The sequence below is a fragment of the Arctopsyche grandis genome, chromosome 11 (genome assembly GCF_051622035.1).
Source record: "Arctopsyche grandis isolate Sample6627 chromosome 11, ASM5162203v2, whole genome shotgun sequence".
In the NCBI taxonomy this organism is placed as follows: domain Eukaryota; kingdom Metazoa; phylum Arthropoda; class Insecta; order Trichoptera; family Hydropsychidae; genus Arctopsyche; species Arctopsyche grandis.
This window is the reverse complement of record NC_135365.1, coordinates 4,634,863-4,706,951: the sequence shown is the minus strand read 5'-3', so window position 1 is coordinate 4,706,951 and position 72,089 is coordinate 4,634,863. Positions and strand designations below refer to the sequence as shown.

The 72,089-nt window shown below is 32.5% G+C and overlaps 3 protein-coding genes across 3 annotated transcripts in view; all 3 read left to right on the top strand.

The window, feature by feature from the left end:
• The window catches only part of LOC143919309 (uncharacterized), a 15,737-nt gene extending 936 nt beyond the window's left edge, over window positions 1–14,801 (top strand). Inside the window, exons 2-5 of the mRNA XM_077441561.1 lie at window positions 9,009–9,082; window positions 9,174–14,005; window positions 14,098–14,170; window positions 14,424–14,801. Of these exons, the coding sequence (XP_077297687.1) occupies window positions 9,283–14,005; window positions 14,098–14,147 (4,773 nt within the window). The 5' untranslated portion in view covers window positions 9,009–9,082; window positions 9,174–9,282 and the 3' untranslated portion in view covers window positions 14,148–14,170; window positions 14,424–14,801. The remainder of the gene's footprint in view (window positions 1–9,008; window positions 9,083–9,173; window positions 14,006–14,097; window positions 14,171–14,423) is intronic.
• Window positions 14,802–18,458: 3,657 nt separating this feature from the next.
• LOC143919255 (uncharacterized) lies at window positions 18,459–31,110 on the top strand. Its single transcript, XM_077441468.1, has 4 exons — window positions 18,459–18,606; window positions 21,951–22,024; window positions 22,116–28,975; window positions 29,068–31,110. The coding sequence occupies exons 3-4, from the start codon at window positions 22,225–22,227 to the stop codon at window positions 29,115–29,117; spliced, it is 6,801 nt and encodes a 2,266-aa protein (XP_077297594.1). The 5' UTR covers window positions 18,459–18,606; window positions 21,951–22,024; window positions 22,116–22,224; the 3' UTR covers window positions 29,118–31,110.
• Window positions 31,111–34,013: 2,903 nt separating this feature from the next.
• Window positions 34,014–45,797, top strand: LOC143919253 (uncharacterized). Its single transcript, XM_077441464.1, has 6 exons — window positions 34,014–34,165; window positions 37,862–37,936; window positions 38,025–40,593; window positions 40,873–44,968; window positions 45,055–45,299; window positions 45,399–45,797. The coding sequence occupies exons 3-5, from the start codon at window positions 38,134–38,136 to the stop codon at window positions 45,132–45,134; spliced, it is 6,636 nt and encodes a 2,211-aa protein (XP_077297590.1). The 5' UTR covers window positions 34,014–34,165; window positions 37,862–37,936; window positions 38,025–38,133; the 3' UTR covers window positions 45,135–45,299; window positions 45,399–45,797.
• Window positions 45,798–72,089: the final 26,292 nt, after the last annotated feature.

The following is a 72,089-nucleotide window of genomic DNA, read 5'->3' as shown; positions in this document are numbered from 1 at the left end:
GAGAAATAAAAAAAAAATTAATTAAAAAAAAAACTAAATAAAAAACAAATCCTATAGCGAATTTCTTCAAAAATATTTCTAATGTTTCTACATATAATATAATACTAGTGTTGGACCCGTTGATTTCAACGGGTGGTTTCGAAAAGGAATTGAAACTCGAATAAAAATAAAGTTAAAGATATTGAATCGACTGGTTTCGGAAAGAAATTGATGCACGAATTACGAATGACAAATTACGAAGTGATTACGAATTACGAATTACGTTTTGTGCATCACCGACGCCTCCGGCACCCCGGGGCCTTCGCCCCCGGCGCTTCCGTCGCTTCCGGCGCCCGCAGCGCACCCAGCGCCCCCGATGCCTTCGGCATCAGCGCCGCTGACGCCTCCGGCGCCCCCAGCGCCCCCGATGCCTTCGGCCTCAGCGCCGCTGACGCCTCCGGCGCCCCCAGCGCCCCCAATGCCTTCGGCACCCCGGGGGCTTCGCTCCCAGCGCCGCCGACGCCTCCGGCGCCCCCAGCGCCCCCAATGCCTTCGGCACCCCGGGGGCTTCGCCCCCAGCGCCCCCGATGCCTTCGGCACCCCGGGGCCTGAAAAAACTGGGAAACTGAAAAAATGAAAAAAATGAAAAAACTGAAAAAATGGAAAAACTGAAAAAATGAAAAAACTGAAAAAATTAAAAAAATTAAAATCTGAAAAAATTAAAAAAATTAAAAAACTGAAAAAATTTAAAAATATGAAAAAAATGAAAAAACTGAAAAAATGAAAAAACTGAAAAAATGAAAAAAATGAAAAAAATGAAAAAACTGAAAAACTGAAAAAAATAAAAAAACTGAAAAAATTAAAAAAATGGTAAAAAACTGAAAAAATTAAAAAAATGAAAAATATGAAAAATATGAAAAAAAAAAAAAATTGTTCCCCATACTGGTTGACGGTTGATCGTCCGTCACATACAAATATACAAATATACAAATATACAAATATATATATTTAGCGACAGTCCGTTTTTATATATAGTATATATATATTAAATCATGTTCTTACTCCGCAGTTATAGTTGAAGTAGAATGCATGTACTTAGTACATAAATTAAAAGATACGTCCGTCAATATATTTTAATTATTAAAATTAAATTGAATTCAAGTTTAATACATATTTAATATTTTGGCAATCGAAATTTAATCTACACCAATATCATAGTCATACTCGGTCAGCTGTATTTTCCTATATTTAACACTTTGCTTGCGGGCAATCGAAATTAGCCCTTACTGTGTGACGAGCAAATCAGAGAAATTTTCAAAAAGACTTCAAATTATGGACGATTTCAATAAAATTATGAAAACTTTTATAAATGTTTGTAAATTAAACAAAATTTTAAGCCTCTCGACTGACTAAAATAAAATTAAAACGGAAGTTCTAATGTTTGCTTAGAGCAGTCCTGGGCAAACTTTTGGATGAAGGGCCACATTATAAATTCAAAATGAACAGCGGGCCGCTAGTAAAATATAATTTTTAGATATACATTATTTACTATCATGAAAGGAATTACAACATCTACTTTTTTTTAATTTTATAAAAAAGAAACAAAAATTTAATGAGACGAATAATTAAATTCTTAAAACTGCTTGTAAGTGTTCATGTGTGATGATTGACCATAAAGAATTTTTATTGGTATTCTTGATTGAAAATGTTTGTTCACATATGTACATATGTACCAAAAATAACCAACATTTTTTGAGCAAAATCTCTAAGTTTATCGAATTTTTCCGTTGTAAAATTTGCAGATTTCTTCACGATGGTGCAAATTCCCTGAATCAGCATCACACTGCAAATCTATGATTTCAAGTTGTAGCTCCCTCGGTACATTATCATTTATCAATATCTATTGAAAATGGATCTTGTATTAATGTGATGACTTTAAAAAAATCACTAAATTTAATAAACCGGAAGTGGGATTTTTCACTCTTAGAAAGGTCAAAAATGTTGTGGCCACTATTCTGTCCACACCCCTGAACGTATCAAGCTGAAAATTTATATTTGTATTCTTTATGTACTAACTTAGAGTTGATAAGGTTTTGGTCACAATTCATAAACCAGAAGTAGTATTTTTTTTTAAACGATATTTTTTTTATTTTATTTTGAAATTATAAATTATTTTTATAATTTAAATCAGAAACTTTGTCCAGCGTATCTTAGAGGTCAGTATCGGCTCATCTACTGCCCCGTTACGAATATTCTATAAACATTTTTTTCTCATTCTGCTATTAATTAAATATAATGAATTTTTCAAATAATTTTGTATTTTGATCGATTTTGAAAAGGAAAAAGGAATTTTTTTTCAAAAAAGGGGCCTAATGTATACTTATAATTGGGTGAATTCAAAATAAAATAATCAACTTCACATGAATTTTCTGAAAGAGGCTTTCGTAAGTTTATTTAAGTAAGACGCCTTTTTCAGTGTATGTATCTCATACAAATTTTTGTAGTATAATTATTTCAACAAAAGTAATATCATATTTAGTTAATGATAGACGAAAAAATAATGCTAGAAATATATTCAAATTGAACTGATAGTGAATTGGAGTTTGATTATTTTCACATATTTTTATGGTTTTTATAATATACATATAATCTAATATATAATTTGGAAAGAGACTTTGTATATATATATGTATGTATGTATGTATCCTTCGTTCGTCGTCCGTAGATCGGTGACGTCATCGAACACGTGATTCGTTTTTTTTTTCTATCCATAGGGGCCGATTTGATTTTTTTCGATTCAATGGATTCACCCCCGCGGGGGCGCAAGGGGTGTAGTTTCAAGGGGTGATATGTAATAAGAAAAAATACAAATCACCTGTACTATTGTTTATGTACTACTGTAAATCCGAGACTAATTTTTTTATGTGTGTGAGTGAATTATGTAATGAGTAATGTTGAGGAGTGATGAACAAACAGTGGTACACATGAGTGTACACTGTTTGTGAGTTGGCAGTAGTGTGACGCCAACTGACACTGAGTAGTCGAGCCGTTGGCCGGACGGCCACCGGTAGGTGCGTACGCGCACGTTTATTGTATACTTAATGTACAATAAACGTACATTGATGGACCAACAACGTCTTTGATTATCTCTCCCGCAATCCTCCCTATATCTTTGAACTCTACATTACTATATTATGTTCACAATAGATCTTATATTTATTTTACTAGCTACTGATCTAATGATCATTTTCTATTCTACAATTTAAATCAGTAATTATAGATCAATTTATATATCTGATTATATACATATATAATATATATTCTTCTCCTTCTGGTGCCTCATCCGTTACCGGACGTTGGTAATCATGTTTCTAATGATTCTAATGATGACTTTGTTGGCCGCCTCCCAGAACAGTGCAGTTGTACCTTGGTTAACCCACTGCATCAGGTTTTTCAGCCAGGACGTCCTTCTTCTTCCAAGGTCTCTCCTTTTGCAGATATTTCCCTGGATAATTAATTTAGATGCATGAGTTGATACGTCTCGAGGTGTCGCATTATGTGACTAAAGTAGTCAAACTTGGTCTTCCTTTGTTTTCTTCATCTGAGAAAAACACACTCATTTGTAACCTTATTAGTTCAGCTTATACGTAGCATTCTGCTGTAGACCGACATTTCAAATGCTTCTATTTTTTATTTCAAACGTCCTTTACGTTTCTCTTACGATTACAAATCAGAGGACTTTTTACCTCATCCGATCGTTTTCATTCATGAATATTAAATATGTAAATGGATCCTCCGCCATTACGACAGAGATAAAATATCATTTAAGACACGTTTTAAGTTTGAAAATTTGAAATCAGGGTGACGTCTATGTAGTCTTTAGTTTTATACATAGATGGTGGTAGTAAAATAAAATTATTGGTATTTTTATTCAAAATAATTATAAGCCTCTACTTACTTCGCTTTCGATTTTATCGTGTGAGGAAATTTGGATTCTCATCCTATCGTTTTCAAACTTTGCCATTTTGGTCGGTTTGGTCATCAATATATGTGGAAATGACGTCCGCCATTACCATGGTGAAAAATAATCGTAATAGACACGTTTGAAAATACTCCATCATATATTTTCTCGGTGAACTCTATCGTTTACATAGTTCGTCCACATTGATCGTTTTACTGGCCCTTTCTTACTTTATATCCCTTTTCGCCACCATCTCACTATGTCAGATTTTAATTGTTTAAATGCCTATAACTTTTCATTTTTTCACTCTATATTTTTTTTTACATGGTATTATTTCATAATATTTTCAGCGATGATTAGAGACACGTATTTTAGTCATCTATTTTTGTCAATTTTAGCATTTTTATTTTGCATTTTGGCGTTTTAGGGCATTACAAATGTTCAATGTTAGCGTCTATTTAGCATCTATTTTTATGAAGAGCTTAATTTTAAATAATAAACAATTTCGGTGAATTTTAATAAAATTTATATACATACAATTTAAAAACAACACAACAATTAAAAAATAATAAATAAAAATTCAAAAATGTTTTGTAATTACAATTACAAAGAAAAAAACATGAATATTAAAATATAATACCAATTAAAATTTATTAAAGCTCAACATGGATCATATTTCTACAGATTCTTTTTAGAGATTCGAACGACAATCGGTAACAATTATATTGTATTAACTAAAATACCTTTCTGCATCCACATTATTGACGGGACACCAAATAGATTTTAGAGCTGCACAACCAAACTCTTCATATTATATTTTTGTTGCCATCAATAATAGCAATATATCCGGCGTGGATTCACTTTTTATATTCTCTATTAATTGTCTAAAAAAGTGCTGATATCCTTCCAAATATTGAGCCTCTATTAATACATTAAACAATGGCAAAATTTATATTTGTATTCTTTATGTACTAACTTAGATTTGTAATAACAAAACTGTTTCTATAACATTGATTTACTGATTTATCAAATCTGATTTTGTACCTGCCACCGATAGATTGAATAGTTTACTCAATGTTTGGAGCAATAAATATGTCTCATTTAGGCTTGAATGCGATTCTAGTTCTAAGACGCTTTTTTGAGCAGCCTTTTGGATACACAGCCCCAACTGTCTTCCTTTGTTTACAGTAGTAGACAAAAGCAGTTGCTTGGTTTCGACAGGAAAAACACTGTCTATGGTAAACTACAAGCTCTGTTTTATCCCCTCAATTTCTTCACATAATAAATGGGCGAAGGAATAGGAAGACCCTTCTAAATTGCCTATTAATTTTATAAATTTTATGCAAATTCCACTTTTGTTTGTTATTTTAGCATCTATTTGCATATTTTACGAATTTAGCATCTATGTATTAGCATCTATTCCGAATTTTAACATCTATTGAGCATTTATGTGCAAAATGCCCAAATACGTGTCTTATTTTCTCTTATGATTGGAGATTTTAATAGCCGTATTTCTACATAATTTGTGATACTATTTTATAGTTTTAGAAATGAGGTAATGTTATTGAAAATCGAAAAAGTGATGATCCATGCTTCCACTCCGTATAAGAGAACTGAGAACACATAGCATCTCACTATCCTCATGTTCAGGGATAAATCACGATTACTTACGACTTTTTTTAACCGAATAAAAGTCCCCTATTTAGTTGTAAACCATATTTATTACATGATTCGGTCACTTTTTTAATGAGTATCTGCAATCCATCTCGACTGTCCGCTATAAGTACAGTTTCATCTGCATAAAGCAGGTTATTTGACAAGACTTCGTTTGCTTTTCCCCTCTTCGCCTTCATCCAATTCTTCTTCAAATATTTTTTCAGAATTAGGATTAAAGATCATTAGGGATAGTATGCATCCTTGTCTCACTCCCTTTTGTATGTCGATGTATTCTGTCATTTTCTCGTCCACTTTGACAGCGGCTTATTGTTGCGAGTATAGATTCGCGATGATTCATTTGTTTATGTTGAAATATAAACAAATGATACAACTGTATCATTTGTTTATGTTGAACTCTGTCAAAGGTCTTTTTGAAGTCTAAAAAACATAAGTAAACATCATCCGTTTCCTTATGGTGTGAAAGTTAATATGATGCAATGTTGAAGGTTGAAATATTTGGGTGACCTAAAATCACGCCTTACCTTGCTTGATTTAACGTTCCTCCACAAAGCAATTAATAACAAAATTGATAGTACTGACATCCTAAATCATATATCGCTTTCCATACCCTTTAGATACCCTAGATTCCCCTAAACTAAAACCTTCCATATCCCTGTCTGTAATACTAATCTCGGATTAAATGCACCTATTGCAAGATTATGTAGAACCTATAATGAAGTAAATTCTGAAAGATGTTATATAGATATTTTTAGTGATTCCATTATGATGTTTACGAAGAAATTATTATTGTAATCGTATTATTATTATTATTGTACAGTTAAACTTCCCGTTCGTGTTGACTGCACAGGGGGTTGGTGTGGGGTTCTTCGTAGCTGGTGTAGATGGATTTGTAGGTGGACTGTATTTTGATAGGTTGCTTGTTTCCGCTTTCTTAACGGGTGAAAGTTCATCCAGAATCGGCGGCTCGTGGCGTAGAATATGTAGAGAAATAAAAGATATTGCGGGTTTTGTACTCGTCGTTTATTGTCACAAAATAACACACACACACGGTTTCAAAGATGGTGGCGGGCGAGCACCAAGAAATCCAAGGATGGCTGGGGCGAAGATACAACACGTGAAGGGGTGGCGACACCGGAGGGGGTGTGAGGGGGGGAAAGAGTACGAGGAGCGGGTGAGGGGGGATGAGACACGACGGACGTCGCGGCAGTAGAGCCCGACGCCTGAGAGGTGGCACGAGCGTGCGGCCTTGACCGTGACTGATTGATTTATTGGTGCGCACGCTACTTATAATAATTGTCTGACCCCCTCCTCCCATAGTTTCGCACGCTCCAAGGTGTCTCAAACTGTGGGAGGTCATCGAACGCAACAAAAATTCTTCCAATTATTATTATTGTTGTCTTAATTGTTCTACTTTATTCTAGATTAATTGTTTAACATTTAAAAATAATTTGTAATATATGTACCTAAATAATGTTGTGCACACCTATAAGTGATGTACATACATATATACCAGAATCATAAATATGTAAAGAATATATTGTGTAATGTATGTACACTGTTGGTGAGCCTTTTTAAATAAATAAATAAATTCTTGTGGATTAATAACAAAAATTCTATTGATAACTGGCTTACCTCGATAAAATAAACGAACTCCCAAGTTATAGAAAAATCACGCGATTTAAAAAACACATATATGTATATCCGAATCTCGAGCCAATCAACATTTTGTATTACCAGATTCGTGTTTACTGGGCATAGATCTATGAGAAAAGTCATATCTTGTCTCTGAACCAAAAAAAAAGTCGTCATTTGTCGAACAGTGTAATTTTGACAAGAATCGTTTGAATTGAATTTACTAAAAACAAAATATAAATTTGTGATTAAAAAATTTTTGGCAACCAATGGTTCAAAAATATATACATATCTGCTCTTCATAATTTTCATGAAAAATAATTTGTATTGTTAAAACCACTATCCTGACATCTTGGTTTTTTAAAATTTCATAATTTACAAAAAAAATCATCATACCGTAATTATTAATGATTAAAAAGTATTTTTTGAATAAAAAAAGTTTGAAAATCACTGAATCAAAATTGTTTATGTAGTTACACTATAAAGACAATTTAAAAATTATTTTTGGAAAATTACTTAAATTATGTGCTTACACCGAAAATGAAATATAATGTATTTTAAATAGTCTTTCTCTAGCAGTCCAAAAGACGTGATTCTTAAATTATTATAATCTGACTACAATTCCTTCCCCGTAAACAACTGCCAATATTCGGTTCATATTATTACAAAAGAATATTAATTTATCTACGTAAGATGTATTTGAATTTCATCTCATAACTTGAACTTAAATTATCAGTTTAAATTATACATTTAAAATGATGAGCTTCCCAACATAGAATACTATATTTATACGTAATATACTATTTTCGCAAATATACAGATTTCTTTCATGAACGTTGGTCTCACGAAATTCAATCAGCTCTTCTTTCGACAAATAGTTGGAAATAAAAACAATTAAAAAGAAATAAATAAAAAAACAAATTCTGTAACAAATTTTCTACAACAAATTGCTTCCAAACAAATGTAATTTTATAATTTCCAAATATAAAAGATTAGGGCGTAGATATTATCATTAAATCATGTTCTTACGCCCCAAGTTAAAGTATGTAGAAGTTGAATGTAAGATAAACTTAAATATTTTAAAAATTGGAATTAAATTGAATTCAAACTTAATCCATATTTAATATTTTGTGCTTTCCTACATTTTAAATAAATTAAGAATAAATTATGTAGAACATTTCAATATTTTTTTATTCTGATCTTTATATTCAATGAAGATTAATATTTCATAACTTTTCAGCTAATTCAATTATATATCACCAATTCCTCGTATGGTTTCATAAATAAATCAAACCTATATTATTTTTATAATAAGTTTTTTTTTTATTTCAACCTTATAAGCAAAAATTCTTTGTTTTAACTTCCACTAAATCACACTTTACTGAATAAAAAAAATATAAAATGAACCATTATCACGCCTAACCTCTTGATTTCAACTATTCTTGTTCAGAGTTAAGCCTAATATTTTCAAAAGGTATGCACGTCAAACAATCTCAGATACTTTTGTTAGTTAGCAATTTTTCAATTAGTATCTGTGACAATCAATTCGTTGTACTGCTAGCAGCCCTCGATCATTAATATAATTCAAAGGATCGTACAATGAATAACATAATTTTTAAAGTAAATATTCGACTTGAACGTATAATAGTATAATAACTTACATATAATATTTTTTAATTAAATTCTTGATAATAATATAATAAAGTACATATAATCATCGAGATCCATTATTACTTTTAACCAATTGAACTCTTTTCAGCGAACCAAACGAATAGAAATTCTCTAATATCCAGTCTCCAAAAGATGTATCTTCTTGTCAGTCATCAATATTTGGTACGTATTTTAAATTAATTAATTGGAATGGATAAAACATGTATTTAAATGCATTATAGTCTGTAAACTAGGATTTTTCTTTCCATTACAGTGATAACAAAAAATTAGACATCGTTTGAAAACACCCGTTACTCTCCAAATTTTCAGCTGTTAGTCTGTTTTTATTAAATCCTTATCTCTACTTGATTTTCCGTTCAAAAATGGCATCCGTTAGCAGAATTGCTCCGGGAAAAGGTGAAGAAAATCCACTTCTGCTGCCTATGGAAATGTCAATAGACGAAAGATTAGAATGTTTTGTTCGATACTTTGTAATCGAATTGGAATCGACGTTGCAGTTACATTATGATATTTTAGAGGGTTATTCCAAAAAATCGGGAAACATTCCAAAATTTATAGTATCGGCAATAGGACTACCAGCGGAACTGTTTATCGGCAAGGGAGCGGATAAATTAGTTAAGCTATTTAAAGAACCCTTGACAAAGCCATTTGAGGTCATCGAAAAAAATAAATCTCTAGAGTATTACCAAATAGTGTACGGTTTCCATCGATCAAAAGACAACGGAAGAAAAGTATTTGTGGACATCGCCATTGACGTCTTTGCGAGTTTCGAAGTTCAATTTGCCGGCATCACTTCTACGAGAGGAGATCGAAAGGCAATTAAAAGAGTAGGGAAAGATGCAGCACAACGATTCTTAAATCGATTTAAAAGCGAAGAAAAAATTAGTAAAGATAGCACACTCCTATGGAAATTGGAAAAAGGATGGAATAAATTAAAAAAAATAACCAAACCTCAATTACCTGATGCAAAAGTCAACTACGAAATGAACGCCATAAAAGTAGTAGAGGGGAAATCAAAATCCAAATCAGTAATAATTCCAAATAAAATTTTGAAACCAGGTTTTGATATTTCATACAAATGCAAAAAATCTCACACGGAATGTAAAGGTGAAATTAGCGTTTGGAATACATCCGATCTTTTCACAAAGGTTGGGCTCGCAAAGAAAAATTCTAATACGGATGAACACGATGTGTATATCACAACTGAATCGAACTGTGAACAATACGGCTATAGATATCTTTTTCCAGATGAAAATGTAAATGAAAACGATTTATCTGAAAAGTGTAAAACAATATGTTTGCATCCACAGATGTTAAAAAGTGGAGATTTCTTTGAATCACAGCGTGAAATATTATCGAATTTAATTAATAACGATGATCAAGTTACAATTCAGCGGAGAATTTTGAAATTGGCTGAAGAAACTAAGACAGATATTGCGCAATTCGAAGATACAATTAAAAAAGGACATCATGATGTATTAATGGCAATGGAAACATTCAAAACCCAGTTGTCGGAAATTATTACCAGATATTCTAAGGATATTCAGAAACAATTGAAAAAAGCAGAGGAACATCGTAATACATTAGCAACAGAAAACAAAGAACTTCAACAAGAGTTTCATCAAGAGACTCATAGGAAGATGGAAGAACTTCAACAATCTAATAAGGAAGAGATCTTATCACGCGTCACAGATGAGATTAAAAAAATCCACGTAGAAAATCAAAAAAGTGAACGTGTTTTATTCCGCGTGAAGAATCCCACGATGTCATTTGAGGGAAGAAGAATAGAACTTGAAGAATTACACAATGCCCTAATGAACAAACAAACCACTGTGATTTCACAGACAGCTTCAATCGTTGGACTGGGTGGGATTGGGAAGACGGAGTTGGCAAAGAAATACATGGATGAATACAAGAAATACTATTATAATATCATCTTCATTAATGCGGAAAAGAGTGAAACAATACTAGAATCGTTTAAGTCGCTGGCGAATAAAATTGCAGTTAAGTTGATTTCAGATGACGAAAAAGAACGAGACATAGCTAATATAGTGGAAGATATTTATGAAACTTTAATTAAAAGAGGAAATACTCTTGTAGTTTTTGATAATGCTGAAGATTACAAAGACATAAAAAAATTCATTTTCGAAAATGGTTCCTATTACAAAGATCACGTAGTATGCACTTTAATCACATCTCGGAGTTCGAAATGGAATATGGGAGAAAAAGGAAAAATTAAATTGATTGAGTTGAAAATATTTACAGAGGATGAAGCAATGAGCTATTTAAGAAAATCTCTGGAAAACGAAGATGACAATGATCTAAAATCATTGATGAGTTTATTGCAATTGTTTCCTTTAGGGCTCAAGCAAGCTGTTGGCTATATTAAACAGCAAAATGATAAAGAAAATTATAGGCCAAATAGCAAAACCTTCAATGCTCAAGATTACATACATTTGTATAGTGAAAAATGGAATGAATTATTAGCCAAAGGACACGATGAAAATGACGATATGTACAGCAAAATAATAGCGACTACGTGGAGAGTCACGATGCAAAAAATTGGAGAGGATGGTGAACGTGGAATATTGGCTCTATCCCTATTGAAAATCATGGCATATCTGGCCCCCGACGATATCAACATTGAGGAGATATTTTTAAAAATAGAAAATGATAGTGACAAATTATATGAAGCTGTTGATCTGCTTCATAATTACAATATGATAAACAACGAAAAAGGGAGAGTAAATGTGCATCGTCTTGTTCAGAAGGCTATTCAAATATACTTAATTGAGTTGAAGGATGAAGAAAATACCCTGACTAAAGCGTTGAAACTTTTAGAAAGCAGTACGTATAAAAAGCATATTATGAGTGTGTGGGAACATTCGTCTAATTACCCCGAAATTGTTAAAAATAAGTATGATAATTTAAATTACTATAATCCAATTGATTTATTTATTAAACATCGTAATGATACTATTGCGATCGCTAAAATACTAAAACACGTTAAATGTGATTTAAATAAATCCATGCACCTTGCTTGTGAACACGGCAATAATGAGGCCTTTAGTTTTTTTATCGGAAAAGGGGCTAATATCAATTATAAACATTGTTCAAATCAAACATCGGTACATTTGGCTGCAAAGGGTGGTAGTGTGGACATTCTGCAATTGCTAATCGATAAGGGTCTCGATGTCAATATGACTGACAATTACGGTGACACACCACTCTTCTATGCTGCTATAAATAAAAGAATTGGAGCATTAAAGCATTTGTTGAAATCGGGAGCACATCCAACTGCAATCGACTCGAAAGGAATAACAGTACTCCATTGTCTCGCGGATTATGGTGCTGTGGAGGAATTTAAATTGCTTCTGAGCGCGGGAGTCGATCCCAATATTCGAGATAAAAATGGTCAAACGCCATTACATTGGGCTGCATGTATTGGTAGTGTTGACATTCTGCAATTGCTAATCGATAAAGGTCTCGATGTCAATATGACTGACAATGACGGTAACACACCACTCCTCTGTGCTGCTGAGAACAATAAAACTAGAGCATTAAAGCATTTGTTGGAATCGGGAGCACATCCAACTGCAATCAACTCGGAAGGAATAACAGTACTCCATCATCTCGCGGAAAATGGTGCTGTGGAGGAATTTAAATTGCTTCTGAGCGCGGGAGTCGATCCCAATATTCGAGATAAAAATGGTCAAACGCCATTACATTGGGCTGCATGTATTGGTAGTGTTGACATTCTGCAATTGCTAATCGATAAAGGTCTCGATGTCAATATGACTGACAATGACGGTAACACACCACTCCTCTGTGCTGCTGAGAACAATAAAACTAGAGCATTAAAGCATTTGTTGGAATCGGGAGCACATCCAACTGCAATCAACTCGGAAGGAATAACAGTACTCCATCATCTCGCGGAAAATGGTGCTGTGGAGGAATTTAAATTGCTTCTGAGCGCGGGAGCCGATCCCAATATTCGAGATAAAAATGATAAATCGCCATTACATTCGGCTGCAGCGGGTGGTAGTGTTGACATTCTGCAATTGCTAATCGATAAAGGTTGTAATGTCAATATGACTGACAATTACGGTAGCACACCACTTCAATGTGCAGCCAGCTTAAATAAATTTTATGCAATAAAATTCCTACTTGAAAACGGCGCTGACCCGAAAATCGACTGTAAACAAGGAAATACTTTAATACACTGTGCTGCTTATGGATGTGACTTCAAGACATTTCACTTCATCAAAGAATTGGGCTTCGATCTTACAGCTGTTAACAAAAATGGAAGTTCTTTATTGCATTTTGCTGTATGCGGAGGAAATGAAAATATCATAATGTTTTTGGTTGAACAAGGAATCCATCCAAATATTACTAATAAATTTGGACGCACTCCACTACACAATATTCGCTATTTAAAGTTTTACAAGACATATTTAGTTCAGCGACTAATTAAACTGGGCGCTAATCCAAATGCAATGAGCAAATCGAATTGCACGCCTCTGCACCTTGCATCAACCGATAATAATCTTGAAGCAGCCACTGTTTTGATAGAAGAGGGTGCTGAAATCAACATTCGTAACGATTTAGGCCGATCTGCTTTACACTATGCTTCATCAAAATGTCATCGAGAATTCATCGAGCTTCTATTAAAAAATGGTGCTGAAGTAAACGTGTTTGATTCTAAAGGAAAAACACCACTACATCACCTTTCACGTAACGGTAAATTTAAAGATGTGAAACTATTGCTGGAAAATGGCGCAGATCCTTGTAACTTGGATAAAGCAGGCCACTCACTGCTGCATCTTGGCGCCGTGCATTTCAGATACCAAGCTGTAGATTATGTTATCAGAAACGTAGAGGGCATTGACGTGAATGGCCGAGATGTCGAAGGCAAAACCCCTCTGCATTTAGCAGCCGAGTGTGGAAGAGTCTCCATCGTTGGTCTCCTCGTCCGAAAAGGGGGCGACATTAGCGCCACGGACAAAAGCGGAAACACGCCTTTAGACTTGGCAACTAAATCTAACCGTGCCAAGACCATGGACTTCTTCAATTCAAACCTGAAAGGTGATTTCAATATATCATTTCGAAACACATATATATTTTGCGTCGAATTGGTTGATATATTTTTAACGGTTTGTTTTATTTTCTTATTACAGGTCTACTAGTCCGGAATGAAGGCAGCACTAATGACATAGACAAAAATTGAAACACGTTGGATTTGATTTTTTAGTTAATATCTTTATGCTTTTTTTTATTCGCATATTTTAAATATATTAAGTAATCATTTTTATTTGTAATTATTTATACGAAATATCATTATCTGTCATAAAGTATTGATTAAGATCGATCAACAACTTATTTAAGTCATTTCAAAGTTAGAAATTCTTCAATTCATTATTGTGAGGTAATTTTGATATACATATTACTTTCTTTCAAATAGATTAATTGGATTTTAACGGATTGTTTTATTTTTTCATTACAGCCGCTCGATAATCTCAATGTTGAAATTTATTCACCAACTATTTCTACATACTTCATACGAATCATTACAAGGAAGAAAAACGCTGTCTTGCAAGAAACTGTTGATTGCATGAAACTTTAATGTAATTTAAGTTATATTTATATTAATATACATACATAAGTATATTTGAGGTGTATATAAATATGTATTTACATGTACATATTTTATTTTTACTTTATTTTGATATGATAAGTTTGTAAAGTAAATTGGCTCTACTTTTCGAAATATGCTTGTTTATTTAATATTATGCGTGTAAACTTGCTTATAATTTTAACATCATGTTTGAATTAACTATTTATTTATTAAAAATTTAAATTTTATTAAAAATATTATCATGTGAATATTATAATTTTGATATTTTGAAACTGAGTATTTTTAACCTTCCAGCGGGCGCGCGGAGTTATTTCCTTTGAGCGGGCGCTTGTCGTAAATTTTACGTCATCAAGTTTTCTCCATGTAAATGGTGTTTTATTTATGTAAATGGTGATTCATTTATGTAAATGTTAAGGAAATGTTGTAAGGTTATGAAAAATGATAAATGACAATAGCCTTGAATGCTTTAAAGGCATAGTAAATTGATTTCTCAATTGAGTTCCAATAGACAAACATACATATAATATGAATATTTTTAATGAAGACTAGTTTTCAACTCATTAATTTCTACGAAATTATAATATTCTAATATATCAAATGACAAAAAATTGAATTTAACTTATGTATATTATTTTTAAAAGCTATGAATGTTTTGAATATCGTATTCAACATTTTAATTTAAATATATCATCTAATTTAAAATTATATGAAATCTGATGATAAAGTCTAGTGTACATACAATATCACTTTTAACCACATGCTTGTACTATGTACTATTTATTATACATAAGTACATATATCATTTGAAAATATTTCTAACACGTTTTACAAACTGTCACGCAGGCTTCAAAATAAATAGTTTATTTTATCAGATAACGACATCCAACGAGATAAAAAGTCTTGTTAATACAAATGTTTGCACTTTACTTAATATCAGTACTTTAATCGATTGAAAATAAATATTATAAGCAAAAATACGGCTCTTTTATTTCGATTTTACTTTAAAAATGAAAAAAATGGTTCTTAATTAAATTTTAAATATTTCTTTTATTACAAATATACGTAAATATGTACATACATACATATATTAAAAAAATTATATTGATTTCACTAAAAGAAATTATTTAATTACGAATCAATTTGGTTCTAAATCTTTTATGACAGAAAATTAAATAAAAACCAGATGAACGAATAAAGAAATTGGGACTACATATGTTGAAAATTTATTTGCACTTTGTATTGGAAGTTTTGTAATCATGAGAAAATTCGAACTCGAGATATTGACTGATTCGAACTCAAAATCGATCACTGATGACGTTTTTGTTTGTGTATTAGATTTTTTTGTGTAAGTTAGTATCGATTACAGAAATGCCTATCCATACAACGTAATTTTTTTCAAATTACAAAGTTGACCAGAATTAGTACCTTTCCTTATAGGTGTCCACTTTTTTTTAAGTTTTTGGATTCAATTAAATATTTTTTCCTACACCAGAAGTAGTATTTTTACTCCACAGATTAGAATTGTTTACCCTGTAGAATCTAGAGACATAATATGTTTCTGAAATATCATATCTAAAAGTTTAAGCTTACTACCAATTAAAATGTAAAATTCAGTTAAGATTCGTCAACCGGAAGTGGCAGTTTACCCTATTTCGACTCTTTACATACCTACATACATAGTACATACATACATATGTATGTACATATGTGAACTCTTCGCGTTTATTAAAATCCAGTATAATTCTTGAAATATTTTCATTAAAAGATTGATAAATTCGATAAACCGGGAGTGGGATTTTTTTCCTCTGAGAAAAGTCAAAAATGTTGTGACCAACATTCCCTGTAAATGTCAAAGTTTGGTAAATGTCACTCGTTTCCATCTCCAGAACAGTCCGCACTCAGAAATAATGCAAAATAAAGTTTACTTTGCCAGATTTTAGATTTGCTCAAATGCAACAAACTGTCTCAATGGTTTTATTACGCTCATCAAATGTTGCACATTCTTTTTTTTTATTTTTTTATTTATATAATTTATTCATATTTTAAAATAATAACAACAATAAAATGACCAGTGTGACCTGACAGGTTGCCCCAAAGCATCACACCGGTCTTATTTGAATAATTATCAAAAGTTAAGGAGAGTGATGTTGTTCAATTCGATCAAATTAAGAAGTTAGGTGACTATGGATACATTTCGCAGTTATTTCAATGTTTAAATGGACAGAACAAGTGCACAAACATAATGACCCAATCAACAAATATTGCTTTAAAATGCTGAAAGATCCCCAAATTCACGACTAGAATCAAAGTGCAAATATTTTAAATGGATACAACAACTATAAAAGTATCTCAACTTGCAAAAGAAAAAAAAATAAACTAAAAACTCAATATTTATCTGAAATGCATATTATCATTAAATATAATTATAATAAGCGATATAAATATAAACACGATTTTGAGAACATTCAATTGCACTAGAAATGCGATTTCCTAATGAAATTTGAAATGCGATTTCCCAAGAAAGTAATGACTAGTTTGATTCAAACATTTACCGATTTATTAACCTTTACACATATTGATATTGATCTATTCGAAGATATTTCAGTTTTACTGGATATTTATTTGTTTTAACTCTCAGGCATCAAGCGCTGAATTTGAACGATTAATTAGTTTGATGAACGCCATTAAATCAAAATCAATAAATATAGTGAAAGTTGAACATTTTGAATGTTCGTTAGGTACGAATAAAGTCATACATTTCTTCTAGGAAAAATTTCCAGGTTGACTTGAATGTGGAATATGTATAGATATTGGGTAGAAAATTTATGACTATCGAAATAAATCTCAATAAATTATTTTAATGTCCATTGTTTAAATATTTAATTATTTTTAGTGTCACACGTGTACATACTCACGTATGTATACACATATGTACATACCTAGGTCATAAGATTTTAAGTCTTATTTTTGTTGAGACAAATGAATAAGTATTGTGTAAGTTTCCCTACATTTGTGCTCAATTTGTATCGAAAATGCTCTCATAGCCGATATGTGTGAACATGAATGTATGTTTTATACTTCTTATATTCCCCAAATACATAGATAAAGTCGCGGGTTGGTCACATCCGATATTCTTCTTCTATTACAATATAGTATGTGCTACTGAATACTTGCATATGATTTCTATATTAACATATTATACATATGTACGTCATATCTACATATGAGCGACCACTTTTGCGACATATAAGGAATTATCATTCATCATTCAACTTTTGAACGATTACGACACGACACGCCTAACAAAGACCAGACGGAGCAACTGTTCTCCATAAAAAAATCCAAAAATATTCCAATCATCTGTATGATATAAATGTTGCAAACTTTAATATATAATAAATTTTTGGACTGTGGCAGTTTCCTCTTGTTCGATTTTTCTCACACTATTTTTTGAACCCTTTATGTACATATATGTGCCCCCTTTACAATAATACTCGAGTATATTTCTAGTATCAATGTGATTAAAATAAAAATAAATCATAAACTTTAGAATTTAAAAAAGTCAAAAATGTTATGACTATACGATTTTTCCACACTACTGAAGGTATCAAGCTGAAAATTTATATTTGATTGTATGAATTTATGTACATAAAAGTTTCAATATATTTTTAATGCGTGTTATTAAATTGCCGTCTAAATCTTATATGACAGAAAATTAACCAAAAACCTTTCGAACGAAAAAAAAACCTGTATTGAAGTAGTTGTAGTTGAAAATATATTTTTGCACTTTTTATTTGATATAAACACACACACATACACATATATCGATAATCTTATCAACTGAAAAATAAATACGATAAACCGATATCGTTTTTCGTCCACGTTAAATTTTTATTTCGTTTTTATTTAAGTTTTTCTTTTGAATTTGATCGCTCGTGTTAACATAGTGAGATTCATATAATATTTTCTTTGTTATATATTATTGTTGGATACCCTTCTGTTAGTGTACCAAGTCATCAGCCTGACTCTTCTCAAGCAAATTTAGTCAAAAGTGAGTGAAAACTTCAGAATATTTCTAATAACATAAAAATAATTTAAAATTCAATGATATTTAACATTTACTAATTTCCGGTACTTCACCTATGTACATATGTATGTACGTAGACGTATGAATGATAAATACATACGACTCGAAAAATCTCCATATTTCTTTCCTAAAATTAGTACTAACTAAATACAATTCATTTATATCAGTTTTACAAGAAATTCGATAAAAACTAAATCCTTAATCTAACATGCAGACCTCGAAGTTAAAATAAATTATCTCCAAGGCGCGTTTAAAACTCCACATCATTTTAATTTAAAACTTTATCAAATGAATCAAAAAGTGATATCTATACTATTATTTTTCGAGTCCCAGCAACAAAAATAAATTCTAGGTGTGATATATTAACTCAAAGGTTAAGCATTACGTAATCCATAAAGATTTTATTCATATTGTAGCCATTTGATTTATCTATATTTCCGTCATCATCAATCACGCCAGCAGGCCTCGTCTACTTTTACAAAAATATAAATAAATACATTGAATGTTTAAAAATATATTTTTTATAAATCGACATTCATAATTATAAATCGATATTTCAGAATTAATCGTCATCAATATCATACACAATCATGTAAACATACCTACATATGTACCTAACTACCTACATATGTATATATTCAGCAAGTAACAAAGCAGAAAATAAACCCATGGTACATAGCATATATTGTATGTACATAATCATTGAACCGTTTATTAGCAAGCTAAAGAAGATACACACAGCCAAAAGCTTTAATCGTTATATAATTTTACAAAGCAGTCATCTAACACAGTGCTTCCCAAATTGGGGGCCGTAGGATTACTCGCGGGGCCGCGAATATATATAATGTATCATGATCTGCCAACAATTCCTTCAACCGCCAATAGAGTACCAATTTCATGTGAGGAATTTCAATTTCAATTTTTTTCAATTTCAATTTCCGGCTACTTCCTTGATGGTTCCCCCGTCGTACATCCTCACTGAATTTGCGCGAGCAGGATACAACAGGAACAAGAGGAACAGGCTTTTCCTCCCGTATCCCGCGCGCGCACATTAAACATCGCTGTATGACAAAAAGAGAGATACTCCGCATGCCACTGATATATATTATATATATGTACATAGTACCGTTTACCATGCACCCTTTTTTATCTTTCGACATAAGATCTTTCGATTTTTGATCTTTGCTTTTTCGACCTTTTCACTTTCGGTGCCGTGAGGTAGAACTGAAATATTTATATATAAAATTTTATTTTCATTGAAAAGAAATTCCATTTCTGATATCGATATTTCGAAAATATCAAAAATGGATATTTTTTTGGATTACAATTTAAAATTAATATATCAAAATTGACAACATAAATGGATTTGAATATTAAAATATAATTATTGAATTGAAATAAAAAAAAAATTAGCGAACAAATATTAACATTTTTCATAACTACAATATAAGAATTCTCCATTTTGAATTTTATAATGCACTAATAATTTTGACAAGAATCGTTTGAATTGAATTTATTAAAAATATAATATAAATTTGTGATTAAAAAATTTATGACAACCAATGGTTCAAAAATATATATGTGCTATTCATAATCTTCATGAAAAATAATTTAAATTGTACAAACCACTATTCTGACATATTGGTTTTTTAAAATTTCATAATTTAGAAAAAAAATCAGCATACCGTAATAATTAATGATTTAAAAGTATTTTTTGAATAAAAAAAGTTTGAGATTCACTGAACCAAAATTGTTTATGTATTTGCGTAAAGGAGAAAATTTAAAAATTATTTTGCGAAAATTACTTAAATTATGTGCTTACACCGAAAATCCAAAATAATGTATTTTAAATAAAACATTTAGTCTTTCTTTAGCAGTCCAAGAGACGTGTTTCTTAAATTATTATAATCTGCCTACAATTCCTTCCCCGTAAACAACTGCCAATATTCGGTTCATATTAATAACTCTCATAACTTAAACTTAAATTATTAGTTAAAATTATATATTTAAAATTATGAGCTTCCCAAAATAGAATACTATAATTGTACGTAATATATTATACTATTTTCGCAAATATACAGAATTCTTTCATTAACGTCGGTCTCACGAAATTCAATCAGCTCTTTTTTCGACAACAGTTTGAAAATAAAAACATAGTTGAAAAAAAATAAATAAAAAAAAAAAATTCTGTAACAATTTTTCTACAACAAATTGCTTTGGAAATATAAATATAAAAGCTTAGGACGTAGATTTTATCATAAAATCATGTTCTTACACCCCAAGTTAAAGTTTTATATATAGAAGTTGAATGTAAGATAAACTTTAATATTTTAATAATTGAAATTAAATTGAATTTAAACTAAATCCATAGTTAATATTTTGGAAATCAAAATTTAATCTTCATAATATTATAATCACACTCGATCAGCCGTGCTTTCCTACATTTTAACTAATATAAGAATAAATTATGTAGAATAATTCAATTTTTTTTTTATTCTGACTTTTATATTCAATGAAGATTAATATTTCGATACTTTTCAGCTAATTCAATTTTATATCACCAATTACTCGTATGGTTATATAAAAATATCTTAATATGCTTAATATACGTACCTTACTTGATTTAACGTTCCTCCACAAAGCAATAAATAACGAAATTGATAGTACTGACATCCTAAATCATATATCGCTTTCCATACCCTTTAGATACCCTATATTCCCCTTAACTAAAACCTTCCATATCCCTTTCTGTAATACTAATCTCAGTTTAAATGCACCTATTGCAAGATTATGTAGAACCTATAATGAAGTAAACTCTGAAAGATGTAATATAGATATTTTTAGTGATTCCATTATGATGTTTAGGAAGAAATTATTATTATTATTATTATAATTATTATTGTTGTCTTAATTGTTCTACTGTATTCTAGATAATGTTGTGCACACCTATAAGTGATGTACATACATACCAGAATCATAAATATGTAAAGAATATAATGTGTAATGTATGTACATTGTAAGTGAGCCTTTTTAAATAAATAACGTAATATTTTCAAAAGGTATGCACTTCAAACAATCTCAAATACTTTTGTTAGTTATCAATTTTTTAATTGGTAGTCAGTAGCCCTCGTCTAGTCATAAATATAATTCAAAGACCCATACATACAATGAATGACAAAATTTTTAAGTCAATATTCGACTTGAACATAAGAAGTACGTACATATAATATTTTTTTAATTAAATACTTGGTGTGCACATATAATTATCGAGATCCATTATTATTTTTAACCAATTGAACTCTTTTCAGCAAACCAAACGAATAGAAATTCTCTAATATCCAGTCTCCAAAAGATTTATCTTCTTGTCAGTCATCAATATTTGGTACGTATTTTTAATTAATTAATTGGAATGGATAAAACATGTATTTAAATGCATAATAGTCTGTAAACTAGGATTTTTCTTTCCATTACAGTGATAACAAAAAATTAGAAATCGTTTGAAAACACCCGTTACTCTCCAAATTTTCAGCTGTTAGTCTGTTTTTATTAAATCCTAATCTCTACTTGATTTTCCGTTCAAAAATGGCATCCGTTGCTTCGGGAAAAGGTGAAGAAAATCCACTTCTGCTGCCTATGGAAATGTCAATAGACGAAAGATTAGAATGTTTTGTTCGATACTTTGTAATCGAATTGGAATCGACGTTGCAGTTACATTATGATATTTTAGAGGGCTATACCAAAAAATCGGGAAACATACCAAAATTTATAGTATCGGCAATAGGACTACCAGCGGAACTGTTTATCGGCAGGGGAGCGGATAAATTAGTTAAGCTATTTAAAGAACCCTTGACAAAGCCATTTGAGGTCATCGAAAAAAATAAATCTCTAGAGAATTACCAAATAGTTTACGGTTTCCAACGATCAAAAGACAACGGAATAAAAGTATTTGTGGACATCGCCATTGACGTCTTTGCGAGTTTCGAAGTTCAATTTGCCGGCATCACTTCTACGAGAGGAGATCGAAAGGCAATTCAAAGACTAGGGAAAGATGCAGCACAACGATTCTTAAATCGATTTAAAAGCGAAGAAAAAATTAGTAAAGATAGCACACTCCAACACAAATTGGAAAAAGTATTGAATAAATTAAAAAAATTAACCAGACCTCAATTACCTGATGCAAAAGTCAACTACGAAATGAACGCAATAAAAGTAGTAGAGGGGAATTCAAAATCCAAATCAGTAATAATTCCAGATAAATTTTGGAAACCAGGTTTTGACATTTTATACAAATGCAGAAAATCTCACACGGACTGTATAAGTGAAATTAGCGATTGGAAAACATCTGATCTTTTCACAAAGGTTGGGCTCGCAAAGAAAAATAATAAAACGGATGAATACGATGTGTATATCACAAGTGAATCGAACTGTGAAAAATACGGCTATAGATATCTTTTTCCAGATGAAAATGTAAATGAAAACGATTTATCTGAAAAGTGTAAAACAACATGTTTGCATCCACAGATGTTAAAAAGTCGAGATTTCTATGAATCACAGCGTGAGATATTATTGAATTTAATTAATAACGATGATCAAGTTTCAATTCAGCGGAGAATTTTGAAATTGGCTGAAGAAACTAAGACAGATATTGCGCAATTCAAAGATACAATTAAAAAAGAAAATCAAGATGTATTAATTGCAATACAAACATTTAATTCCCATTTGTCGGAAATTATTACCAGATATTATAAGGATATTCAGAAACAATTGAAAAAAGCAGAGGAACATCGTAATACATTAGCAACAGAAAACAAAGAACTTCAACAATCTAATAAGGAAGAGATCTTATCACGCGTCACATATGAGATTAAAAAAATCCACGTAGAAAATCAAAACAGTGAACGTGTTTTATTCCGCGTGAAGAATCCCACGATGTCATTTGAGGGAAGAAGAAAAGAACTGGAAGACTTACACAACGCACTAATAAACAAACAAACCACTGTTATATCACAGACAGCTTCAATTGTTGGTCTAGGTGGGATCGGGAAGACGGAGTTGGCCAAGAAATACATGGATGAATACAAGGACTACTATTATAATATCATCTTCGTCAATGCAGAAAAGAGTGAAACGATATTTGAATCGTTTAAGACGCTAGCGAATCAAATTGCTGTTAAGTTGATTTCAGATGACGGCAAAGAACGAGACATAGCATATGTCGTGGAAGATATTTATAAAACTCTAATTAAAATAGGAAATACACTTGTAGTTTTTGATAATGCTGAAGATTACAAAGACATAAAAAAATTCATGTCCGAAAATGTTTCTTATTACGAAAATCACGAATTATGCACTTTAATCACATCTCGGAGTTCGAAATGGAAAATGGGAGAAAATGGAAACATTGCGGTGATTCCGTTGAAAATATTTACAGAGGATGAAGCAATAAGCTATTTAAAAAAATCTCTGGAAAACGAAGATGAAAATGATCTAAAATCATTAATAAGTTTATTGCAATTTTTTCCTTTGGGGCTCAAGCAAGCTGTTGGCTATATAAGACAGCAAAATGAAAAAGCAAAATATAGGCAAAATACCAAACCCATCAATGCTAAAGATGACATAAATACGTATACTGAAAAATGGAATGAATTATTAGACAAAGGACACGATGAAAATGAAGATATGTACAGCAAAACAATAGCGACTACGTGGAGAGTCACGATACAAAAAATTGGAGAGGATGGCGAACGTGGAATATTGGCTCTATCCCTATTGAAAATCATGGCATATCTGGCCCCCGACGATATCAACATTGAGGAGATATTTTTAAAACTAGAAAATGATAGTGACAAATTATATGAAGCTGTTGATCTGCTTCATAATTACAATATGATAAACAACGAAAAAGGGATAGTAAATGTGCATCGTCTTGTTCAGAAGGCTATTCAAATATACTTAATTGAGTTGAAGAATGAAGAAAATACTCTGACTCAAGCGTTGAAACTTTTAAAAAGGAGTAAATTTAAAGAGCATATCGTGAGTGTGTGGGAACATTCGTCAAATTACCCCGAAATTGTGAAAAACAATTATGATAATTTATATTGGTATAAACCTATTAATTTATTTATTGAACATCGTAATGATACTATTGCGATCGCTAAAATACTAAGACACGTTAAATGTGATTTAAATATATCCATGCAACTTGCTTGTAAGCACGGCAATAATGAGGCCTTTAGATTTTTTATCGGAAAAGGGGCTAATATCAATTATAAAGGTTGGTTAGCAAGAACATCGTTACATTTGGCTGCAGAGGATGGTAGTGTTGACTTTCTACAATTACTAATCGATAAAGGTCTCGATGTCAATATGACTGACAATTACGGTAACACACCACTCCTCCTCTGTGCTGCTTGGCATAATAATACTGGAGCATTAAAGCATTTGTTGAAATCGGGAGCACATCCAACTGCAATCAACTCGGAAGGAATAACAGTACTCCATCATCTCGCGGAAAATGGTGCTGTGGAGGAATTCAAATTGCTTCTGAGCGCGGGAGCCGATCCCAATATTCGAGATAAAAATGGTCAATCGCCATTACATTCGGCTGCAGAGGGTGGTAGTGTTGAAATTCTGCAATTGCTAATCGATAAAGGTCTCGATGTCAATATGACTACCAATGGCGGTGACACACCTCTCTTCTTGGCTGTTCGGCATTATAAAACTGGAGCATTAAAGCATTTGTTGAAATCGGGAGCACATCCAACTGCAATCAACTCGAAAGGAATAACAGTACTCCATGGTCTTGCAGTAAATGGTGCTGTGGAGGAATTCAAATTGCTTCTGAGCGCGGGAGCCGATCCCAATATTCGAGATAAAAATGGTCAATCGCCATTACATTCGGCTGCAGAGGGTGGTAGTGTTGAAATTCTGCAATTGCTAATCGATAAAGGTCTCGATGTCATTATGACTGACAATGACGGTAACACACCACTCCTCTATGCTGCTCAGAATAATAGAACTGGAGCATTAAAGCATTTGTTGAAATGTGGAGCACATCCAACTGCAATCAACTCGAAAGGAATAACAGTACTCCATCGTCTTGCAGTAAATGGTGCTGTGGAGGAATTCAAATTGCTTCTGAGCGCGGGAGCCGATCCCAATATTCGAGATAAAAATGGTCAATCGCCATTACATTCGGCTGCAGAGGGTGGTAGTGTTGAAATTCTGCAATTGCTAATCGATAAAGGTCTCGATGTCAATATGACTACCAATGGCGGTGACACACCACTCCTCTTGGCTGTTCGGCATTATAAAACTGGAGCATTAAAGCATTTGTTGGAATCGGGAGCACATCCAACTGCAATCAACTCGAAAGGAACAACAGTACTTCATCTTCTCGCGGAAAAAGATGCTGTGAAGGAATTTAAATTGCTTCTGAGCGCGGGAGCCGATCCCAATATTCGAGATAAAAATGGTCAATCGCCATTACATTCGGCTGCAGAAGGTGGTAGTGTTGAAATTCTGCAATTGCTCATCGATAAAGGTCTCGATGTCAATATGACTACCAATGGCGGTGACACACCACTCCTCTTGGCTGTTCGGCATTATAAAACTGGAGCATTAAAGCATTTGTTGAAATCGGGAGCACATCCAACTGCAATCAACTCAAAAGGAATAACAGTACTCCATCATCTCGCGCAATGTGATGCTGTGGAGGAATTTAAATTGCTTCTGAGCTTGGGAGCCGATCCCAATATTCGAGATAAAAATGATAAATCGCCATTACATTCGGCTGCGGAGGGTGGTAGTGTTGACATTCTGCAACTGCTAATCGATAAAGGTTTTGATGTCAATATGACTGACAATGACGGTAACACACCACTCTTCCATGCTGCTTGGCATAATAATACTGGAGCATTAAAGCATTTGTTGAAATCGGGAGCACATCCAACTGCAATCAACTCGAAAGGAATAACAGTACTCCATCATCTCGCGGAAAATGGTGCTGTGGAGGAATTTAAATTGCTTCTGAGCGCGGGAGCCGATCCCAATATTCGAGATAAAAATGGTCAATCGCCATTACATTCGGCTGCAGAGGGTGGTATGGTTGAAATTCTGCAATTGCTAATCGATAAAGGTCTCGATGTCATTATGACTGACAATGACGGTAACACACCACTCCTCTATGCTGCTCAGAATAATAGAACTGCAGCATTAAAGCATTTGTTGAAATCGGGAGCACATCCAATTGCAATCAACTCGAAAGGAATAACAGTACTCCATCGTCTTGCAGTAAATGGTGCTGTGGAGGAATTCAAATTGCTTCTGAGCGCGGGAGCCGATCCCAATATTCGAGATAAAAATGATAAATCGCCATTACATTCGGCTGCAGAGGGTGGTAGTGTTGACATTCTGCAATTGCTCATCGATAAAGGTCTCGATGTCAATATTTCTGACGATTACGGTAACACACCACTCCTCTATGCTGCTCATTATAATAGACTTGGAGCATTAAAGCATTTGTTGAAATCGGGAGCACATCCAACCGCAATCAACTCGAAAGGAACAACAGTACTCCATCTTCTCGCGGAAAAAGATGCTGTGGAGGAATTTAAATTGCTTCTGAGCGCGGGAGCCGATCCCAATATTCGAGATAAAAATGGTCAATCGCCATTACATTCCGCTGCAGCGGGTGGTAGTGTTGACATTCTGAAATTTCTAATCGATAAAGGTCTCGATGTCAATATGACTACCAATGGCGGTGACACACCACTCCTCTTGGCTGTTCGGCATTATAAAACTGGAGCATTAAAGCATTTGTTGAAATCGGGAGCACATCCAACTGCAATCAACTCGAAAGGAATAACAGTACTCCATCATCTCGCGCAATGTGATGCTGTGGAGGAATTTAAATTGCTTCTGAGCTTGGGAGCCGATCCCAATATTCGAGATAAAAATGATAAATCGCCATTACATTCGGCTGCGGAGGGTGGTAGTGTTGACATTCTGCAATTGCTAATCGATAAAGGTTTTGATGTCAATATGACTGACAATGACGGTAACACACCACTCTTCCATGCTGCTTGGCATAATAATACTGGAGCATTAAAGCATTTGTTGAAATCGGGAGCACATCCAACTGCAATCAACTCGAAAGGAATAACAGTACTCCATCATCTCGCGCAATGTGATGCTGTGGAGGAATTTAAATTGCTTCTGAGCTTGGGAGCCGATCCCAATATTCGAGATAAAAATGATAAATCGCCATTACATTCGGCTGCAGAGGGTGGTAGTGTTGACATTCTGCAATTGCTAATCGATAAAGGTTGTAATGTCAATATGACTGACAATTACGGTAGCACACCACTTCAATGTGCAGCCAGCTTAAATAAATTTTATGCAATAAAATTCCTAATTGAAAACGGCGCTGACCCGAAAATCGCCTCTAAACGAGGAAATGCTTTAATACACCGGGCTGCTTATGGATGTGACCTCAAGACATTTCACTTCATCAAAGAATTGGGCTTCGATCTTACAGCTGTTAACAAAAATGGAAGTTCTTTATTGCATTTTGCTGTATTGAGAGGAAATGAAAATGTCACCAAGTTTTTGATTGAAAAAGGAATCCATCCAAATATTACTAATAAATTTGGACGCACTCCACTACATTATATTCGCGATTTAAGGTCTTACGAGACACATATAGTTCAATTACTAATTAAACTGGGCGCTAATCCAAATGCAACAAGCAAATCAAATTGCACGCCCCTGCACATTACATCAACCAAGAATAATCTTGAAGCAGCCACTGCTTTGATAGAAGAGGGTGCTGAAATCAACATTCGTAACAATTTAGGCCGATCTGCTTTGCACTTTGCTTCATCAAAATGTCATCGAGAAATCATCGAGCTTCTATTAAAAAATGGTGCTGAAGTAAACGTTTTTGATTCTAAAGGAAAAACACCACTACATCACCTTTCACGTAACGGTAAATTTAAAGATGTGAAACTATTGCTGGAAAATGGCGCAGATCCTTGTAACTTGGATAAAGCAGGCCACTCACTGCTGCATCTTGGCGCCGTGCATTTCAGATACCAAGCTGTAGATTATGTTATCAGAAACGTAGAGGGCATTGACGTGAATGGCCGAGATGTCGAAGGCAAAACCCCTCTGCATTTAGCAGCCGAGTGTGGAAGAGTCTCCATCGTTGGTCTCCTCGTCCGAAAAGGGGGCGACATTAGCGCCACGGACAAAAGCGGAAACACGCCTTTAGACTTGGCAACTAAATCTAACCGTGCCAAGACCATGGACTTCTTCAATTCAAACCTGAAAGGTGATTTCAATATATCATTTCGAAACACATATATATTTTGCGTCGAATTGGTTGATATATTTTTAACGGTTTGTTTTATTTTCTTATTACAGGTCTACTAGTCCGGAATGAAGGCAGCACTAATGACATAGACAAAAATTGAAACACGTTGGATTTGATTTTTTAGTTAATATCTTTATGCTTTTTTTTATTCGCATATTTTAAATATATTAAGTAATCATTTTTATTTGTAATTATTTATATGAAATATCATTATCTGTCATAAAGTATTGATTAAGATCGATCAACAACTTATTTAAGTCATTTCAAAGTTAGAAATTCTTCAATTCATTATTGTGAGGTAATTTTGATATACATATTACTTTCTTTCAAATAGATTAATTGGATTTTAACGGATTGTTTTATTTTTTGATTACAGCCGCTCGATAATCTCAATGTTGAAATTTCTTCACCAACTATTTCTACATACTTCATACGAATCATTACAAGGAAGAAAAACGCTGTCTTGCAAGAAACTGTTTATTGCATGAAACTTTAATGTAATTTAGGTTGTATTAATATTAATATACATACATAAGTATATTTGAGGTGTATATAAATATGTATTTACATGTACATATTTTATTTTTACTTTATTTTGATATGATAAGTTTGTAAAGTAAATTGGCTCTACTTTTCGAAATATGCTTGTTTATTTAATATTATGTGTGTAAACTTGCTTATAATTTTAACATCATGTTTGAATTAACTATTTATTTATTAAAAATTTAAATTTTATTAAAAATATTATCATGTGTATATTATAATTTTGATATTTTGAAACTGAGTATTTTTAACCTTCCAGCGGGCACGCGGAGTTATTTCCTTTGAGCGGGCGCTTGTCGTAAATTTTACGTCATCAAGTTTTCTCCATGTAAATGGTGTTTTATTTATGTAAATGGTGATTTATTTATGTAAATGTTGTAAGGTTATGAAAACTGATAAATGACAATACTTTAAAAAATAAATATTTACTTTCTAAACAAAAAACCAAAACAACACTCTAAATATGCTAATATTTCAAAACAAAATATTTTATCGACCTATTCGATCATTAGTCAGAATTATTAATCAGAATCAACATTACCTATGAGTCATTTTTAAATTTTGGTTAACCTTTTCAATTATTAAAAACCACCTCAACTGCAGAATGCTTCTTGCATGTAAAGGACTCAACGGAACGCTCAACGGAAATCCCCAAATATCGATGACTCACAAAAACTTCTACGCACAACCGATTCGCCTGCAGTTTCGGGAAACACTGACCTTCGAATAGCTCGAAGCTCGATGCTTATCACTAAGTGCTAAAAGTAGGAGATGCGATAAAGCGCATTTGTCGTAAATTTTACGACAGCGCGCGCGCTGGAAGGTTAATAACATTTTATTGTAAATATTACAATTTCGTAATGGCATTTTTACTTCTATCTATACGTACATATGTACATACATACGTATGCAGATAAAAAATAATAGGTGAAATTTTGTGATCGTGCTAAAATCACATTTAAACTGTTTCGAATCAGTTAAAATCTTGAAGTCAAACTTTATCCCGATCACAAAACTTCATGTGTTGAACAGAAAATAGCCTTGGATGCTTTAAAGGCATAGTAAATTGATTTCTCAATTAAGTTCCAATGGACAAACATACATATAATATGAATATTTTTAATGAAGACTAGTTTTCAACTCATTAATTTCTACGAAATTATAATATTCATATATATCAAATGACAAAAAATTGAATTTAACTTCTGTATATTATTTTTAAAAGCTATGAATATTTTGAATATCGTATTCTACACTTAAATTTAAATATATCATCTAATTTAAAATAATATGAAATCTGATGATAAAGTTTAGTGTACATATGTACAATATCACTTTTAACCACATGCTTGTACTATGTACTATTTATTATACATAAGTATATCATTTGAAGATATTTCTAACACGTTTTAAAAACTGTCACGAAAGCTTCAAAATAAATAGTTTATTTTATCAGATAACGACGTCCAACGAGATAACAAGTTATGGATATACAAATTTTTGCACTTCACTTAATATCAGTATTTTAATCGATTGAAAATAAATATTATGAGCATAAATATGGCTGTTTTATTTCAATTTTACTTTAAAAATAAAAAAATGGTTCTTAATGAAATTTGAAATATTTCTTTTATTACAAATATACGTAAATAGGTACATACATATGTATATAAAAAAATTATATTGATTTCACTAAAAGAAATTATTTAATTACGAATCAATTTGGTTCTAAATCTTCTATGACAGAAAATTAAATAAAAACCAGACGAACGAATAAAAAACTTGGGACTACATATGTTGAAAATTTATTTGCACTTTGTATTGGAAGTTTTTTAATCATGAGAAAATTCGAACTCGAGATATTGACTGATTCGAACTCAAAATCGATCACTGATGACGTTTTTGTTTGTGTATGAGATTTTTTTGTGTAAGTTAGTATCGATTACAGAAATGCTTATCGATACGACGTAATTTTTTTCAAATTACAAAGTTGACCAGAATTAGTACCTTTCCTTATAGGTGTCCACTTTTTTTTAAGTTTTTGGATTCAATTAAATATTTTTTCCTACACCAGAAGTAGTATTTTTACTCCACAGATTAGAATTGTTTACCCTGTAGAATCTAGAGACATAATATGTTTCTGAAATATCATATCTAAAAGTTTAAGCTTACTACCAATTAAAATGTAAAATTCAGTTAAGATTCGTCAACCGGAAGTGGCAGTTTACCCTATTTCGACTCTTTACATACCTACATACATAGTACATACATACATATGTATGTACATATGTGAACTCTTTGCGTTTATTAAAATCCAGTATAATTCTTGAAATATTTTCATTAAAAGATTAATAAATTCGATAAACCGGGAGTGGGATTTTTTTCCTCTGAGAAAAGTCAAAAATTTTGTGACCAACATTCCCTGTAAATGTCAAAGTTTGGTCACACACACACTCGTTTCCATCTCCAAAACAGTCCGCACTCAGAAATAATGCAAAATAAAGTTTACTTTGCCAGATTTTAGATTTGCTCAAATGCACCAAACTGTCTCAATGGTTTTATTACGCTCATCAAATGTTGCACATTTTTTTTTTTTATCTATTTATATAATTTATTATTAATTTAAAAAAATAACAACAATAAAATTACCAGTGTGACCTGACAGGTTGCCCCAAAGCGTCACGCCGGTCTTATTTGAGTAATTATCAAAAGTTAAGAAGAGTGATGTTGTTCAATTCGATCAAATTAAGAAGTTAGGTGACTATGGATACATTGCGCAGTTATTTCAATGTTTAAATGGACAGGACAAGTGCACAAACATAATGACCCAATCAACAAATATTGCTTTAAAATGCTGAAAGATCCCCAAATTCACGACTAGAATCAAAGTGCAAATATTTTAAATGGATACAACAACTATAAAAGTATCTCAACTTGCAAAAGAAAAAAAAATAAACTAAAAACTCAATATTTATCTGAAATGCATATTATCATTAAATATAATTATAATAAGCGATATAAATATAAACACGATTTTGAGAACATTCAATTGCACTAGAAATGCGATTTCCTAATGAAATTTGAAATGCGATTTCCCAAGAAAGTAATGACTAGTTTGATTCAAACATTTACCGATTTATTAACCTTTACACATATTGATATTGATCTATTCGAAGATATTTCAGTTTTACTGGATATTTATTTGTTTTAACTCTCAGGCATCAAGCGCTGAATTTGAACGATTAATTAGTTTGATGAACGCCATTAAATCAAAATCAATAAATATAGTGAAAGTTGAACATTTTGAATGTTCGTTAGGTACGAATAAAGTCATACATTTCTTCTAGGAAAAATTTCCAGGTTGACTTGAATGTGGAATATGTATAGATATTGGGTAGAAAATTTATGACTATCGAAATAAATCTCAATAAATTATTTTAATGTCCATTGTTTAAATATTTAATTATTTTTAGTGTCACACGTGTACATACTCACGTATATATACACATATGTACATACCTAGGTCATAAGTTTTTAAGTCTTATTTTTGTTGAGACAAATGAATAAGTATTGTGTAAGTTTCCCTACATTTGTGCTCAATTTGTATCGAAAATGCTCTCATAGCCGATATGTGTGAACATGAATGTATGTTTTATACTTCTTATATTCCCCAAATACATAGATAAAGTCGCGGGTTGGTCACATGCGATATTCTTCTTCTATTACTATATGGTATGTGCTACTGAATACTTGCATATGATTTCTATATTAACATATTATACATATGTACGTCATATCTACATATGAGCGACCACTTTTGCGACATATAAGGAATTATCATTCATCATTCAACTTTTGAACGATTACGACACGACACGCCTAACAAAGACCAGACGGAGCAACTGTTCTCCATAAAAAAATCCAAAAATATTCCAATCATCTGTATGATATAAATGTTGCAAACTTTAATATATAATAAATTTTTGGACTGTGGCAGTTTCCTTTTGTTCGATTTTTCTCACACTATTTTTTGAACCCTTTATGTACATATATGTGCCCCCTTTACAATAATACTCGAGTATATTTCTAGTATCAATGTGATTAAAATAAAAATAAATCATAAACTTTAGAATTTAAAAAAGTCAAAAATGTTATGACTATACGTTTTTTCCACACTACTGAACGTATCAAGCTGAAAATTTATATTTGATTGTATGAATTTATGTACATAAAAGTTTCAATATATTTTTAATGCGTGTTATTAAACTGCCGTCTAAATCTTATATGACAGGAAATTAACGAAAAAAAACCTGTATAATAGTTGAAAATATATTTTTGCACTTTTTATTTGATATAAACACACACACATACACATATATCGATAATCTTATCAACTGAAAAATAAATACGATAAACCGATATCGTTTTTCGTCCACGTAAAATTTTTATTTCGTTTTTATTTAAGTTTTTCTTTTGAAGTTGATCGCTCGTGTTAACATAGTGAGATTCATATAATATTTTCTTTGTTATATATTATTGTTGGATACCCTTCTGTTAGTGTACCAAGTCATCAGCCTGACTCTTCTCAAGAAAATTTAGTCAAAAGTGAGTGAAAACTTCAGAATATTTCTAATAACATTAAAATAATTTAAAATTCAATGATATTTAATGAAATTCAATGAAATTTCCGGTACTTCACCTATGTACATATGTATGTACTGTTACATTCGTGGGTGATGTGTATTTTGTTGTTATTAATATTTCCGCTGCCACCAAGCGTTTTTGCGGAACGCTACTCCGTAAATAAAACTCACTTTATTTTATAAGATAATTATTTTCTTTAATAGTAGTAAGTATACACGAGATAAGTTTGTATTACACGTTACTAGTTAGTGGTTACTAGTTAAGTCGTCTAATCGCGAGTCACTAGTTAGACGGTTCAATTGTAAGTCAGTGATTAGTAAGAGACAGTTCGATCGCAAGTGAGACGGTTCGATCGCAAGTGATCAGTTAGAGTGTTTGATCGCAAGTGATCAGTTAAAGTGTTTGATCGCAAGTGACGGTTCGATCGCAAGTGACCTTCCATATGTTTAACATCAGTATATATTTAATAAAGGTAACAATTTGGACCAATCATAGTTCGTGAGAAAATAGGGGGGAACTCGAGTTAAGTAAAACAATATCTTAAGACTTTAATACTTTGACCCTTGAGTGTATCGAGAAATGGATTACACACAATTAGTTACACAATTAGCTACGCAGCTTTAAAAGGGTTTTTGAGGGAATACGATTCGAGTCGAGTCGTGTGAAAAATGCTGGTAAACTAATTAAAGATAATATTTTTAGTGTTTGCATATGTATCCCTTGAGGGTAGATTTCACGCAATTCGTTGTGCGGATTAAGAGTCGTGGGAATTATTCAGAAAAGCGATAAAGTTAATTGAAAAACGATATTTTTAGTGTTAACATATGTGTCTTGAATGTATCGAGAAATGACTGAGTAGATGCACGCAATTTGTTGTGCAGGCTTAAGAAGGGCTTTGATATTTTTGGGGGAAACATAATTCGTCTCGCAGATTGATTTAAAAGTCGTGGGAATAGAATACAGCTAACATAAAACAAATAAAGACTTATGTAGACGTAACAGTACGTAGACGTATGAATGATAAATACATATGTATGTACAAACATTATTGAGGTACCGACTCGGAAAATCTCCATATTTCTTTCCTAAAATTAGTACTAACTGAATACAATTCATTTATATAAGTTTGACAAGAAATTCGATAAAAACTAAATCTTTAATCTAACATGCAGAACTCGAAGTTAAAATAAATTATCTCCAAGGCGCGTTTAAAACTCCACATCATTTTAATATAAAACTTTATGAAATGAATCACAAAATGATATTTATAATATTATTTTTCCAGTCCCAGCAACAAAAATAAATTCTAGGTGCGATATATTAACTCAAAGGTTAAGCATTACGTAATCCATTACGATTTTATTCATATTGTAGCCATTTATTTGATTTATCTATATTTCCGTCATCATCAATCGCGCCAGCAGGCCTCGTCTACTTTTACAGAAATATAAATAAATACATTGAATGTTTAAAAATATATTTTTTATAAATCGACATTCAATCGTCTCATATGTGTAAAATATTTCAGAATTAGCCGTCATCAATATCATACACAATCATGTAAGCATACGTACATATGTACCTAACTACCTACATATATGTATATACATACATATATATTCAGCAAGTAACAAAGCAGAAAATAAACCCATGGTACATAACATATATTGTATGTACATAATCATTGAACCGTTTATTAGCAAGCTAAAGTAGATACACACAGCCAAAAGTTTTAATCGTTATATAATTTTACAAAGCAGTCATCTAACACAGTGCTTCCCAAATTGGGGGCCGTAGGATTTCTCGTGGGGAGGCGAATATATATAATGTATCATGATCTGCCAACAATTCCTTCAACCGCCAATAGAATACCAATTTCATGTGAGGAATTTCAATTTCAATTTTTTTCAATTTCAATTTCCGGCTACTTCCTTGATGGTTCCCCCGTCGTACATCCTCACTGAATTTGCGCGAGCAGGATACAACAGGAACAAGAGGAACAGGCTTTTCCTCCCGTATCCCGCGCGCGCACATTAAACAACGCTGTATGACAAAAAGAGAGATACTCCGCATGCCACTGATATATATTATATATATGTACATAGTACCGTTTACCATGCACCCTTTTTTATCTTTCGATTTTTGATATTTGCTTTTTCGACCTTTTCACTTTCGGTGCCGTGAGGTAGAACTGAAATATTTATTTATAAAATTTTATTTTCATTGAAAAGAAATTCCATTTCTGATATCGATATTTCGAAAATATCAAAAATGGATATTTTTTTTGGATTACAATTTAAAATTAATATATCAAAATTGACAAAATAAATGGATTTGAATATTAAAATATAATTATTGAATTGAAATAAAAAAAAAATTAGCGAACAAATATTAAAATATTTCATAGCTACAATATAAGAATTCGCCATTTAAAATTTTATAATGCACTAATAATTTTGACAAGAATCATTTGAATTGAAATTATTAAATACACAATATAAATTTGTGATTTAAAAATTTATGACAACCAATGGTTCAAAAATATATATGTGCTATTCATAATCTTCATGAAAAATAATTTAAATTGTACAAACCACTATTCTGACATATTGGTTTTTTAAAATTTTATAATTTAGAAAAAAAATCAGCATACCGTAATAATTAATGATTTAAAAGTATTTTTTGAATAAAAAAAGTTTGAGATTCACTGAATCAAAATTGTTTATGTATTTGCGTAAAGGAGAAAATTTAAAAATTATTCTGCGAAAATTACTTAAATTATGTGCTTACACCGAAAATCCAAAATAATGTATTTTAAATAAAACTTTTAGTCTTTCTTTAGCAGTCCAAGAGACGTTTTTCTTAAATTATTATAATCTGCCTACAATTCCTTCCCCGTAAACAACTGCCAATATTCGGTTCATATTAATAACTCTCATAACTTAAACTTAAATTATTAGTTAAAATTATATATAATATTTAAAATTATGAGCTTCCCAAAATAGAATACTATAATTGTACGTAATATATTATACTATTTTCGCAAATATACAGAATTCTTTCATTAACGTCGGTCTCACGAAATTCAATCAGCTCTTTTTTCGACAACAGTTTGAAAATAAAAACCTAGTTAAAAATAAATAGATATTTTTAGTGATTCCATTATGATGTTTAGGAAGAAATTATTATTATTATTATAATTATTATTGTTGTCTTAATTGTTCTACTGTATTCTAGATAAATTGTTTAACATTTAAAAATAATTTTTAATATACTTAAATAATGTTGTGCACACCTATAAGTGATGTACATACATACCAGAATCATAAATATGTAAAGAATATAATGTGTAATGTATGTACATTGTAAGTGAGCCTTTTTAAATAAATAACGTAATATTTTCAAAAGGTATGCACGTCAAACAATCTCAAATACTTTTGTAAGTTATCAATTTTTCAATTGGTAGTCAGTAGCCCTCGTCTAGTCATAAATATAATTCAAAGACCCATACATACAATGAATGACATAATTTTTAAGTCAATATTCGACTTGAACATAAGAAGTACGTACATATAATATTTTTTTAATTAAATACTTGGTGTGCACATATAATCATCGAGATCCATTATTACTTTTAACCAATTGAACTCTTTTCAGCAAACCAAACGAATAGAATCTTCTCTAATCTCCAGTCTCCAAAAGATTTATCTTCTTGTCAGTCATCAATATTTGGTACGTATTTTAAATTAATTAAATGGAATGGATAAAACATGTATTTAAATGCATAGTCTGTAAACTAGGATTTTTCTTTCCATTACAGTGATAACAAAAAATTAGACATCGTTTGAAAACACCCGTTGCTCTCCAAATTTTCAGCTGTTAGTCTGTTTTTATTAAATCCTAATATCTACTTGATTTTCCGTTCAAAAATGGCATCCGTTAGCAGAATTGCTCCGGGAAAAGGTGAAGAAAATCCACTTCTGCTGCCTATGGAAATGTCAATAGACGAAAGATTAGAATGTTTTGTTCGATATTTTGTAATCGAATTGGAATCGACGTTGCAGTTACATTATGATATTTTAGAGGGTTATACCAAAAAATCGGGAAACATTCCAAAATTTATAGTATCGGCAATAGGACTACCAGCGGAACTGTTTATCGGCAAGGGAGCGGATAAATTAGTTAAGCTATTTAAAGAACCCTTGACAAAGCCATTTGAGGTCATAGAAAAAAATAAATCTCTAGAGAATTACCAAATAGTTTACGGTTTCCAACGATCAAAAGACAACGGAAGAAAAGTATTTGTGGACATCGCCATTGACATCTTTGCGAGTTTCGAAGTTCAATTTGCTGGCATCACTTCTACGAGAGGAGATCGAAAGGCAATTCAAAGACTAGGGAAAGATGCAGCACAACGATTCTTAAATCGATTTAAAAGCGAGGAAAAAATTAGTAAAGATAGCACACTCCTATGGAAATTGGAAAAAGGATGGAATAAATTAAAAAAAATAACCAAACCTCAATTACCTGATGCAAAAGTCAACTACGAAATGAACGCCATAAAAGTAGTAGAGGGGAAATCAAAATCTAGATCAGTAATAATTCCAAATAAAATTTTGAAACCAGGTTTTGATATTTCATACAAATGCAAAAAATCTCACACGGAATGTAAAGGTGATATTAGCGTTTGGAATACATCCGATCTTTTTACAAAGGTTGGGCTCGCAAAGAAAAATTCTAATACGGATGAATACGATGTGTATATCACAACTGAATCGAACTGTGAACAATACGGCTATAGATATCTTTTTCCAGATGAAAATGTAAATGAAAACGATTTATCTGAAAAGTGTAAAACAACATGTTTGCATCCACAGATGTTAAAAAGTGGAGATTTCTATGAATCACAGCGTGAGATATTATTGAATTTAATTAATAACGATGATCAAGTTTCAATTCAGCGGAGAATTTTGAAATTGGCTGAAGAAACTAAGACAGATATTGCGCAATTCAAAGATACAATTAAAAAAGAAAATCAAGATGTATTAATTGCAATACAAACATTTAATTCCCATTTGTCGGAAATTATTACCAGATATTATAAGGATATTCAGAAACAATTGAAAAAAGCAGAGGTACATCGTAATACATTAGCAACAGAAAACAAAGAACTTCAACAATCTAATAAGGAAGAGATCTTATCACGCGTCACAGATGAGATTAAAAAAATCCACGTAGAAAATCAAAAAAGTGAACGTGTTTTATTCCGCGTGAAGAATCCCACGATGTCATTTGAGGGAAGAAGAAAAGAACTGGAAGAATTACACAACGCACTAATAAACAAACAAACCACTGTTATATCACAGACAGCTTCAATTGTTGGTCTAGGTGGGATCGGGAAGACGGAGTTGGCCAAGAAATACATGGATGAATACAAGGACTACTATTATAATATCATCTTCGTCAATGCAGAAAAGAGTGAAACGATATTTGAATCGTTTAAGACGCTGGCGAATGAAATTGAAGTTAAGCTGATTTCAGATGACGGCAAAGAACAAGACATAGCATATATCGTGAAAGCTATTTATAAAACTCTAAATAAAATAGGAAATACACTTGTAGTTTTTGATAATGCTGAAGATTACAAAGACATAAAAAAATTCATTTTCGAAAATGGTTCCTATTACAAAGATCACGTAGTATGCACTTTAATCACATCTCGGAGTTCGAAATGGAATATGAGAGAAAAAGGAAAAATTAAATTGATTGAGTTGAAAATATTTACAGAGGATGAAGCAATGAGCTATTTAAGAAAATCTCTGGAAAACGAAGATGAAAATGATCTAAAATCATTAATAAGTTTATTGCAATTTTTCCCTTTGGGGCTCAAGCAAGCTGCTGGCTATATAAAACAGCAAAATGAAAAAGCAAAATATAGGCAAAATATCAAACCCATCAATGCTAAAGATTTCATAAATACGTATACTGAAAAATGGAATGAATTATTAGACAAAGGACACGATGAAAATGACGATATGTACAGCAAAACAATAGCGACTACGTGGAGAGTCACGATACATAAAATTGGAGAGGATGGCGAATGTGGAATATTGGCTCTATCCCTATTGAAAATCATGGCATATCTGGCCCCCGACGATATCAACATTGATGAGATATTTTTAAAACCAGAAAGTGATAGTGACAAATTATATGAAGCTGTTGATCTGCTTCATAATTACAATATGATAAACAACGAAAAAGGGATAGTAAATGTGCATCGTCTTGTTCAGAAGGTCATTCAAATATACTTAATTGAGTTGAAGGATGAAGAAAATACCCTGACTAAAGCGTTGAAACTTTTAGAAAGGAGTAAGTTTAAAGAACATATTGTGAGTGTGTGGGAACATTCGTCAAATTACCCCGAAATTGTTAAATATAATTATGATAATTTAAATTACTATGATCCAATTTATTTATTTATTGAACATCGTAATGATACTATTGCGATCGCAAAAATACTAAAACACGTTAAATGTGATTTAAATAAATCCATGCACCTTGCTTGTGAACACGGCAATAATGAGGCCTTTAGTTTTTTTATCGGAAAAGGGGCTAATATCAATTATAAATGTTGGTCAACTCGAACATCGTTACATTTGGCTGCAAAGGGTGGTAGTGTTGCCATTCTGCAATTGCTAATTAATAAAGGTCTCGATGTCAATATGACTAACCATTACGGTGACACACCACTCCTCTATGCTGCTATATATAATAGAACTGGAGCATTAAAGCATTTGTTGAAATCGGGAGCAGATCCAACTGCAATCATTTCGGGAGGAACAACAGTACTCCATCGTCTCGCGACAACAGATACTGTGGAGGAATTTAAATTGCTTCTGAGCGCGGAAGCCGATCCCAATATTCGAGATAAAAATGGTCAATCGCCATTACATTCAGCTGCAGAGGGTGGTAGTGTTGACATTCTGCAATTGCTAATCGATAAAGGTCTCGATGTCAATATGACTGACAATGACGGTAACACACCACTCCTCTATGCTGCTCAGAATAATAGAACTGGAGCGTTAAAGCATTTGTTGAAATCGGGAGCACATCTAACTGCAATCGACTCGAAAGGAATAACAGTACTCCATCATCTCGCGGAAAATGGTGCTGTGGAGGAATTCAAATTGCTTCTGAGCGCGGGAGCCGATCCCAATATTCGAAATAAAAATGGTCAATCGCCATTACATTGGGCTGCATGTATTGGTAGTGTTGAAATTCTGCAATTGCTAATCGATAAAGGTTGTGATGTTAATATGACTGACAATGACGGTAACACACCACTCCTCTGTGCTGCTCAGGAAAATGAAACTGGAGCATTAAAGCTTTTGTTGGAATCGGGAGCACATCCAACTGCAATCGATTCGAAAGGAATAACAGTACTCCATCATCTTGCGGATTATGGTAATGTGGAGGAATTTAAATTGCTTCTGAGCGCAGGAGCCGATCCCAATATTCGAGGTAAAAATAATCAATCGCATTTACATTGGGCTGCAAAGAACGGAAGTGTCGACATTCTGCAATTGCTAATCGATAAAGGTCTCGATGTCAATATAACTGACAATGACGGTAGCACACCACTCCTCTATGCTGCTGAGGAAAATGAAACTGGAGCATTAAAGTATTTGTTGAAATCGGGAGCACATCCAAATGTAATCAACTCGGAAGGAATAACATTACTTCATCATTTCGCGCAATGTGGGGCTGTGGAGGAATTTAAATTTCTTCTGAGCGCGGGAGCCGATCCCAATATTCGAGATAAAAAGGATAAATCGCCATTACATTCGGCTGCAGAGGGTGGAAGTGTTGACATTCTGCAATTGCTTATCGATAAAGGTTTTGATGTCAATATGAATGACAATAATGGTAACACACCACTCCTCTTTGCTGCTTGGAATTATAGACCTGGAACATTAAAGCATTTGTTGAAATCGGGAGCACATCCAACTGCAATCAACTCGGAAGGAATAACAGTACTCCATCAACTCGCGGAAAATGGTGCTGTGGAGGAATTTAAATTGCTTCTGAGCGCGGGAGCCGATCCCAATATTCGAGATAAGAATGATAAATCGCCATTACATACGGCTGCAGCGCGTGGTAGTGTTGATATTCTGCAATTGCTAATCGATAAAGGTCTCGATGTCAACATTTCTGACGATTACGGTAACACACCACTCCTCTATGCTGCTCAGAATAATAGAACTGGAGCATTAAAGCATTTGTTGAAATCGGGAGCACATCCATCTGCAATCAACTCGAAAGGAATAACAGTACTCCATCATCTCGCGGAAAATGGTGCTGTGGAGGAATTCAAATTGCTTCTGAGCGCGGGAGCCGATCCAAATATTCAAAATAAAAATGGTCAATCGCCATTACATACGGCTGCAGCGCGTGGTAGTGTTGACATTCTGCAATTGCTAATCGATAAAGGTTGTGATGTCAATATGACTGACAATGACGGTAACACACCACTCCTCTGTGCTGCTCAGGAAAATGAAACCGGAGCATTAAAGCTTTTGTTGGAATCGGGAGCACATCCAACTGCAATCGATTCGAAAGGAATAACAGTACTCCATCATCTTGCGGATTATGGTAATGTGGAGGAATTTAAATTGCTTCTGAGCGCAGGAGCCGATCCCAATATTCGAGGTAAAAATAATCAATCGCATTTACATTGGGCTGCAAAGAACGGAAGTGTCGACATTCTGCAATTGCTAATCGATAAAGGTCTCGATGTCAATATAACTGACAATGACGGTAGCACACCACTCCTCTATGCTGCTCAGAATAATAGACCTGGCGCATTAAAGCATTTGTTGAAATCGGGAGCACATCCAAATGCAATCAACTCGAAAGGAATAACATTACTTCATCATTTCGCGCAATGTGGTGCTGTGGAGGAATTTAAATTGCTTCTGAGCGCGAGAGCCGATCCCAATATTCGAGATAAAAAGGATAAATCGCCATTACATTCGGCTGCAGAGGGTGGTAGTGTTGACATTCTGCAATTGTTAATCGATAAAGGTCTCGATGTCAATATTTCTGACGATTACGGTAACACACCACTCCTCTTTGCTGCTCAGTATAATAGAACTGGAGCATTAAAGCATTTGTTGAAATCGGGAGCACATCCAAATGCTATCAACTCGAAAGGAATGACAGTACTCCATCATCTCGCGCAATGTGGTGCTGTGGAGGAATTTAAATTGCTTCTGAGCGTGGGAGCCGATCCCAATATTCGAGATAAAAATGGTAAATCGCCATTACATTCGGCTGCAGAGGGTGGTAGTGTTGACATTCTGCAATTGTTAATCGATAAAGGTCTCGATGTCAATATTTCTGACGATTACGGTAACACACCACTCCTCTTTGCTGCTCAGTATAATAGAACTGGAGCATTAAAGCATTTGTTGAAATCGGGAGCACATCCAACTGCAATCAACTCGAAAGGAATAACATTACTTCATCATTTCGCGCAATGTGGTGCTGTAGAGGAATTTAAATTGCTTTTGAGCGTGGGAGCCGATCCCAATATTCGAGATAAAAATGGTAAATCGCCATTACATACGGCTGCAGCGGGTGGTAGTGTTGACATTCTGCAATTGCTAATCGATAAAGGTCTCGATGTCAATATTTCTGACGATTACGGTAACACACCACTCCTCTATGCTGCTCAGTATAATAGAACTGGAGCATTAAAGCATTTGTTGAAATCGGGAGCACATCCAACTGCAATCAACTCGAAAGGAATAACAGTACTCCATCATCTCGCGCGATATGGTGCTGTGGAGGAATTTAAATTGCTTCTTAGCGCGGGAGTCGATCCCAATATTCGAAATAAAAATGATAAATCGCCATTACATTCGGCTGCAGCGGGTGGTAGTGTTGACATTCTGCAATTGCTAATCGATAAAGGTCTCGATGTCAATATGACTGACAATGACGGTAACACACCACTCCTCTATGCTGCTCAGAATAATAGAACTCGAGCATTAAAGCATTTGTTGAAATCGGGAGCACATCCAACTGCAATCAACTCGGAAGGAATAACAGTACTCCATCATCTCGCGGATAATGGTAATGTGGAGGAATTTAAATTGCTTCTGAGCGCAGGAGCCGAACCCAATATTCGAGGTAAAAATAATCAATCGCATTTACATTGGGCTGCAAAGAACGGAAGTGTCGACATTCTGCAATTGCTAATCGATAAAGGTCTCGATGTCAATATGACTGACAATGACGGTAACACACCACTCCTCTGTGCTGCTCAGGAAAATGAAACTGGAGCATTAAAGCTTTTGTTGGAATCGGGAGCACATCCAACTGCAATCGACTCGAAAGGAATAACAGTACTCCATCATCTCGCGGAAAATGGTGCTGTGGAGGAATTTAAATTGCTTCTGAGCGCGGGAGCCGATCCCAATATTCGAGATAAAAATGATAGATCGCCATTACATTCGGCTGCAGAGGGTGGGAGTGTTGAAATTCTGCAATTGCTAATCGATAAAGGTTTTGATGTCAATATGACTGACAATGACGGTAACACACCACTCCTCTATGCTGCTCAGAATAATAGAACTCGAGCATTAAAGCATTTGTTGAAATCGGGAGCACATCCAACTGCAATCAACTCGGAAGGAATAACAGTATTCCATCATCTCGCGCAACATGGTGCCATGGACTTCTTCAATTTAAACCTGAAAGGTGATTTGAATATATCATTTCGAAACACATTTTGCGTCGAATTGGTTGGTATATTTTTAACGGTTTGTTTTATTTTCTTATTACAGGTCTACTAGTCCGGAATAAGGATAGCACTAACGCCTTGGACAAAAGTAGAAACACGCTTTGGACTTCATTTTGTTATTAAATATTTTTATTTTTTATTTTATTCGCATGTTTTAATATAATTATTAATGTTTTTTATTTGTAATTATTTTCACAACATTTAATTTTTTCTTTCATAAAGTATCGATCAACTACTTTTATTTTAGTCGTGTCAAAGTCATGGACTTCTTCAATTCGATCTTGTCAGGTGATTTGGACACGTCATTTTGATGAACATATTTTTATATTACTTTCTTTCAAATCGATAAATTGGATTTTAACGGATTGTTTTATTTTTTGATTACAGCCACTCGATAATCTCAACGTTGAAATTTATTCACCAACTAACTCTACATATTCATACGAATGTCATTTACAAGGAAGAAAAACGCTATCTTGCAAGAAACTGTTTATTGCATGAAACTTTAATGTAATTTAAGTTGTATTAATATTAATATACATTCATATATTTGTCGTGTAAATAAATATGTATTTACATGTCCATATTGTATTTTTACTTTATTTTGATATGATAAGTTTGTAAAGTAAATTGGCTCTACTTTTCGAAATATGCTTGTTTATTTAATATTATGTGTGTAAACTTGTTTATAATTTTAACATAATGTTTGAATTAACTATTTAATTATGTTAATTATGTATTAAAAATTTAAATTTAATTAAAAATATTATCATGTGTTTATTCGTATAACGGATCGTTTTTTTTTCTTTTGATATTTTTAAACTGATTATTTTTAATAACATTTTATTGTTAAAACTTCCATTTTTACTTGTATCTATACGTATGCAAGTAAAAACAATAGGTGAAATTTTGTGATCGTGCTAAAATTTCGACAACGAAACAAACACATTTAAACCAAAATGTAAACTGTTTCGAATCAGTCAAAATCTTCAAGCAAACTTTATCCCGATCACAAAACTTCATGTGTTGAACAGAAAATAGCCTTGGCTGCTTTAAAGGCATCGTAAATTGATTTCTCAATTGAGTTCCAATAGACAAACATACATATAATATAAATATTTTTAATGAAGACTAGTTTTCATCTCGTTAATTTCAACGAAATGATAATCTTCTAGTATATTAAATGACAAAAATTCAATTTAACTTCTGTATATTATTTTTAAAAGCTATGAATATTTTGAATATCGTATTCTACACTTTAATTTAAATATATCATCTAATTTAAAATAATATGAAATCTGATGATAAAGTCTAATGTACATATGTACAATATCACTTTTAACCACATGCTTGTACTATGTACTATTTATTATACATAAGTATATCATTTGAAGATATTTCTAACACGTTTTACAAACTGTCACGAAAGCTTCAAAATAAATAGTTTATTTTATCAGATAACGACGTCCAACGAGATAACAAGTTATGGATATAAAAATTTTTGCACTTCACTTAATATCAGTATTTTAATCGATTGAAAATAAATATTATGAGCATAAATATGGCTGTTTTATTTCAATTTTACTTTATAAATAAAAAAAAATGGTTCTTAATTAAATTTGAAATATTTTTTTTATTACAAATATACGTAAATAGGTACATACATATAGGATCCCTTATATTCTTCTAAACATGCTTTCAATTGTCACAATTACAATTTAAATCACAATTACAATCATCATCACAACTACATTTCAATACACTTATACATCAATCATTTTACAATTTACATAACAATTACAATTATAACAAATTAATCGTTGCACATTTCACTACAAATCAATTTTTACATTTCAACATAATTCAATCTTCAATAAAGTTACACATCACAATTAAAGTTACACATAAATCATCACAATTACAATTTAAAATTATGTCAAGCAATACAAAACAGAAAGGTCAATACCTTTACAATGACAGGTTAAATCTTTACACCATAAACAATCACATTTTAAAACATTACTAGAATTACATTTCAATACAGTTATCTTATATTCTTCTAAGCATGTAACCACATTAAAACATGATTCAATGTACCAAGCACTTCCCAAAAATACTAGAATAAGCAATAAAACATTACACTTTTCAATCATCAAATTACAAGTAAGGCTTAACTAAAAACCCTCCAGGTATTTCACTTATTCTCTAATTCACAAACGCACACTTCACTTCCATCGGTACAACTTAAATTCTATCCAATGCCCTCGGCGATTCTCTGTGACTGTCCGATGAATCTGCCGTCACCCCACAGATATTCTGCTAGTAATTTACCATAAATGAAGTCAACACATATTGGTTCTAGCTCACTGATACATCCAGTAAGTCTTTTCTCAATCCATGGTTCTATTTTCTTTTCCATTGAATTAACATCAATCCGACTACGACCGAGCTTGAAAGTGAATACAGTGTCTTTTGGTGTTGAAATTTTGACTGGGTCCCTTAATCCTTCTTGTGATTTAGCCATATCTTTCTCTTTGTCTTTATGTTTCTCCTTTTCTTTATTCTCATCTTCAGAATTCTTCAAATGACTATAATCCTTAGATCCTTTTCCAAATTGATCATCGGGTGGTTCATCCGTATTTGAAAACGGTATGTCTCCGTAGTCCCAAAGTCTTCCTCTTTGCAAACCATCACCGTCCATACTTCCATCAGCCAGGTTCACACCTCCATCAGCCATGTTCGCATCGTCCTCTTCATCATTGGAAACAATGAGTTCTCTTTGAGCAGACATCTCTCGTGAAGCCCGTTGCTGCAAAGGTCTTTTTCTGTGCAAACCATCACTGTTCACACTTACATCAGCCATGTTTACATCTCCATCAGCCATGTTCGCATCGTCCTCTTCATTATTGGAAACAATGAGTTCTCTTTGAGCAGACATCTCTCGTGAAGCCCGTTGCTGCAAAGGTCTTTTTCTGTGCAAACCATCACTGTTCACACTTACATCGGCCATGTTTACATCTCCATCAGCCATGTTCGCCTCGTCCTCTTGTGTTAGAATACTGACTGGTTCTCTTATTTCTTCTTGTATTGGAATACTGACTGGTTCTCTTATTTCTTCTTGTATTGTCAAGACAGTCTTTGTTTTGGTGCTGTTACATTGAGCTGATATGTGCCCAAACTCGTTACAATTGAAACAACGAGTTCCTCTCGTCTTAAACCTACAGTCGGCTGCTAAATGACCACGTCCACCACAATTGTAGCATCGTGAACTCAGTCTTTCTCGGTTTTCACGGTTTCTCACGGGCCCCGTCACCCTGGGTTCGTCGTCTGGTGTTTCACCGGCCCCACTTGAATCGGAGTCAATGGGCTCTGCTTGAGCAAGCATTTCTCGTTCTTCAAAGACGAGCTCTTCGTCATCCCACTGGAACTCTTCTATCAGCTTCTGCTTAAGGATAGTCCATGATATAATTATCCCTTCTGAATCCAGGAACATTCTCGCTGTTCCTACGCAATATATTCTCCCGTAGACCAGTTGCTCCAGGGGCGTCCAGTGGAAGAACTTCGCAAATTCTTCCATGTGCTCAATCCACCGGCTGATTGGCACACCGCCAATCCCCTTAAACCGTGGCGCGTAAGTCTCGAATTTGTCTCTGTCAAAATATGGCACTTCGTCTTCTTCTTCCTCTTCATCGTCGTCGTCATCATCTTCGTCTAAGTCCGCGAACCTCTGCATCTCCACGACAGTTAGCCGACGTAAAACTGACGCTGACATTGGCGCTATCGTCTTGGATATCATCATCGTCGTGTGGCGTGTTCGCTGACGTGACGTCACCGACGTCACGGGCTTCGCCTTTAAGCTCGTACGCGATCTCGTCATCGCGCGCGCGTCCTAACCTCAACTGTCAAAACTCCGCGTCGTCGTCTGACCGCTTCTGGCTGTCACTCGAAATGTCTTCAGGCATCCCGGACAAAGCCCCCAAATATAGGATCCGGATGTGAAGGATTCCAAGTGAAACGCAGATTAAGTCAGAACTATGTATTTATTAACACATGTTATCTTCGGGCTCGTTCTCCAACAAGTGACCATAACAACACGCATCCGGTCTTTCCCATGCATACCACACACTTTATCTCGGCTCGTTTAAAAATCAATTCTACATACATATGTATATAAAAAATTATATTGATTTCACTAAAATAAATTATTTAATTACGAAACAATTTGGTTCTAAATCTTCTATGACAGAAAATTAAATAAAAACCAGGCGAACGAATAAAAAACTTGGAACTACATATGTTGAAAATTTATTTGCACTTTGTATTGGAAGTTTTTTAATCATGAGAAAATTCGTACTCGAGATATTGACTGATTCGAACTCAAAATCGATCACTGATGACGTTTTTGTTTGTGTATGAGATTATTTTGTCTAAGTTAGTATCTATTACAGAAATGGTTATCGATACGACGTAATTTCTTTCAAATTACGAAGCTGACCAGAATTAGTACCTATCCTTATAGGTGTCCACTTTTTTTTAAGTTTTTGGATTCAATTAAATATTTTTTCCTAAACCAGAAGTAGTATTTTTACTCCAGAGCTTAGAATTGTTTACTCTCTAGAATCTAGAGAGATAATATGTTGTTATCAGAAATCTTTGAGTTTTTCTGAAATTTCATATCTAAAAATTTAAGCTTACCACCAATTAAAATGTTAAATTCAGTTAAGATTCGTCAACCGGAAGTGGCAGTTTACTCTATTTCGATTTTTCTTCTACTTTTATTTTGGACTCTTTACATACCTACATTTACATATTTTACATACATACATATGTACATATGTGAACTCTTCGCGTTTATTAAAATCCAGTATAATTCTCGAAATATAATATAATAATAACAATAAGATATTGAGGGTCTAAATTAAAATTTTAAAAGGAATAGTTTGAAAAAGATAAAGTTATAGGCGTTAAAACAATTAAAATCTGACAAAACGAGTGTGGTCAAACATATGTATAAGGCTACCGGCCACTGATGGAGCTGAGCTGTCATCGTCGCTAAAATTTTTGGATTCTTTAGCGTGTTTATTACGATTATTTCTCACCATAAAACTAGCGGAAGTAATTTAAATTTGATTAGAGTGACCAAACCGCGCAATATGGAAAAGTTTCAAACCGATTGGAAGAATATAGGAAATACTGTCAGACCAATAGGTGAAGTAAAACTAAACTAACAGCCTTGTGATAAAATATAGAGTGAAAAAAGAAAAAGTTATAGGCGTTTAAACAATTGAAATCTGACATGGCGAAAAGTAAGAACAGTCTAAACAAACGCTGGACAAACGTCAGGCACTTTCTCGTAGGAGAAGTTTCAAACGCGTCTGATGCGATATTTTTGCACCATCGTAATGGCGGAGTATACATCATATATATAAAGACGGTAATCTGTGTGTGTGTGTGTGGGTGTGTGTGTGTGTGTGTGTCCTAACTCTCGCCGAACATAATGAATGAATCGATAAAAATCGATAAATTCATTTTTCGACGAGATGACTTTGTCGCGACTCGAACCGATCACCCCAAATAGCCTGAATATAGGCTAAATTGAGCTAATGGTCACGGACATCACGCCAAATCCAATTCTTCATTTCGCCTTTTTTTTTAAAACATTAATTGAAATATTCCTTCTCGCCATATAGAAAAAAAGGAATTTTAATAATTTCATTTAGCGAGGTTTTGAACCATTTTTTTTATATATTTATTTTCAATTAAATTAAAATTATAATTTAAATAATTTATATTTTGACGATATTCGAGAAAAAATTGATTTCATTCCGAACCTCGAACCTCGGACCCTCCGATCCAAACGCAATGTCCTCACGAGCCCGCGCCGCACGCCATATCCTCGCCCAGAATACGTGTTGTAAATACACATCATATGTATATGCACGTAATTTGTTATGTGTCATAATAATATTCAACGTTACGAGGTCAATGACCGTTTGTGTATAATCGGAAAATATTACATTTTGTTAACGTTAACTTTAAAAATTGTAAATTATTACAAATGAAGAATTGAAAACTATCTATGAAAGTCTACGAAAATAACGGTTCCGGTTCCGGATTTTTTTTTTAGTTTTATACGGGTATATAATAATTTTATACCCATGCGATGATATTTCATCGGGCTATTCACTATTTACTTATATTGATGACCAAAATGAGCAATATGGCAAAGAATGAAAACGATCGGATAAGAAGAATTTTTTTCGTAAGTGAAGCTAAAAGGAGGTTTGTAAAAAATAGGGGGAACGTTGGTTAACCACAAATTTTTTTCCACAGTATTAATCGTATTGAGCTGAAAATTTATATTTGTAGTTTTTATTACATACCTTTTTTACGTTTCACTTACGATTACCATTCAGGAAAAAGTTTACCTCTTATCCGATCGTTATCATACATTGCCATATTGCTCATTTTGGTCATCAATATAAGTAAATGGAGCCTCCGCCATTACGATAGAGATAAAATATCGTATAAGAAGCATTTCAGGTCCAAAGATTTTAAATCTCGGTGATAGTTGGTAGTCATTAATTTTATACATAGATGGCGATAGTAAAAAAAAATATTGGTGTTTTTATTCAAAATAATAAATTTATATACAAATTATACAAGAGGTATGTTTTTAAAAAACTTTTTTTTTTATATTAATTGTTAATTATGTACAAACTTAAAGTTGATAAGGTTTTTAGTAGAATTTATAAACCGGAAGTACAATTTTTTTTTTCAACATTATTTCATCATTTTATTTTGAGCTTTTAAATTGTTTATAGATCTTCTTGATACATAAATTTTCATATTTATAGCAATATTTAGTAAAAAAAAAAATTTACAAAATTCGACAACCGGAAGTAGAAGTTTTGTCTTGTGTAAGTTTCCCTACTTTAGTGCTCAAACTTACATATTATGTATATCGAAAATGCCCTCATGGCCGATATTTTTGAACAGGTATGCGTCATCATCAAATTTTGTTTTCTACACTTACATATATTCCTCAAATAAATTGATAAATTCATGGGTTGGTCACCTCTGAATTATTTTATTAGTATACATTAAGTAAACAGTTTTATTTTTAACTTCCATCTCCACATGAATCAAAAGCCAATTTCAATATTTCCTACAATATTGGATCAACTATATTTAATATTTCATTAATTTGAAAAAATAATATGGATTTTACATGCGAATATGTACATATATGTATGTAATGACAATTTACTTTTTGCTTCCATTTAAATGGATTAATAAATTATAAATGCAAATTTTAATTCAGTTATCGAAATTCTACATTGACGCAGTGCGCCATATTTGCTTTCAAAAACATACATATGTACGAATATATGTACTATAAAAAATTGTTTCATTTACTTATGCATTATATTAAATTTATATTTATTCACGCATTATATTAAAAATCATCTCTATTTGCGATAAAATTGTAAATTAATCTACGAACGGATATTAATATTTTCCCCAAATTGACTCTTTACGTAAATAAGGAAATGTTTTTAAAGTGTATATATATGTCACAGTGAAATTATAATTTCACTGACGTTTCAGTGAAATCATAACCAGTTACATTTTCGCTGGGTATTGTTCAGTGAAATCATATCCAATTACATTTTCACTGGCCCTTATCATATATTAATTGACAGTTGAATGATAGTGCGTTGCCGATACGAATCGCGCCACCCCACATCACAACCCCACTCCTCTCCATCCCCACTCCAATGCCTAACTCACACTCACACGCCTTCTTCAAAACCCCGCACCTGTCCATTCCCACTCCCCTCATGGTCCACTAACTGTTTCCATTTGGCTTTTTTTGATGCCGCATATGTGGGACTGGATGCGGAAGCAAACACATCATAATATCTTATTTATATAAGGTTAGGTTGGGTTAGGTTAAGTTAGGGTTGGTTTTATTTTTTTAAGATAAGGTTGTTAGGGTTAGTAGTACGTTGTTATTTAAATTACAAATACACTGGCATTGAGAAGTAAATTTAATTATATTGTTATATCTGTACTTACTGCTGAAGTCAGTGAAATAATAATCTCACTAGTGAAATTATAATTTCAGTGACAATAACATTTTCATTGTAACATAATATTGTTAGCATTTAAAATAGTAAAAAAATCATCTAATATAATTTTATAATAGAAAAATTTTCTTGATGTTCTTATCATTTTTAAATGGGATATTTTTTAATTCGGCTCACATATATGGATTTTCTTCTGATATTGAAACCTTAAAAATATTGAGAACGTGTTGTGTTTCAACGGTGCCGATGGATATTAATTCAATTTCAGGATTTGGCCCTGCGGCTGAGGAAAATTCTTGTTTCATTTTCCGTCTTCGAAAATGGATTCTATTAATAAATAAATTACAAACTAAATTCTCTCGTTCGATATTTTACGCAAGCCCATACCATGTTCTAGGTTACCGATTTAAATAAAAGTTTTCCACGTCGCAGATTATTGCCAAAATTATCGCAAGAATCAAATTTAACGATCGGGTCCTTTCGAAAGTAATCCGCGTTCAATGTTAGTTGGTCCGTATTTTAACTGTCGACGATTACTTTTAACGACGTTATATTCGTAGTTTAATTTTTACCGAAAATTTCACGCTTCAAATGTTATTTTAGCGCTAACTCAATTTTGCCGTTTAAAGACGCTTCCGATTGGAAGGATATTTTTTCTTATTACTCGTAAAACTCACGAATTCTTCCAAATATGCTTGAAGTTCGTTGTTTTGATGCGAAAAAGCTTTCAAATAAATGATCGTTCTTAAATCAAACTGACGCAAAGTTTATTCTGTGGAATTTCGTGTAAAATTATCGTTTCGGCTTTTAGAATTATTAAACTTTGAGAGCCGTTAGTAACGTAAAGAATGATTTGAGTACATTTTTATTTGTTCTTATGTTTAAAAAAGATAATTATGAAAATGATTCATTTATAATAACGAGGTCGATTATTTTATATGGTGATGCTTTTCCAATGGCGGAAAACTTTATTAAAAACTATTTTTATAATTTTCTGAGACTAATGCAAAATTGGCAAACCTTTTAAGAATACCAAGATGGCCTCAGAGGTATACTAAAAGCATTAACTGTTCTTTGTGAAATTTTCAAGACTCCCATAGGCTTTTTAATGGCATAATTATATTCATTCGTAATATCTTTATCATGTTTTATTAATTAAATTAAATTTAAAAAAGGACTATATTACAAAGTACTTAAATGATTAAATATGTACTTTTTACTACGCTTTTGGCATTCATAACAGACTTTTCAATCCGTTGAAAGCAATTCCAATCTAGTAAATGGGTCATTTTCCATTTTGAACACGTTTATTAGAAATTTTCAATTCGTTTGATATACTATACATATAATTTAACATACATATTTTCATTAATGTACGGCTTATTCAGTTTGGTGGTTATTTCATACATTGTGGTTGACCAAACACCGTCGTATTAAAAATATAATACAATATAAAGTTCAAAGATAAAATTTGGACAATCAACTAATTAGGATCAGATGGGAAAAAGCTCATTTAAAATATATACATTCAGATACCTCCATATATTAGTACATACAAGAATACTTACAATATAATAATTTAAAAAACAAGAGTAAACTGCCACTTCCGGTCGACGGACGCTTACCAAATTTTATACATAACTTGGTATTGAGCTTAAACTGACCGATATGAAATTTCAGTTTGATAAATCAAAAGGCTTTTGAGAAAAAAATAAAAAACCTCGATTCTCTAGAGTAAAAGTACTACTTCCGGTTCAGATAAAAATATTTAAAAAATATAAAATTATAAAAATAATTATTTCTAGTACATGTAAAAAAAATTCAGTCCGATTCAGTTAGTAGTTTGGGAGAAAATCGAATTCAAAAACTTAGAAAAAGAGGACACCTATAAGGGGAGGTACCATTTCCGGTCAACTTATAAATTTGAAAAAAATTTACCTAGTGTCGATAAAAATTTCAGAAACTGATACTAAGTTTCGGTTCGATAGGACTAACGGTGTTGAAAAAATCCCCAAAATACACAAACACACACACACATTTTTTCTAGATCATTAAAACGTGATCAGTAATCGATTCTGAGTTCGAATCAGTCAAAATCTCGAGTTCGAATTTTCGCATGATCGCAAAACTTCATCTATTGTTACTACGTACATAGATAAAGTAAAAATTGTAACAGCACTATTAAGACTACAAATTCCATTGACTGTTTGTAAACAATGACATATTCAAACACTTTTACAGTGCAAATTTTGAATGTTGATTAATAAATATGTGACACATTAACTGTGGACATTGAAACATTACATTTATCAAACATTGTTTCTTTATTAACTAACAATGAAGATTGAAATCATTTTTTTTCAGCACTTTTATGATATTTTAGTAAAACCTTCAAGCAGAATATGTACATACATATATCGAAAATTGACTACATGTACATACATTGTGGGTAAAAAACCATTAAAAGAACTACACTGTGAGTCAAGCTAAGTATAGGTATTACATAACTATGTGAAAATTTTAGACTTCTCCGCTTCAACTTTACCTTACTTTACAAATTTTACTATGCTTTCTAATATTCAATTTCTACTAATAAGATTCATTTCACACCTATGTATGTATATATACATTAATACTGTTATGTACTCAGATACTTCTAAGTTCCCATGATCTAATTTAGACGGTTCACACGGATCATACATGGGAATAACAAAACTATTAAATTGCGATTTGATAAAATATTTGCGGGAATTCCAATCATTGGTCAAAAATAGTCGACCAATTCAGTCATTTCATTCAATCAGTAATTATTACCAATCAGTTTGAGCGCAAGCTCTCAATAGTCAGTACTTAATCTTCTTTGCGTTTCTCCGGTTCATTGTTCCAATATTAAGTTCAAGATCAAAGTGTTCTTCGAGTATACTTAAATGATAGTTAAAAGTATAGTATAAAGATTCGGTGATTAAACGAATCTCTTTCATTTCCCTTAATTTGTATTGAAATTTTATGTTGGCTGAATCTTCATGATTCTAATCAACATTTAAAAAATTATAAACTACTTTCGGAACCTGACAGTATATACATATGTATGTATAATATGTTAAATCATAATAATAGCTCACCAGCAGTTTAAGAAACATCGACCGACAGTTTAATCTCGCTTAAAAATACAGAACAATACACGAAGAGACATTTCCCTGGAAATTCCCTCTAGTAAATTTTCCACGGGCGCATCACGTTCGGGTGCATTTAGCACTGCATCGTCGACAAAACCCGACGAGTTTTCCGACGGCGGAAAATTTACATAGCCCCCGTTCAATTTCAGCTCAATTTTATCCACGTACCATACACACACTCGTATACGCGTACATACCACCCAATCCAGCTACCTAAAACCAACATCGATGAATTAAATCCGAAGCTTTTACGGTATACGCCAGCGATTGTCAACGATCGGTGAGCAAATTAAATTGGAAACCATCAAAAAATTTGAATCAGATCGGAAAAAAACTATATCAAACTAAAGCAGTTATGGGAAAATTCGTTATGTTGAAAATCCCACATTCGTGAATTGGGATTAACAATTGTTGTATACATAGGTACAATTGTTATATACGTATGTACACAACTTGCAATGAATGTAAATCACCAAGTCAACTAATTATTTATTTATTTAAGTTTGGACCATTGTGGCATTACAGTAATCCCTAATTCGCCACAATGGTCGCATTAGGGATTAGATAAGAGAACAAAAAATCTATAGACTAAAATACATTAATAAATAATCATTAATAATAGTAGATACAATAAAAATATCAAATAAACAGAATACATAATACCAATACCAATATAAGAACCAGCCGTAAATACAAAACATCCCTGCGAGGCCCAAATGGAAGAGAGAAAATCAAAATTCTACTCATACACCACATTCAATTATAAAAATAAGGATGAGGGCAGGCTACCAGATAGATAGGTTTTAAAATAATCGAAAATATCACATTCAGGCTCAACAGCAACGGTTTCATTAAGAGGTCGGAAAGCTCTTGGAATATGTAGGAGCCATTCGATAAAAAAACTGAGCGAGCAGGATATAAAACCATCAAATGATGATATCTACCACACACATATGTAATTATTAGAGACATAAAGTCCCAACTGTTCCAGCAACGACGGGAATGACGTATTACCACGTAGAAGCTGGAGAACATAACGAATTAATGAGAAGTTTCTCCAAAGTTCAAGAGAATTATATCCAAGCATGCACAAAAGGAAAGAGGTAGAATAGAGATATGGATATTATCCATACTCTTTCCTATATAGCAAAGGAAGAAATTCTTTTTGCACTTTCTCAATCATTAGAGAGTAATTTTTTTCATGCAGATTCCTCACAATCGCATTATACTCTAGCTTACTTCTCACAAGTAAGTTGAAAATCAAGCGAGAAGACAAAGAGTTGGAGAATAACCGAGCATATCTCAAGATAAAACCAAGTTGACGAAAGTAAACGTCAGCGACTGTCTTGATGTGGTTGTGAAAAGTGAATTGAGGATCAAAAGTGATACCCAAATCGACCTTAAATGTCCAAAAAGAAAATAATGGGGTAGATATATGGGTAACTTTCCTTTGTATATTGGAAACGAAAAAATGCTTTTTGCACTTTTTCAATCATTAGATAGTAATTTGCTTCATGTGGATTCAACACAATATCATTATACTCTAGCTTGCTTCTTACAATTATAATAATAATAATAAAAATATGTGTATGTATGTACTATTACAGGACATTTTCTACAAACGTATTTCCACTTCAAAATCATTACAGAAAGTCATCATCACAGAAAAGATTTAGAGTCACTATCAAACCGTACAAAAGCTCGCACGTACAGCCGGCTAATAGAGGCCGATCGAAATTGGTCGGTTTTTCCGTCGCCGCGGAAAACTCTACTAGATTTTCCACGTCCGCGCCCATTCCAAAGACGACGTCTTCAGAATCGATAATTCGATTCGAGAGTTAGCCGACATTCCAAACCTTAAGTTCCCTTTGAGTCTATACACCCTCTGTTTAATAGATAATTACTAGAACGGCTTCCCGTCTCTTATATCCATCCACATTAACCTTATCTTAATTAACCCAACAATATTCACACATCAAAGGGCACGCATTCTATAGTTGTTCGCACAAATGATACACAAAGACCGCGAAATGCCGATGTGATCAAACGTTTATAATTTATATAAATCTGTGTATCGCGACGGAAGATTATCTGTGTATCGAACTAGTAATTAAATGTTAGCTTCGTCTTGTACGTATGTAATTAGGGTTGCCAACCAACCTGCATTGAGTAGGATTTTTCTCGGAATGAAAGCTTCCAGTTAGACATCAATATGTCCTGAAATTTTGTGAATAGTTTAGGGAGATTTGAATTTTTAACGAGGTTTTTTCGCTATTCATCTAATCTTTCAAAAATAAAAAAAGAGTGCAAAGAAGAACTTCAAAGATACCTTTAAAACTAAAAGCACTACTATATGATGAGAAATAGAAAATATTAATAACAAGATTAGTAATAACAATTACTACAATTTTAATTTTAATATAAGAAAAAAACCTATTCCATCAAAATTTCAAAATGTACGATTGTAATCTAAATGATTGCCATTAAAATTTAACACTTATAATTTTCTCATCACCTTCAGTACCATTGTTTAAATTTAATTTCTTCAAAACAAAAGTAATTCATTTATCTTAAATAGTATTTTATTTGTTATCTTCATTTCAATCATTGGTTGGCTATTTATTTTGCTTTGATTATACCTATATTATATTGCTTTAGTAAGATTCAAATTGTTATTATGAATAACGCCTCGAATACCAATCCTTCCAAGCTCCAAGTAATACAAAATAAATCCCTAAAAATAATTTATAATACACCCATATATGTATATTAACATGAAAAAACTACATGCCATATATAATATTCCGTTTGTTACAGACATTACTAACAAACAAACCAGTAGATTCTATGACAGAATCACTAATACCCATACTAACACACTTGTGAAGAGTCTCGGTGATTACAACAAAATGTCTATACCCTTCAGGTATAACACACAGATTACCTAAACACAATCTGCTTTAGGTCATCGATTTTAGAGAGTCTTTAATTAATATTATGTATTAGGTGTATTATGAGCATTTATAAGGATTGTAAATAGGTTTTTGAGCTCTTTTTTCCTATTATGCTGTAGATTAACATTCGAATCATATAATACTATGATTACTAACCAAATTAAAATTAATTGTAAAATAGAAAATGATCAGTAGATCAGTAGCTATTAAAATAGATATATGATGTATTGTGAACATAATTTCGTAATAATAAAAAGCATTTAAAAATAAAATAAAAAATAGTTGTTTGAAAAGTTCCAAAACTCTATACAAAAGACATCCTCGCAAAGCTCGGTGCTTCGATTTCAAAGGTTGCGTTCTTAACAAAGGGATCTCTATCGTATTTAAAACAAGTCACAATTCGTAAGTACTGTCTATGTGGAAACAAAAGATGGTTGATTGACACGGCAAAACCACGAGAGAAAGGAATTGGTGTCGACGATGACGAAGGTAGCCAATAATAATATCGACAGGAGTGAAACGTTGCCAATTTACACAACGAAACGAACAAAGCGTTGTTGTTTCGTTTCGAATTGATAACGAGAAATCGCAAAATAAACGTCATTCATTGAAGGAAGATCTCAACTCAAATAAATGATAAAAACAGGGCTGTCAAATCGACGTGAAATATCTACCAGCAAATACAGCGAAACCCTAAAATACTTGAACCCAGTAAATTTGGTAGTCTTTTCGAAATATCGATATGACTACCGACAGTTATTTAATTTTAAATCATTGCGAGCACTATAGTTATGTTATTTTTAGTTTAAGACTACAACATTTATTCTTCGAGAACGATCTGACGACCCTCTGTAAACGAAAAACATCTACGAATTGGCCTTAGTATTTTCTAAACCTGTAATTTTCCCGGCAAATTAAAGTCTCGCCAATAATAAGAGGATAAAAGTGTTTTCCCGTTCAATTTGTAAAATCCAACAGTACTTCTTCTGAACGCTTTCTCGAATGACGTCAAACGTAAAACTCGAGGAGAGAAAAAGTAGGTACGGAACTTCTTTTGAGATCTTCAAAGATGCCGTCGGCAACAAAACTTGCCATATTATATTATAAAACCTGATGCTTGTTACTTTTTATCCGGGAGAAAATTTCAATATAAATTATACACAATTGAAAAAGTACTTATATATTATGCAAACGTACATATATAATATTTGATTCGATGCAAATTTAAATTGGAATTGTTCGATGAATAAATTGTAAGGTGATCGAATCTCGAAACGGTAAATAGAATTCCCACCTGTGAAATTAGCTATGTAGAATGCCAATTATTTAAACGGTGTGATTTGAATTGGTATTCAATATTGGCTTAAGCTCGTTGATTTGATTGATTTTTTTTTTAATATTTGAATGGGGAAACGAAAATAATCTATAAGGTAATTTTTGAAATGGAACTGAGCGCTTTCGATTCCATTTCATCTGGCGAATGTTGAAATTGATGCATGTATTTTATATGCGGTTTAGTTTAAATTATTTATGCCATTTCGTTCTTTTCGGTTATATATTCTTTCGATTTTTTATTATTATTATTTATCACTTCTATATTTAAATATGTATATATCTAGTTGATGGACTATTGGGCGAATGGACACTTGGCCAACGGACACTAGGCCGACGAACGTTTGGCCGAACGTACATTAGGCCGACGGATATTTAACCGAATGAAGCTATTAATTGTTTAAATTTATAAAAAATATCAAATTTCAATGAGGTCAAGACGATTTTTGAATAACGTATATGTTTTCAATGAGTTTTGAGGAATTTCGATACACAATCGGCCAAATATCCATTCGGTCAAAAATCCATCGGCCTAATTTCAATTCGGCCAAGTGTCCATTCAGCCATAAGTCATTATTGTTTGTGTTGAGGCATTAGGGAAATCTGTCACTAAAGGCATTACATTTTTTATAAAATCAATTAATAAATATAATGATTATATTGTACTACATTTATTTTCTGATTATACATATGTACACAAAAAAAAATCGGATTTGATCAACCCGTTACTTTATCTGTATGTATTTGAGGAATATAAGAAGGTCACAAAACAAAAGTCGATAATTAAATACACATACTCGTTCACAGATACCGGTTATGAGAGCATTTTCGATACAAATTGAGCGCAAATGTAGGGAAACTTACACAAGACAAAAATTCTAATTCCGGTCGTTGGATTTCGTTCGATATTTTTTTATTACTTTAAATCACTATAATTATTACACATATCAAATATCAAGAAAATAAAAATAATTTAAAATAATGAAATATTGTTTTAAAAAAAATACTTCTTCCGGTTTACGAATTCTGACCAAAACCTTATCAACTATAAGTTAGTACATAAAGAATACAAATGTAAATTTTCAGACACACACATTTTTTCTACATGAGTAAACGTGATCAGTGATCAATTCTGAGTTCGAATCAGTCAAAATCTCGAGTTAGAATATTCGCATAATCACAAAACTTCATCTGTTGTTACTACGTACATATTTAGATGAAATAAAATCTGCAGCCGATCAAATAATTGAATCGTATGGAATGACAAGTGCAACCGCATAAAATCTCCCTCTGCTAAGACTTCTAGAAGCATTCCAAGTTTTGCATGTCTCGTTGTATTTCAAAACACCACTTAAAGAAATCCTTCCATAATATCCACCTGAAAATCAAAACAAAAAATGCTGAAATATACAAATTTGACCATAGATGTCTCTGGATGTTAACCCTATGAATATGTATTTACTTTGTACCTATATAATATTTGTATCAAATGTACAATTTATTCTCGCCAGGAAGGCGCATTGGGTATTTTTTTTCCTTAATTAAATATAAAAAACATATACATATATGAAAAAAGTTACGCTTTTGGCATTTTGAGTTTTATGTCAAAGATACAAAGACTTTACGACGTATTTTCGAAGAAAATCAATTTTTATATTCAACGCAAATAGAGCGAAAGCAAACATTTCGAAGACGTAAAATTTTAATGGAACTTTGTTTTTATTTCTTTTTTATCATTGCTTATTGTATCCTCGGTGACATAAAACCCCAATCACGACAAAAAATAGTCCACTTCTTCCTTTCAAAAAAATAATAAAAAAAAAGAGTCAACTATACGATGAAAAATAAATACATAAAAAAAATCACAATTTCTATGTACATTTTCACGCTCGGAACTCATCTGTCAGTCGCAAAACACGCAACATCAAAAACATATTAGATTGAATATTACTATTAAAATGATTTTTCACGGTTTTTCTATTCAAAATGTGCAAAGTTTCCAAACAGTAGTATGCAAAAACAGCTTGCATAAGTTTATACGTGTCCGGTGCATTTTCCTCATATGAAATTCATCGAGTTATCGTATGTTTATCAACTGCATATTCAGAAGCGTCTAATAACCATATTTACATACATACATACGTATGTGAATAATAATAAAAAAAACCGCAGATAAAAGCCTTCATCAGCTCCATTTCAGAAGCGTAAAAATAACTTCTTATCATTTTCGTATTCATAAAAGTTTTTACGGTCGTTGTTTTCTCCCTTATCGTGTTTAATATTTGACCCAAAATGATTTCAGACGGCTCGTTGTAGTCTAACACTATACCGCACGTAGTATAATACGTAATAATACATTTTTGGCTTTGTTGTATCGGCCATTTTCTTTCAACTACCGTCTGGTATTTAATCTCTTGAAAGGCTCTTCTTGCTCGAAACAGGACAATAATAATGCGCGAAAAGTATGCCATTAAGTGCAGTGAAAAGATTTTTAGCAACGTGAGAAACAACGGGCTACTATTATAGTATACGAGTATAATGCCTTCTATTTGTAAGTACATAGCTAGCACTATGATGTAGGATAGAATATAATATCATTTCATAATATGCATATTTAGAGTGAAAAAAATAAAGTTTTACCAAATTCATCGTTCGGTATTTAATATGAGGTGATCGAATTTTTAATCAGTCATAAATTGCAATCATTCAGAAACCATGAAACACAAGAAAAATGATTATTAGCTGCATTCTAGTTAGGTCAGTTAATTCATTAGTTTATTTATTAAGTATGTACGATTCGTCAAAATGTCCATTCTGTACAATTATTTGCGTGTTTTCGGTCTCAAAAATAAATATCACAATAGAGCTTCATATGTCAAATTAATAATCAAATATAAAAGAAACTAACCAATTATGTACTTACATTCAATTCCGTTTATTTTATTTATCGACCAATTGTAACGGTTGCTAACCATTTAATATACCTTATAGTAATCACAGATTAACTTAAAAAAATTTTATTTGGATCGTCGACTTAAAGGACTCTAATTTCAAAAATAGTGTGACAATGTGTAATAATGTGTAATAAAAAACATGTATGTGTGTGTGTGTGTATATAATAAAATATCAAATCCAAACTAGATAATACAACAAATATTTATAAGAAAAATAATTTGTAAAACAAATCTTAATCACTGGATTGATATTTAATACATATGAATACTAAAAGCATTTTAAAATCAAATTATATTGTAACTGACCGTACACTATATTTACCGACCACAATATTGACTGTATTATTAGATACTGGTCATTTATTATAGTAACTGACCATCCAATTGATAAAAACTGATCATTTTATTTATTATAACAACAAAAGACTGTTTATTATACCTATAGTTACTGATCAAAATAATTTATTGTTATTAAGAAGAGATTAGCATGACTCCAAATAAATATTTAACATCGTATGTAATCATTTTTCAAGTCTTTATTTTTTAGAATGATTTTGTTCTAACAAGACGAATACAAACTGCACAAAATTCCATTGAAGTTTCATGTCTCATTTTGACTTACTTGCTTATCTTATTTACCACTCTGTTGTGCTATTTGAAGGAGAAAATATAAGATTATCGACCTCAAACTGTCGAGAAAATGAATTAAACAACCGAACGGTAATTCGAAAAATTTCAGAAATTACACTAAGGAAAGTGATGGATAATACTTTAAAACGTGTAGAATGTAGCTGACTGACCGAGTGATTATTTTAAAAACATCACTTTGTAGTATGCTAATCGTCATACAGAAATCTAACCGTTGATTTAAATGATACTCGCCTATTGTATAACATTCACCTACTATATGTATGTATAGTCATATTGCAAATATGGAAAAAATGCCACCAGTATTTATATAAATATTTGAAAATTTCAAATAAGATTGACTGAATGTGATAAAAAATTCATCAAAATCAATCGAGCGGAAAGTAATGCTTACCGGTGTGTAATATTGCATTTTTTATTGTGGAAATTAAATTTTATATAGATCCAATATTTGCACGTAAGAAGTTAAATGACCTATATCCATTATATCAACTTCACTGACAGCACTTGGCAAATTATTATCTTCTATATTCCATTAACAATCAGAGGAATGTTTAATTCAAAAATAAATAAAAACATGATGTCTTTACATGAAAGGAAATGCATCTTAAATTCAAATAAGTCAATTTACATTAAAAAGAAATCGCATATTTTATTCAACCTACTTAAGTTTCAATAGCTGATCTTACGATCTCAAAATAATTAAATTGTATTAATTAATAATCTCTTAGATATAGATGTATTAAATATAAATTTTCTAGAAAAAACTTTCACAGCACAAGTTTTTAATATGATTTTTTTAATTATATCCTACATATATCATGTACTAATTTTATTGTTTGAGACATGAATACGATCAAATAACTCCATAGTTCCATTTTACTAGTTTATACGTACGTGTATAAATATGTGTTTATTTTCATTGAAAATTTCCAATAGTATTTCCATTTTGATTTAATATTTAATCGTAAATTTCCGACTAAACACACTCAAAGTCTGAAATAACACGATTTCAAAACAATTAATTCGAAACGGTCGTTGTTTTTCTAAATAGCTTTAGCGACAGTTACATTGTCGTGCTGAAACTGGGTTACTAAATTCTATTATGCAAGTATAAACTATTATATTATTGTTAATTTTTCTAAATCAAAAGTATACTGTTTTATTCCCCACTCTAAATAAAAATAAAAAAAATAACTGAGCAAGTTTTTAAATGAATATATGTATGAGTACAAACATACATATGTACATATGTAGCTTTGTTAGATTTACGAGATACATAAATGAAGATTGGATTTAAAAACGTCGTTCTATTACTGTGGAAACTTGCTTGAAAATTTTATAACTCGGATTAAAGTCCTGGCGTAATCAAAGTTGTATTTTTAATTGTAAATTTTTTAATCCTTTTTGTAGAGTCAAAGTTAGAGCTTGGACTGTAGCTGAAAGCAAAGCAAAGCCCAACCGTTAGTATTTTCCTTTACTATCCACAGAAATGTATGTACAAACATACATATGTATGTATGTACAGTAGAACCTCGATTATCCGGACTAATTGGGGATGAAAAATCTGGATAATCGAAAACGCAATTGACAGGGAAAGACTTGTAAATTCAGTATGAAATATTTTTATTTTTGTCTACATTTACATCTAATATATAATTTCGAAAGAGATTTTGTAAGTATGTAAATATGTAATGTTTCAGTTCCGGATCCCGATTACTGTTTCAATTCCGGATCCGGATGCCTTTTTCAATTCTGGATTTCAATTACTGCATCAGTTCCGGATCTCGATTACTGTTTCAGTTCCGGATCCCAATTACTGTTTCAGTTCCAGATTCCCTTACCTGTTTCAATTCCGCATCCCCATAACTGTTACAGTTCCACATCCTGATTCCTTTTTCAGTTCCGGATCCAGATTGCTGTTTCAATTCCGGATCCCCATAACTATTTCAGTTCCGGATCCCGATTACTGTTTTAATTCCGGATCCGGATGCCTTTTTCAATTCTGGATTTCAATTACTGTATCAGTTCCGGATCTCGATTACTGTTTCAGTTCCAGATCCCAATTACTGTTTCAGTTCCAGATCCCCTTACCTGTTTCAATTCCGCATCCCCATAACTGTTACAGTTTCACATCCTGATTCCTTTTTCAGTTCCGGATCCAGATTGCTGTTTCAGTTCCGGATCCCCATAACTATTTCAGTTCCGGATCCCGATTACTGTTTCAATTCCGGATCCAGATTCTCGTTTCAGTTCCGGATCCCCATAACTATTTCAGTTCCGGATCCCGATTACTGTTTCAGTTCCGGATCCAGATTGCTGTTTCAATTCCGGATCCCCATAACTATTTCAGTTCCAGATCCCGATTACTGTTTCAATTCCGGATCCCCATAACTGTTTCAGTTCCGGATCCCCATAACTGTTACAGTTCCACATTCTGATTCCTTTTTCAGTTCCGGATCCAGATTGCTGTTTCAGTTCCGAATCCCCATAACTATTTCAGTTCCGGATCCCGATTACTGTTTTAATTCCGGATCCAGATTCTCGTTTCAGTTCCGGATCCCCATAACTATTTCAGTTCCGGATCACCATAACTGTTTCAGTTGCGAATCAGGATTATGTTTTCAGTTCCGTTTCACTAATACATAAAAAAACCATTCATTTCTGATTGGCTGTCCGTTGGAAAAGAGACCTTCAAACGATTTTCAAAAGCCGTCCATGGCTTATGTTATGGTACCGTCAGATAGTATATTTTAATAATAATTGTAATATTTATTTTTATTTTTATTGTATTTATATATTTATGCCAGGAAGGCCTAACAGGCCAAGACCAAATGGGAACGGGAACGAGAACGGGAACGGGAACGAGAACGAGAATGGGAACGGGAATTATCATTGTGGCATTCCAACGCATGCCGGGTTCAGCTAGTCTTATATAAATAATTATCTTTTGAATGATTGCCGCGACCTCTATATGTATATGGAAATATTCCAGTCGCATGCCTTGATGTACATACATATGTAGGCAAATGAATTTTGAAACTCAACGCAAAATTTTCACAACGCTCTACAGTGAAGCCGGAAAATTTAATAGAAATTAGACACGCGTTTTCAGCATCACATCTATGTAGATACCCGACTACGTGTTCCACACTTGGGACGCGAATAACCCAGACAGGAACTAAGTTAAGGAAGTTATACCACCGACATGGAACACCGTGAAACGAGGACTTTGACGGTACACATTCAGACAAAAGCTTATACATACGTTATGAGGCGAGCCGGTCGAATCGGGAAATTCATCCGCGGGGAAACGATTGGGAAAACTCGCAGACGAGGTCCCTCAATTTGAGGCTGTATGCCTTGAGATCCGGAAAAAAGAATCCGAATCGGCTTTCGAGACGTGACCTTCTCGAGAGCAATTCATTCCGCTCGACCGGTACAAGTGGGTCGGGGTTAATTCACTTCGCGTAGAATTATCATGGCTTTCGAAACGGGGAAAAACGCGAAAATATTCACCCCGTGGAGCCGGGTCGGGTCGTAAATCATACGCGAACTTTTGAGAAAATTAACCAGCGCGACCTTGACTTTCGCGGTAGAAAATTTAAAATGCGAAACTTCATCTCGACGGGCTTCATCCGTCTCGGGAAAATTCGGCCACAATACAAATAAATCTCGGAAAAGTTTTCCAATTTTTTTTTTTGGTGCTTGTTTTAAATTATAAATCAAGCCTTTGTAAGCCTTCAAACTTAATATATGTATAGGTAAATTATATATATGAATATTATGTATAGCTAGTGTTCTGCCCGTTGATTTCAACGGGTGTTTCGGAAAGGAATTGATACACGAATTAAAATAAAGTTATATGTTATATATAATTTTTTATAAAGTTATTTAAATATATATATATATTAAAATTTTTATAAAGGTAATTTATAGGCACGCGAGCGAGTTGAGGACTGAGGACAACCCTCTTCCATTATGTTAAGATATCACCAATTCGTCACTAGTAACGTGATGTGTAATCAATGTTAACAATTAATACGACTAACCAGTAGTGATAAGACACACCATTGATTGTGCCACACCTAATTTAATAAGTAACACCGTTGATTTATGGCACACCTCAAGCACTCACTAACCAAAATTGTACAATACGTGTCTTCAACACTTCATTTTTTTAAATAAGAGTATATAAACTCATTACTGTTAGAATTAAAGTTAGTCTGTAATCAGTTCTTGTACTAAATATAGTAATAAATCATATTTTTTTATTCAAACCGTTCCTCTGCAATTCTTTATTTGCGCACGTAATATTAATCGCAATAAAAAGTGCGCGCATTACGCGCTCACCAATCCAACCCGTTCTAAATTATGAAAAAAAAGTGTGTGTGTATATATGTCACCCGTGACTCGGCCCAATTTCGCACATGCCTGTCCTCAAATGACACTCCACACCCCCCTTCCCCACTTCCCCACTTCCCCGCTACCACGCTTCCCCACATCTTGAATACTTTGCTCTGATTGGGTGTGTGTCTACGCGTCTGCCACATACCCACATATATAGTCACATACCCACACACGTCGCGTCCATTTTTATATATATTATTATACAAATCATCTTTATATATGTAGTACACATTCTAAGAATATCCCTTATATTGTTGCGTAGGGGTGGGTCCAGGATCCAAATGAAAGGCAAAAGTCGCTTCGCAGCATTTATTCAACGATTCAGGAGGTCCACACGTGTATGTACCTCCTTATAAAGGACAAGTTGCCCACGTAAGTCTACCCTGACGAGTCACACGCCCCGGTTCTGAGAACTCTAGCGTATCCTTTGTCCGGGGGTCTACGAGGTCTCTATTGTTCACCCACGAATACAGTGGATACTCTCTCCCATGTTCCCACATTACAATATCATATAACATTTATATGTACGAACCTAAAAATATAATACTACTGCTATAGAATAACAGTCGGCTATTAATGTCACTGAAAATTAATGATTATAATCAAATGTACCAACTAGATATATCTTATTGTAATCAGAAAGTCTCTATTCAGAGAAAATATGCTCTGTACTATTTGGGTATAAATATTTTATATTATTTTTCATAGATATATACCAGGAAGGCCTAACAGATAAACCCCAATGCGCCTTCCTAGACAATTAATTACAAACATTTTTATTACGTTTTTCGAGAGGCTGAAGAATACGAAATTCAATAATTAATTAATTCATAAATTAATCTATAGAGACATCTATGGATTTAGACTTGTACATAAATTTTACATATTCAGATATTTGTGACATAGCGGGTAGGGTGGTTTTTGCCAATTTGATGGAGGAACCGTTTCAACGATGAAAACATATAAATTGACAAACTCTGATAGGAAGCGTTCGACTTGGAGTTACCAATATCCAAGTCTGACCAGCAGCATTAAAGATTATCACGGGGTCGAACCCGGTAACCTCTCGGTGCTAAACATAAACGCAACCACCGAGCCATACTGCTAGCTATTAAACTATTAAAGCACAATTTTCAGTAAATCATCAACATTAATCTAAATTATATATTTATATGTATGTATGTATGTAAAATGTTATAAAACACATTACATCTATTATGAAAAAGTTATCAAAAATAGTTATGTATAAAAATTACATTGTACGTATGATTAAAATTTTGTTTTTGACTCTAGTTCGAGCTTGATAATAGTTTACAATATTTTTTAATAGTCAAAAAAACCTCATCTTGTACATATTAAAGACTTAGTTTAATTTTTAAATGAAATTGTTTTATAGTCAATTAAAAACCAATAAAATAATAACAAGCATCTAAACGTTTTACTTAATTTGATGCGATTCGTTTTTGACGGTTAAATTTTTTTTTTGTTGTAAGTCATTATACATATAAAGATATTTAAGATTATCAAGCTTGATATTATTTTTGAGTAGTAGATTAAATTGTTGGAATATATGTATTATATATAGAATATTTACTAATGGAATTTTGACACTTTGTAAGCTAAAGTTGTATTGTTGTTGATTAATAATAATCAACATTACGAAACTAAATTCATTCAACAAACTCCATTGAACGACCCAAACATCGTTCAATCTCCTGTTTTTCCAATTAAAAGTGACGCTTAAATTTTGAATTTCAATTTAAATAACTTTCCAACTGTTGATTTAAAATCGACGTCGAATTGGCCGTAATTAACTATGATAATTAAATATTAGTTCATTTCCTTTGATATTTTACAATTTAATTAAATGAAACTCTGTCTTAAGACAAAGTATTAATTATTGAGTTCAAAACCGTCGTTATTTAAAACGATAGGCATAATTCATTCACGTGTATTGAATAAACCTTGAAACTAATCCAAATTTCCAATATGTTATTCTGTTGGAACAATTTGGAGAGATAGTGTCTTAAACTAACTACATATATCAGATGTCCAATGTTAAATATTCACATTTAACTAACTTTGAAATACAATATTAATTTATTAGCATAATTTATTATTCATTGTGAATTAATCCCACAAAAAGACTACACAACTATAATTCAAAATAATGGGTTAACATTTAATAAAGCTGAAATACTAAACATTCCACGACTAAAAGCATCGTTATTTTTTTATTAAATTAATAAATTAATATTCTTTCATAAAAAAAATCTTAATTTTATTTAATACACAATATTATAGTAAAGTTTTGATTTATTTTTTCATCATTTTTCAAAATTAAATAGAACAAATTTTACATCTACATAATAAGATCATATATTTCTATAGCTTTAGTTAATTATCGATAATATTCAATAGGCAACAAATTAAATGCTTATTTTTTAATGGTCAGTAACATTAACAAAAATTTTGTGATATTAATTCTTTAAAGTATTTTATCACAAAACTTATATGAAAACAGAAAACATCAAAATTTTAAACAAAGTGAAGACCTGTAAAGGCTTATATTATCCAGTACTGCACTTCAACAGCTCGGTACAACACAGCACAGCACTGCACGGGAAAAAACTAATTCTGTTCATACTATACAGCACCGCTCAATTTTGGGATGTTCATGCTTGTTTTGAAGGAGTTTAATGTAATGCCAGTTTACATATACACTACAGAGTGCAACCAGTGGCAACTGGTGAAAAATTAGATTTGGGAGTACACTTGTTCCAAAAACATATAAATGCGTCCATATAGAATATACTAAGGAATATTTTTTACAAGGTTTTAACTAGTTTCACTTCGCCGATCAGTCTGACAATATTCCTAAATTCTTCCGATCGTTTTTTCAATTGTTTCCGCTAATTCGATGGTGAAATATAATCGTAATAAACACGTATAAGAATCAAAAAATTTTGGAGACGGTGACAGCTAACCCTTTGCCACAAGCTTGTAGCCTTATATGTTTGACTTTCCGCCCCCCACTCGTTTTGTCAGATATTAATTGTTTAAACGCCTATAACATTATAATTTTCGCACTATATCTTATAAAATTTGCATTATAGGCTCTCATTATATCACATAAATTTTTACTTAACTAACAAATTATATAATGAATGTTAAAATGTTTATATTATAATTTTGATAATTCGATATGCGTGCTATGGCCAACACGCTAACAGTTACTTTTTGACGTCTCTCTGCTCATACCAGTCGATCTTTGTTTTCCACTCTCTGATTTTGGAATTTTGGCTTCATTTTTTTAAATAAATAATATTTTACATTTACAAAAATTGTGTCTAAGAACACCTTCACGTTTTATTAGATACTTTTTTTACAGAAATTTATTAATTTTACAGGGTCTCTTCTTAGCTTCACTTTGCAATCGATTCAGTATCTTTTCCTACAGTCTTCCGATCGTTTTGAAACTTTGCCATTTTATGCGGTTTGGTCAACGATG

Bases quoted from the DNA above. Each gene is read 5' to 3' on its own strand.
- LOC143919255 (XM_077441468.1), top strand. From the start codon at position 22,225: ATGGCATCCGTTGCTTCGGGAAAAGGTGAAGAAAATCCACTTCTGCTG. The intron at 28,976-29,067 runs GTGATTTCAATA...TTCTTATTACAG, and splicing joins CTTCAATTCAAACCTGAAAG to GTCTACTAGTCCGGAATGAA.
- LOC143919253 (XM_077441464.1), top strand. From the start codon at position 38,134: ATGGCATCCGTTAGCAGAATTGCTCCGGGAAAAGGTGAAGAAAATCCA. The intron at 40,594-40,872 runs GTGAGTGTGTGG...TTGGCTGCAAAG, and splicing joins GTAAGTTTAAAGAACATATT to GGTGGTAGTGTTGCCATTCT. The intron at 44,969-45,054 runs GTGATTTGAATA...TTCTTATTACAG, and splicing joins CTTCAATTTAAACCTGAAAG to GTCTACTAGTCCGGAATAAG.